Source organism: Salmo trutta, chromosome 27, assembly GCF_901001165.1.
Source record: "Salmo trutta chromosome 27, fSalTru1.1, whole genome shotgun sequence".
Taxonomy (NCBI): domain Eukaryota; kingdom Metazoa; phylum Chordata; class Actinopteri; order Salmoniformes; family Salmonidae; genus Salmo; species Salmo trutta.
The window spans coordinates 40,350,150-40,417,688 of NC_042983.1; the positions used below are offsets into that span (position 1 = coordinate 40,350,150).

Genomic DNA, 67,539 nt, shown 5'->3' on the forward strand with positions numbered 1-67,539 from the left:
TATCTATGGTGCTCTATACCTAAGGTGTTCTATATCTATGGTGTTCTATATATAGATGGTGATCAATATCTATATTGTTTCATATCTATGGTGTGGTATATCTATGGTGTTTTATATCTATGGTGTTCTATATCTATGCTATTCTAAAACTATGGTGTTTTGTATCTATATTGTTCGATATCTATGGTCTATATCTATATTGTTCTATATCTATGGTGTTCTATCTCTATATTGTTCTATGTCTATATTGTTCTATATCTATATCGTTCTATATCTATATCGTTCTATATCTATAGTGTTCTAAATCTATATCGTTCTATATCTATAGTGTTCTATATCTATGGTGGTCTATATCTATATTGTTCTATATCTATGGTGTTCACCATCTTCCCTGTCCTGTCCTGGTGGTCAGAGGAGACAGAAATGGCAGCCAGGATCCTTCAGGCCTGGTCAATCTTCCCCACCCTACCCCCAACCATCCCCATACCGTACAACCACACTGATGTTGTCATTTGGACCAAAATGACCAAACGGACCATCTCTGAAGGAGGCTGTGGTCAAACATAGGGTTGGGAATTATTCCTATCAGATTTGTTTTGTGAATATGTTTATGTGAAATGTTTTGTCTGGTTGTGCATTTGAGCATGACTGATCATTGTGTGTGTGTGTGTGTGTGCGTGTATATGTCTGTGTGTGTGTGTATGTCTGTGTGTATTTCTGTGTGTGTGTGTGCGTGTTTGTTAGTGAGTATAAACACATGGGAGTTCAGAGGAATTTCAGTGGTCTCTCTACTGTCCTGTATCTCCGCATTCCTACCTCACTCGAGGTGAATAGGTCAGGGGTCGCCAATCACATTGCCATGGAGGGAGAACTCTGTTCAAACCACCCTGGAATTCCAGGTTGGGACTCGGAAAAGAGGGGAGGGAGGGAGGGAGGGAGGAGGGGAGGATGAGGGGGTAGGCTTCCACACGGTGCCCAGAGAAGAGAAGGAGAAGGGGGAGGGTGGAGGGGGAGCCAGGTTGAAGGGCCCGGGGTCAGGGGTGAAGGGTTAAGGGTGAAGGGTTAAGGGTGAGGGGTTAAGGGTTAAGGGTGAGGGGTTAAGGGTGAGGGGTAAGGTAGGATGCCGTAGTCCTTTCCTGCAGTTAATGACTCAAAGCGCCCTCTTTGGCCTCATGGGTGGAATGTTATTCATATTTTTCATAATTTCATAATTAATTAAGATGATATAACATATAATCAACAGTTTTGTTATATGTCAGTATTCTGTGATGTATATAAAGTGTAATAGTGGAATGCAAACTAACAACTGAAGACATGTCAACTCTATATTTGACATGGTTCAGGTGTCTTATTATGTTTAAGCCCATAACCACATGTGTGAGGTGGATACTTTTGTTTGAAAGTAGATTTGTTTCAGACTACCAAGAATCCCTCTGCGTGACCCTGATTTAATCACTCTCTGTGACCCTGATTTAGCACACAAGAATCACTCTCTGTGACCCTGATTGAATCACTCTTTGTGACCCTGATTTAATCACTCTCTGTGACCCTGATTGAATCACTCTGTGTGACCCTGATTTAGCCCACAAGAATCACTCTCTGTGACCATGATTTAATCACTCTCTGTGACCCTGATTTAATCACTCTGTGTGACCCTGATTTAATCACTCTCTGTGACCCTGATTTAATCACTCTCTGTGACCCTGATTTAATCACTCTCTGTGACCCTGATTTAATCACTCTGTGTGACTCTGATTTAATCACTCTGTGTGACCCTGATTTAATCACTCTCTGTGACCCTGATTTAATCCCTCTCTGTGACCCTGATTTAATCACTCTGTGTGACCCTGATTAAATCACTCTCTGTGACCCTGATTTAATCACTCTGTGTGACCCTGATTTAATCACTCTGTGTGACCCTGATATAATCACTCTCTGTGACCCTGATTTAATCACTCTCTGTGACCCTGATTTAATCACTCTCTGTGACCCTGATTGAATCACTCTGTGTGACCCTGATTGAATCACTCTCTGTGACCCTGATTTAATCACTCTCTGTGACCCTGATTTAATCACTCTCTGTGACCCTGATTTAATCACTCTCTGTGACCCTGATTGAATCACTCTGTGTGACCCTGGTTTAATCACTCTCTGTGACCCTGATTTAGCCCACTGCAATAAAAGGTTTAAGGAGCTACATGTAATATTTTTGCATCTTGTCATTTCAGAAAATAGCCTTAATGTATCTACAGTAATAGTGGCGTGATAGTTTCACAGTATTCTCTTTTCGGAGGCTTCTGCAAGTTCTGCTGTATCTGTCAGGGCACTCTGGGAGAGAGAGAGAGTGAAAGAGAGAAAGATAGCAAGAGGGTGAGGTAGAGACCTAAAGAGAGAAGGTGAGAGAGAGAAGTGTTTTGCTTGGCCAGCCACGTCTGGTGGTTTTGGTTGGCCAGCCACGTCTGGTGGTTTTGGTTGGCCAGCCACGTCTGGTGGTTTTGGTTGGCCAGCCACGTCTGGTGTGTTTTGGTTGGCCAGCCACGTCTGGTGTGTTTTGGTTGGCCAGCCACGTCTGGTGGTTTTGGTTGGCCAGCCACGTCTGGTGGTTTTGGTTGGCCAGCCACGTCTGGTGTGTTTTGGTTGGCCAGCCACGTCTGGTGTGTTTTGGTTGGCCAGCCACGTCTGGTAAGTTTTGGTTGGCCAGCCACGTCTGGTGTGTTTTGTTTGGCCAGCCACATCTCTGTTGTGTTTTGCTTGGCCAGCCACATCTCTGGTGGTTTTGGTTGGCAGGCCACATCTCTGTTGTATTTTGGTTGGCCAGCCACATCTCTGTTGTGTTTTGCTTGACCAGCCACATCTGGTGTGTTTTGGTTGGCCAGCCACATCTCTGGTGGTTTTGGTTGGCAGGCCACATCTCTGGTGGTTTTGGTTGGCCAGCCACATCTCTGGTGGTTTTGGTTGGCCAGCCACATCTCTGTTGTGTTTTGGTTGGCAGGCAACATCTCTGTTGGTTTTGGTTGGCCAGCCACATCTCTGTTGTGTTTTGGTTGGCAGGCCACATCTCTGGTGGTTTTGGTTGGCCAGCCACATCTCTGGTGGTTTTGGTTGGCCAGCCACATCTCTGGTGGTTTTGGTTGGCCAGCCACATCTCTGTTGTGTTTTGTTTGGCCAGCCACATCTCTGGTGGTTTTGTTTGGCCAGCCACATCTCTGTTGTGTTTTGGTTGGCCAGCCACATCTGGTGGTTTTGGTTGGCCAGCCACATCTCTGGTGGTTTTGGTTGGCCAGCCACATCTCTGTTGTGTTTGTTTGGCAGGCCACATCTCTGTTGTGTTTTGGTTGGCCAGCCACATCTCTGTTGTGTTTTGGCTGGCCAGCCACATCTGATGTGTTTTTGTTGGCCAGCCACATCTCTGGTGGTTTTGGTTGGCCAGCCACATCTCTGGTGGTTTTGGTTGGCCAGCCACATCTCTGTTGTGTTTTGGTTGGCAGGCAACATCTCTGGTGGTTTTGGTTGGCCAGCCACATCTCTGTTGTGTTTTGGTTGGCAGGCCACATCTCTGGTGGTTTTGGTTGGCCAGCCACATCTCTGGTGGTTTTGGTTGGCCAGCCACATCTCTGGTGGTTTTGGTTGGCCAGCCACATCTCTGTTGTGTTTTGTTTGGCCAGCCACATCTCTGGTGGTTTTGTTTGGCCAGCCACATCTCTGTTGTGTTTTGGTTGGCCAGCCACATCTGGTGGTTTTGGTTGGCCAGCCACATCTCTGGTGGTTTTGGTTGGCCAGCCACATCTCTGTTGTGTTTGTTTGGCAGGCCACATCTCTGTTGTGTTTTGGTTGGCCAGCCACATCTCTGTTGTGTTTTGGCTGGCCAGCCACATCTGATGTGTTTTGGTTGGCCAGCCACATCTCTGGTGGTTTTGGTTGGCCAGCCACATCTCTGTTGTGTTTTGTTTGGCAGGCCACATCTCTGTTGTGTTTTGTTTGGCAGGCCACATCTCTGTACCCATGATGACCCCTCTTACAGACATCTGACACATAAGTGTCTCAGTCTATATTGTGGCAGCGGAATGTACACATTCTCTGACCCTCTGAAGCAAAGAACCTACAGAACAGGATACGTCATGAGTTACTGTGAGGAGGAGGAGGAGGAGGAGGAGGAGGAGGAGGAGGAGGAGGAGGAGGAGGAGGAGGAGGAGGAGGAAGAGGAAGAAGAAGAGGCAAAGTGATACCAAGGGCTTGTTTTAGTGAGATAATGGGTGGGTTAATATTTGTTTTATTTAACTAGGCAAGTCAGTTAAGAACAAATTCTTATTTACAATGACGGCCTACCGGGGAACAGTGGCTTAACTGCCTTGTTCAAGGGCAGAATGTCAGATTTTACCTTGTCAGCTCAGGGATTCAATCCAGCAACCTTTTAGTAACTGTCCCAACGCTCTAACCACTAGGCTACCCTGCCATCCCTACACCCTAACCACTAGGCTACCCTGCCATCCCTACACCTTAACCACTAGGCTACCTGCCGTCCCTACACCCTAACCACTAGGCTACCTGCCCTCTCTACACTCTAACCACTAGGCTTCCTGCCCCCTCTACACTCTAACCACTAGGCTACCTGCCGTCCCTACACCCTAACCACTAGGCTACCCTGCCGTCTCTACACCCTAACCACTAGGCTACCTCACCCCTCTACACTCTAACCACTAGGCTACCTGCCGTCCCTACACCCTAACCACTAGGCTACCCTGCCGTCCCTACACCCTAACCACTAGGCTACCTGCCAGCTCTACACTCTAACCACTAGGCTACCTGCCCCCTCTACACTCTAACCACTAGGCTACCTGCCCCCTCTACACTCTAACCACTAGGCTACCTGCCCCCTCTACACTCTAACCACTAGGCTACCTCACCCCTCTACACCCTAACCACTAGGCTACCTCCCACCTCTACACTCTAACCACTAGGCTACCTGCCAGCTCTACACTCTAACCACTAGGCTACCTGCCCCCTCTACACTCTAACCACTAGGCTACCTGCCCCCTCTACACTCTAACCACTAGGCTACCTGCCCCCTCTACACTCTAACCACTAGGCTACCTGCCACCTCTACACTCTAACCACTAGGCTACCTGCCCCCTCTACACTCTAACCACTAGGCTACCTGCCACCTCTACACTCTAACCACTAGGCTACCTGCCACCTCTACACTCTAACCACTAGGCTACCTGCCCCCTCTACACCCTAACCACTAGGCTACCTGCCCCCTCTACACCCTAACCACTAGGCTACCTGCCGTCCCTACACTCTAACCACTAGGCTACCTGCTCCCTCTACACTCTAACCACTAGGCTACCTGCCGTCCCTACACTCTAACCACTAGGCTACCTGCCGTCCCCACACTCTAACCACTAGGCTACTCTGCCGCCCCTACACCCCTAACCACTAGGCTACCTGCCACCTCTACACTCTAACCACTAGGCTACCTGTCACCTCTACACTCTAACCACTAGGCTACCTGCCGTCCCTACACTCTAACCACTAGGCTACCTGCCGTCCCCACACTCTAACCACTAGGCTACCTGCCGTCGCCACACTCTAACCACTAGGCTACTCTGCCGCCCCTACACTCTAACCACTACGCTACCTGCCACCTCTACACTCTAACCACTAGGCTACCTGCTCCCTCTACACTCTAACCACTAGGCTACCAGCCACCTCTACACTCTAACCACAAGGCTACCTGCCACCCCTACACTCTAACCACTAGGCTACCTGCCACCTCTACACTCTAACCACTAGGCTACCTGCCACCTATACACTCTAACCACTAGGCTACCTGCCACCCCTACACTCTAACCACTAGGCTACCTGCCAGCTCTACACTCTAACCACTAGGCTACCTGCCCCCTCTACACTCTAACCACTAGGCTACCTGCCCCCTCTACACTCTAACCACTAGGCTACCTGCCCCCTCTACACTCTAACCACTAGGCTACCTGCCACCTCTACACTCTAACCACTAGGCTACCTGCCCCCTCTACACTCTAACCACTAGGCTACCTGCCACCTCTACACTCTAACCACTAGGCTACCTGCCACCTCTACACTCTAACCACTAGGCTACCTGCCCCCTCTACACCCTAACCACTAGGCTACCTGCCCCCTCTACACCCTAACCACTAGGCTACCTGCCGTCCCTACACTCTAACCACTAGGCTACCTGCTCCCTCTACACTCTAACCACTAGGCTACCTGCCGTCCCTACACTCTAACCACTAGGCTACCTGCCGTCCCCACACTCTAACCACTAGGCTACTCTGCCGCCCCTACACCCTAACCACTAGGCTACCTGCCACCTCTACACTCTAACCACTAGGCTACCTGTCACCTCTACACTCTAACCACTAGGCTACCTGCCGTCCCTACACTCTAACCACTAGGCTACCTGCCGTCCCCACACTCTAACCACTAGGCTACCTGCCGTCGCCACACTCTAACCACTAGGCTACTCTGCCGCCCCTACACTCTAACCACTAGGCTACCTGCCACCTCTACACTCTAACCACTACGCTACCTGCCACCTCTACACTCTAACCACTAGGCTACCTGCTCCCTCTACACTCTAACCACTAGGCTACCAGCCACCTCTACACTCTAACCACAAGGCTACCTGCCACCCCTACACTCTAACCACTAGGCTACCTGCCACCTCTACACTCTAACCACTAGGCTACCTGCCACCTATACACTCTAACCACTAGGCTACCTGCCACCCCTACACTCTAACCACTAGGCTACCTGCCACCCCTACACTCTAACCACTAGGCTACCTGTTGCCCCAAATATCATTAATATAATTTCTCAAACGACACACACAGCCGTCCTCAAGGCTCTAGGGTCCGTGACTGATGAAATCAAATCAAATGTTAATTGTCACATGCGTCATAAACAGCAGGTGTAGACTAACAGTGAAATGCTTACTTGCGGGCCCTTCACAACAATGCAGAATACACAAATAAATACATAAATAAATAAATAATAATAATAGAAAAAAAATAGTCACACGAGAAATAAATCCACAATGAGCGATGATAGCATGGCTACAGTGGGGGAAAAAAGTATTTGATCCCATGCTGATTTTGTACGTTTGCCCACTTACAAAGAAATGATCAGTCTATAATTTGAATAGTAGATTTATTTGAACAGTGAGAGACAGAATAAAAACAAAAAAATCCAGAAAAATGCATGTCAAAAATGTTAGAAAATGATTTGCATTTTAATGAGGGAAATAAGTATTTGACCCCTCTGCCCAAACATGACTTAGTACTTGGTGGCAAAACCCTTGTTGGCAATCACAGAGGTCAGACGTTTCTTGTAGTTGGCCACCAGGTTTGCACACATCTCAGGAGGGATTTTGTCCCACTCCTTTTTGCAGATCTTCTCCAAGTCATTAAGGTTTCGAGGCTGAAGTTTGGCAATTCGAACCTTCAGCTCCCTCCACAGATTTTCTATGGAATTAAGGTCTGGAGACTGGCTAGGCCACTCCAGGACCTTAATGCGCTTCTTCTTGAGCCACTCCTTTGTTGCCTTGGCCGTGTGTTTTGGGTCATTGTCATGCTGGAATACCCATCCACGGCCCATTTTCAATGCCCTGGCTGAGGGAAGGAGGTTCTCACCCAAGATTTGATGGTACATGGCCCCGTCCATCGTCCCTTTGATGCGGTGAAGTTGTCCTGTCCCCTTAGCAGAAAAACACCCCCAAAGCATAATGTTTCCACCTCCATGTTTGACGGTGGAGATGGTGTTCTTGGGGTCATAGGCAGCATTCCTCCTCCTCCAAACACGGCGAGTTGAGTTGATGTAGTGTGTTACCAATTGTTTTCTTGGTGACTATGGTCCCAGCTGCCTTGAGATCATTGACAAGATCCTCCCGTGTAGTTCTGGGCTGATTCTTCACCGTTCTCATGATCATTGCAACTCCACGAGGTGAGATCTTGCATGGAGCCCCAGGCTGAGGGATATTGACAGTTATTTTGTGTTTCCTCCATTTGTGAATAATCTCACCAAATGTTGTCACCTTCTTACCAAGCTGCTTGGCGATGGTCTTGTAGCCCATTCCAGCCTTGTGTAGGTCTACAATCTCGTCCCTGACATCCTTGGATAGCTCTTTGGTCTTGGCCATGGTGGAGAGTTTGGAATCTGATTGATTGATTGCTTCTGTGGACAGGTGTCTTTTTTACAGGTAACAAGCTGAGATTAGGAGCACTCCCTTTAAGAGTGTGCTCCTAATCTCAGCTCGTTACCTGTAGAAAAGACACCTGGGAGCCAGACACTTTTCTGATTGAGAGGGGGTCAAATACTTATTTCCCTCATTAAAATGCAAATCAATTTATAACATTTTTGAGGATGCGGTTTTTTTTCTGGATATTTTTGTTCTTATTCTGTCTCTCACTGTTCAAATAACCCTACCATTAAAATTATAGACTGATCCTTTCTTTGTCCATGGGCAAACGTACAAAATCAGCAAGGGATCAAATACTTTTTCCCCCCACTGTATATACTGTACATGGGACACCAGTACCAAGTCAATGATAGCATGGCTATATACTGTACATCTTAATGTTTACATATCTTACATTACTCATCTCATATGTATATACTGTATTTTATATATCTATTGCACCTTGCCTATGCCGCTCGGTCATCGCTCATCCATATTTGTATATGTACATATTCTTATTCCAGCCATTAACTTAGATAACCAATAACATATGATTTGATTTGATTACATGGGACACCAGTGGGACACCAGTACCAAGTCAATGATAGAGTCCAGTGTGTGGGTATAGAGTCAAAAATAATTAGAGCAAAAAGGTGTAAATGCAGATAGTCCAGGTAGTTGTAGTCCAGGTAGCTGTAGTCCAGGTAACTGTAGTCCAGGTAACTGTAGTCCAGGTAGCTGTAGTCCAGGTAGTTGTAGTCCAGGTAACTGTAGTCCAGGTAACTGTAGTCCAGGTAACTATAGTCCGGGTAACTGTAGTCCAGGTAACTGTAGTCCAGGTAGCTGTAGTCCAGGTAGCTGTAGTCCAGGTAGCTGTAGTCCAGGTAACTGTAGTCCAGGTAACTGTAGTCCAGGTAGCTGTAGTCCAGGTAGCTGTAGTCCAGGTAACTGTAGTCCAGGTAGCTGTAGTCCAGGTAACTGTAGTCCAGGTAGCTGTAGTCCAGGTAACTGTAGTCCAGGTAACTGTTAGCAATCTTATGGCTTGGGGCTAGAAGTTGTTCAAGAGCCTTTTGGGCCCAGACTTAGCTCTCCAGTACAGTCTATGACTTGGGTGGCTGGAGTCGTTGACCATTTTTAGGGCCTTCCTCTGACACAGCCTGATATAGAGATCCTGGATGGCAGGGAGTTCGGCCACAGTGATGTACTGGGCCGTACCCACTACCCTCTGTAGCGCCCTGCTGTTGGATGCCAAGCAGTTGCCATACCAAGCAGTGATGCAGCCAGTCAAGATGCTGTCAATGGTGCAGCTGTAGAACTTTTTGAAGATCTGAGGGGCCCCATGACAAATTGTTTCAGCCTCCTGAGGGGGAAGAGGTGTTGTTGTGCCCTCTTCAGGACTGTGTTGGTGCGTGTGGACCATGATAGATCCTTAGTGATGTGGACACCGAGGAACTTGAAGCTCTCGACCCACTCCACTACAGCTGGTCGATGTGAATGGGGGCGTGTTTGGCCCTCCGTTTTCTGTAGTCCACGATCAGCTCCTTGGTCTTACTGGCGTTGAAGGAGAGGTTGTAGTCCTGGCACCACACTGCCAGGTCTCTGACCTCCACCCTATAGGCTGTCTCATCGTCGTTGGTGATCAGGCCTACCACCGTTGTGTCATCGGCAAACTTGATGACAGCCTTCGGCCATCTTAATGTTAACCTGTTTAAAGGTATTTTTAAAGGTCTTACTCACATCGGCTACGGAACAGCTGGTGCTCTCACGCATGGTTCAGTGTTGCGTGCCTCAAAGCGAACATCGTCTGGTAGCCTCGTGTCACTGGGCAGCTGTCGGCTGGGTTTCCCATTGTAATCCGTGATAGTTTGCAAGCCCTGCCACATCCGACAAGCATCAAAGCCAGTGTAGTAGGATTCCATCTTAGTCACGTATTGATGCTTTGCCTGTTTGGTGGTTGGTCAGATGGCGCAGAGGAGTATTTATGTGCATATGCAGTGCATTCGGAAAGTATTCAGACCCCTTGACTTATTCCACATTTTATTACGTTACAGCCTTATTCTAAAATGGATTAAAAAAATAAATAATCGTCAGCAATCTATACACAATACCCCATAATGACATCACAATACCCCATAATGACATCACAATACCCCATAATGACATCACAATACCCCATAATGATAATGACATCACAAAACCCCATAATGACAAAGTGAAAACAGATTTATAGATATTTTTTGCAAATGTATTAAAAATAATAAACAGAATAAATAGGTATTCAGACCCTTTGCTATGAGACTCAAAATTTAACTCAGGTGCATCCTGTTTCCATTGTTCATCCTTGAGATGTTTCTACAACGTGATTGGCGTCCACCTGTGGTAAATTCAATTGATTGGACATGATTTGGAAAGGCACACACCTGTCTATATAAGGTCCCACAGTTGACAGTGCATGTCAGAGCACAAACCAAGCCATGAGGTCGAAGGAGTTGTCCGTAGAGCTCCTGTTTTTGCTTTTTCATTATGGGGTATTGTGATGTCATTATGGGGTATTGTGATGTCATTATCATTATGGGGTATTGTGCTGTCATTATGGGGTATTGTGATGTCATTATGGGGTATTGTGTGTAGATTGACGAGGAGGAAAAAAACCTTTTTAATACATTATAGAATAAGGCTGTAATGTAACAAAATGTGGAAAAAGTCAAGGAGTGTGAATAATTTCAGAAGACACTGTATGTGTTTTCTCTGTACCAACATAAAATGACAATATGCTGTTAGAACCTCTGAATGATTAGTGTTCATACACGTGGTTATCACAATGACGGTATGAATCTATAACTGCTAGGAATCTCACCTCAAATCAGAGCCAACCAGAGGAAGGATGTGGGTACCGGCAGCGTCCATGAACGGATCTGGCACGGCGAGGAAGAAACGGGAGCAAGCACGTCACCATGGCAACCCTAGCTGCTACAGACATGCTGGCTCACATGGTAACGGAATTGGACAGGAGAACAGTGTAACCTAATGTTCTACAGAGTCCCCGATCTATTCACCCAACCAACCAACGTGTCAGAAAACAGATGTTCACACCATGCCAGGGTCAGAAAGTGTGTTACAGAATCAAACAAATAGCATTCAAAGTCTCACTGACTGCATCTTTCAGTCTCACTGACTCCATCGTTCAGTCTCACTGACTCCATCGTTCAGTCTCACTGACTCCATCATTCAGTCTCACTGACTCCATCATTTAGTCTCACTGACTCCATCATTCAGTCTCACTGACTCCATCATTCAGTCTCACTGACTCCATCATTCAGTCTCACTGACTCCATCATTCAGTCTCACTGACTCCATCATTCAGTCTCACTGACTCCATCATTCAGTCTCACTGACTCCATCATTCAGTCTCACTGACTCCATCTTTCAGTCTCACTGACTCCATCTTTCAGTCTCACTGACTCCATCATTCAGTCTCACTGACTCCATCATTTAGTCTCACTGACTCCATCATTTAGTCTCACTGACTCCATCATTCAGTCTCACTGACTCCATCTTTCAGTCTCACTGATTCCATCTTTCAGTCTCACTGACTCCATCATTCAGTCTCACTGACTCCATCATTCAGTCTCACTGACTCCATCTTTCAGTCTCACTGACTCCATCATTTAGTCTCACTGACTCCATCATTTAGTCTCACTGACTCCATCTTTCAGTCTCACTGACTCCATCATTCAGTCTCACTGACTCCATCTTTCAGTCTCACTGACTCCATCTTTCAGTCTCACTGACTCCATCTTTCATTCTTTACCTCCTTTCCCACTTCCTCTCGCTCTCCTTCCATCTCAAAATCAAATCAAATGTTATTTGTCACATGCGCCGAACACAACAGTTGAAGACCTTACAGTGAAACGCTGAATACAACAAGTGTAGACCTTACAGTGAAATGCTGAATACAACAGGTGTAGACCTTACAGTGAAATGCTGAATACAACAGGTGTAGTAGACCTTACAGTGAAATGCTGAATACAACAGGTGTAGTAGACCTTACAGTGAAATGCTGAATACAACAGGTGTAGACCTTACAGTGAAATGCTGAATACAACAGGTGTAGTAGACCTTACAGTGAAATGCTGAATACAACAGGTGTAGTAGACCTCACAGTGAAATGCTGAATACAACAGGTGTAGACCTTACAGTGAAATGCTGAATACAACAGGTGTAGTAGACCTTACAGTGAAATGCTGAATACAACAGGTGTAGTAGACCTTACAGTGAAATGCTGAATACAACAGATGTAGTAGACCTCACAGTGAAATGCTGAATACAACAGGTGTAGTAGACCTCACAGTGAAATGCTGAATACAACAGGTGTAGTAGACCTTACAGTGAAATGCTGAATACAACAGGTGTAGTAGACCTTACAGTGAAATGCTGAATACAACAGGTGTAGTAGACCTCACAGTGAAATGCTGAATACAACAGGTGTAGTAGACCTCACAGTGAAATGCTGAATACAACAGGTGTAGTAGACCTCACAGTGAAATGCTGAATACAACAGGTGTAGTAGACCTCACAGTGAAATGCTGAATACAACAGGTGTAGTAGACCTTACAGTGAAATGCTGAATACAACAGGTGTAGTAGACCTCACAGTGAAATGCTGAATACAACAGGTGTAGTAGACCTTACAGTGAAATGCTGAATACAACAGGTGTAGTAGACCTTACAGTGAAATGCTGAATACAACAGGTGTAGTAGACCTTACAGTGAAATGCTGAATACAACAGGTGTAGTAGACCTTACAGTGAAATGCTGAATACAACAGGTGTAGTAGACCTCACAGTGAAATGCTGAATACAACAGGTGTAGTAGACCTTACAGTGAAATGCTGAATACAACAGGTGTAGTAGACCTCACAGTGAAATGCTGAATACAACAGGTATAGTAGACCTTACAGTGAAATGCTGAATACAACAGGTGTAGTAGACCTTACAGTGAAATGCTGAATACAACAGGTGTAGTAGACCTTACAGTGAAATGCTGAATACAACAGGTGTAGTAGACCTCACAGTGAAATGCTGAATACAACAGGTGTAGTAGACCTTACAGTGAAATGCTGAATACAACAGGTGTAGTAGACCTTACAGTGAAATGCTGAATACAACAGGTGTAGTAGACCTCACAGTGAAATGCTGAATACAACAGGTGTAGTAGACCTCACAGTGAAATGCTGAATACAACAGGTGTAGTAGACCTTACAGTGAAATGCTGAATACAACAGGTGTAGTAGACCTTACAGTGAAATGCTGAATACAACAGGTGTAGTAGACCTTACAGTGAAATGCTGAATACAACAGGTGTAGTAGACCTCACAGTGAAATGCTGAATACAACAGGTGTAGTAGACCTCACAGTGAAATGCTGAATACAACAGGTGTAGTAGACCTTACAGTGAAATGCTGAATACAACAGGTGTAGTAGACCTCACAGTGAAATGCTGAATACAACAGGTGTAGTAGACCTTACAGTGAAATGCTGAATACAACAGGTGACCTTACAGTGAAATGCTGAATACAACAGGTGTAGTAGACCTTACAGTGAAATGCTGAATACAACAGGTGTAGTAGACCTTACAGTGAAATGCTGAATACAACAGGTGACCTTACAGTGAAATGCTGAATACAACAGGTGTAGTAGACCTTACAGTGAAATGCTGAATACAACAGGTGTAGTAGACCTCACAGTGAAATGCTGAATACAACAGGTGTAGTAGACCTTACAGTGAAATGCTGAATACAACAGGTGGAGTAGACCTCACAGTGAAATGCTGAATACAACAGGTGTAGACCTTACAGTGAAATGCTGAATACAACAGGTGACCTTACAGTGAAATGCTGAATACAACAGGTGTAGTAGACCTTACAGTGAAATGCTGAATACAACAGGTGTAGTAGACCTTACAGTGAAATGCTGAATACAACAGGTGACCTTACAGTGAAATGCTGAATACAACAGGTGTAGTAGACCTCACAGTGAAATGCTGAATACAACAGGTGTAGTAGACCTTACAGTGAAATGCTGAATACAACAGGTGTAGTAGACCTTACAGTGAAATGCTGAATACAACAGGTGTAGTAGACCTTACAGTGAAATGCTGAATACAACAGGTGTAGTAGACCTTACAGTGAAATGCTGAATACAACAGGTGTAGTAGACCTCACAGTGAAATGTTTACTTACAGGCGCTTAACCAACAATGCAGGTTTAAGAAATATATGAGTTAAGAAAAATATTTACTAAATAAACTAAAGTAAAAAATAACAATAAAAATAACGAGTCTATACAGGGGGTACCGGTACCGAGTCGATGTGCAGGGATTCCTTATATTTATTTAACCAGGATAGTCCACTCAGTAACACTGCAAATAAAACAATACAAAAATGAATCGTGTATGTGTGTGATCCTATTGAGATCAATCAGGGAATCATTGGGAATCATTGGGAATCATTGGGAACATTGCCGGGTGGTTCCACACTGAGGGCCGTTTAAATGGTGACTCATACATTCTCTGACCAGCTGTGGTACACACCCCATCCCCTACACTGACACCAACACACACACATGCACATACAAACACTAATTTACATAGACATGTAAATACCTTTCCCCCACTTTCTGTACACTTCAACGTGAGGCTGTGTGTTTATAAATATGCATTTTATGAAATGTTGTACACATATGATAGTTATCTTCAGATGTTACCTTCAGATGTTACCTTCAGATGTTACCTTCAGATGTTACTTTCAGATGTTACCTTCAGATGTTACCTTCAGTTGTTACCTTCAGAGGTTACCTTCAGATGTTACCTTCAGATGTTACCTTCAGATGTTACCTTCAGTTGTTATCTTTAGATGTTACTTTCAGATGTTACCTTCAGATGTTATCTTTAGATGTTACTTTCAAATGTTACCTCTAGATGTTACCTTCAGATGTTACCTTCAGATGTTACCTTCAGATGTTATCTTTAGATGTTACCTTCAGATGTTACCTTCAGATGTTATCTTTAGATGTTACCTTCAGATGTTACCTTCAGAGGTTACCTTCAGAGGTTACCTTCAGAGGTTACCTTCAGAGGTTACATCTAGATGTTACCTTCAGAGGTTACCTTCAGCGGTTACCTCTAGATGTTACCATCAGATGTTAGCTTGAGATGCTACCTCTAGATGTTACTTTCAGATGTTACTTTCAGATGTTACCTCTAGATGTTACCTTCAAAGGTTACCTTCAAATGTCACCTTCAGATGTTATCTTTAGATGTTACTTTCAGATGTTACCTGCAGATGTTACCTTCAGATGTTATCTTCAGATGTTATCTTTAGATGTTACTTTCAGATGTTACCTTCAGATGTTATCTTTAGATGTTACCTTCAGATGTTACCTCTAGATGTTACCTTCAGAGGTTACCTTCAGATGTTACCTTCAGAGGTTACCTCTAGATGTTACCATCAGATGTTACCTTGAGATGTTACCTCTAGATGTTACCTTCAGATGTTACCTTCAGATGTTATCTTTAGATGTTACCTGCAGATGTTACCTTCAGATGTTACCTTTAGATGTTACCTTCAGATGTTACCTTCAGATGTTACCTTCAGATGTTACCTCTAGATGTTACCTCTAGAGGTTACCTTCAGATGTTACCTTCAGATGTTACCTTCAGATGTTACTTTCAGATATTACCTCTAGATGTTACCTCTAGAGCTTACCTCTAGATGTTACCTTCAGATATTACCTTGAGATGTTACCTCTAGATGTTACCTTCAGATGTTACCTTCAGATGTTACCTTCAGATGTTACCTCTAGATGTTACCTCTATATGTTACCTCTAGATGTTACCTCTAGATGTTACCTTCAGATGTTACCTCTAGATGTTACCTTCAGATGTTACCTTCAGATGTTACCTTCAGATATTACCTTCAGATGTACTTTCAGATGTTACCTCGAGATGTTACCTCTAGATGTTACCTTCAGATGTTACCTTCAGATGTTACCTTCAGATGTTACCTCTAGATGTTACCTCTAGATGTTACCTTCAGATGTTATCTTTAGATGTTACCTTCAGATGTTACCTTTAGATGTTACCTTCAGATGTTACCTTTAGATGTTACCTTCAAATGTTACCTGCAGATGTTATCTTCAGATGTTACCTTCAGATGTCAATTTCAGATGTTACCTCTAGATGTTACCTTCAGATATTACCTTGAGATGTTACCTCTAGATGTTACCTTCAGATGTTATCTTTAGATGTTACCTTCAGATGTTATCTTTAGATGTTACCTTCAGATGTTACCTTCAGATGTTACCTTCAGATGTTACCTTCAGATGTTACCTTCAGATGTTACTTTCAGATGTTACCTCTAGATGTTACCTTCAGATGTTACCTTCAGATGTTACTTTCAGATGTTACCTCTAGATGTTACCTCTAGAGCTTACCTCTAGATGTTACCTTCAGATATTACCTTGAGATGTTACCTCTAGATGTTACCTTCAGATGTTACCTTCAGATGTTACCTTCAGATGTTACTTTCAGATGTTACCTCTAGATGTTACCTTCAGATGTTACCTCTAGATGTTACCTTCAGATGTTACCATCAGATGTTACCTCTAGATGTTACCTCTAGATGTTACCTTCAGATGTTACCTTCAGATGTTACCTCTAAATATTACCTTCAGAGGTTACCTTCAGATGTTACCTTCAGAGGTTACCTTCAGATGTTACCTCTAGATATTACCTTGAGATGTTACCTCTAGATATTACCTTGAGATGTTACCTCTAGATGTTACCTTCAGATGTTACCTTGAGATGTTACTTTCAAATGTTACCTCTAGATGTTACCTTCAGATGTTACCTTCAGAGGTTACCTTCAGATGTTACCTTCAGATGTTATCTTTAGATGTTACCTTCAGATGTTATCTTTAGATGTTACCTTCAGATGTTATCTTCAGATGTTACCTCTAGATGTTACATTCATATGTTATCTTTAGATGTTACCTTTAGATGTTACCTTCAGATGTTATCTCTAGATGTTACCTTCAGAGGTTACCTTCAGATGTTACCTCTAGATGTTTCCTTCAGAGGTTACCTTCAGATGTTACCTTCAGAGATTACCTTCAAATGTCACCTTTAGATGTTAACTTCAGATGTTACCTTCAGATGTCACCTTTAGATATTACCTTCAGATGTTACTTTCAGATGTTACCTTCAGATGTTACCTTCAGATGTTACTTTCAGATGTTACTTTCAGATGTTACCTTCAGATGTTACCTCTAGATGTTACCTTCAGAGGTTACCTTCAGATGTTACCTCTAGATGTTTCCTTCAGAGGTTACCTTCAGATGTTATCTTCAGAGGTTACCTTCAAATGTCACCTTTAGATGTTAACTTCAGATGTTACCTTCAGATGTCACCTTTAGATATTACCTTCAGATGTTACTTTCAGATGTTACCTTCAGATGTTACCTTCAGATGTTACCTTCAGATGTTACCTTCAGCCTGATTCTCAATGTAAGACACTACAGTGGGTTACTACAGCCACTGGAGAGGCCAGAGTCCCTTTAGTTGTGTATTTCTAGGCTACGTCATCCACCTATAATAGCAGCACATTTTGAGCTGTGCAAAACTGACCGCTAATGCATTTGCATACATATGCATCTGTTAGAGGGCGTGGAGACACTTAGTCAACAGTCAGGGAAGCAGGGGATGCGTCCCAGATAGAGGGCACACCCTCTATCACCCTGCAAAAAGATCCAGCTACCCCCCTCCACCCCATCACCCTGCAAAAAGATCCAGCTACCCCCCTCCACCCCGTCACCCTACAAAAATATCCAGCTACCCCCCTCCACCCTACAAAAAGATCCAGCTACCCCCCACCCCTCCACCCTACAAAAAGATCCCGCTACCCCCCCTCCACCCCGTCACCCTACAAAAATATCCAGCTACCCCATCACCCTACAAAAAGATCCAGCTACCCCCCATCACCCTACCAAAAGATCCAGCTACCCCCTCCACCCCATCACCCTACAAAAAGATCCAGCTACCCCCCCTCCACCCCATCACTCTACAAAAAGATCCAGCTACCCCCCCTCCACCCCATCACCCTACAAAAAGATCCAGCTACCCCCTCCACCCCATCACCCTACAAAAAGATCCAGCTACCCCCCCTCCACCCCATCACTCTACAAAAAGATCCAGCTACCCCCCCTCCACCCCATCACCCTACAAAAAGATCCAGCTACACCCCCTCCACCCCATCACCCTACAAAAAGATCCAGCTACACCCCCTCCACCCCATCACCCTACAAAAAGATCCAGCTACCCCCCCTCCACCCCATCACTCTACAAAAAGATCCAGCTACCCCCCCTCCACCCCATCACTCTACAAAAAGATCCAGCTACCCCCCCTCCACCCCATCACTCTACAAAAAGATCCAGCTACCCCCCCTCCACCCCATCACTCTACAAAAAGATCCAGCTACCCCCCCTCCACCCCATCACTCTACAAAAAGATCCAGCTACCCCCCCCTCCACCCCATCACTCTACAAAAAGATCCAGCTACCCCCCCTCCACCCCATCACTCTACAAAAAGATCCAGCTACACCCCCCTCCACCCCATCACTCTACAAAAAGATCCAGCTACCCCCCCTCCACCCCATCACTCTACAAAAAGATCCAGCTACCCCCCCTCCACCCCATCACCCTACAAAAAGATCCAGCTACCCCCTCCACCCCATCACCCTACAAAAAGATCCAGCTACCCCCCCTCCACCCCATCACTCTACAAAAAGATCCAGCTACCCCCCCTCCACCCCATCACCCTACAAAAAGATCCAGCTACCCCCTCCACCCCATCACCCTACAAAAAGATCCAGCTACCCCCTCCACCCCATCACCCTACAAAAAGATCCAGCTACCCCCCCTCCACCCCATCACCCTACAAAAAGATCCAGCTACCCCATCACCCTACAAAAAGATCCAGCTACCCCCTCCACCCCATCACCCTACAAAAAGATCCAGCTACCCCCTCCACCCCATCACCCTACAAAAAGATCCAGCTACCCCCCCTCCACCCCATCACCCTACAAAAAGATCCAGCTACCCCCCCTCCACCCCATCACTCTACAAAAAGATCCAGCTACCCCCCCTCCACCCCATCACTCTACAAAAAGATCCAGCTACACCCCCCTCCACCCCATCACTCTACAAAAAGATCCAGCTACCCCCCCTCCACCCCATCACTCTACAAAAAGATCCAGCTACCCCCCCTCCACCCCATCACCCTACAAAAAGATCCAGCTACCCCCTCCACCCCATCACCCTACAAAAAGATCCAGCTACCCCCCCTCCACCCCATCACTCTACAAAAAGATCCAGCTACCCCCCCTCCACCCCATCACCCTACAAAAAGATCCAGCTACCCCCTCCACCCCATCACCCTACAAAAAGATCCAGCTACCCCCTCCACCCCATCACCCTACAAAAAGATCCAGCTACCCCCCCCTCCACCCCATCACCCTACAAAAAGATCCAGCTACCCCATCACCCTACAAAAAGATCCAGCTACCCCCTCCACCCCATCACCCTACAAAAAGATCCAGCTACCCCCTCCACCCCATCACCCTACAAAAAGATCCAGCTACCCCCCCTCCACCCCATCACCCTACAAAAAGATCCAGCTACCCCCTCCACCCCATCACCCCATATCCACCACTTCTCATCCCAAATGCCCCCCCAACTCTCCACCTTCTCCCCTGTGACCCCTCCCCCCCAACTCTCCACCTTCTCCCCTGTGACCCCTCCACCCCCAACTCTCCACCTTCTCCCCTGTGACCCCTCCCCCCCAACTCTCCACCTTCTCCCCTGTGACCCCTCCACCCCCAACTCTCCACCTTCTCCCCTGTTGACCCCTCCACCCCCAACTCTCCACCTTCTCCCCTGTGACCCCTCCACCCCCAACTCTCCACCTTCTCCCCTGTGACCCCTCCACCCCCAACTCTCCACCTTCTCCCCTGTGACCCCTCCACCCCCAACTCTCCACCTTCTCCCCTGTGACCCCTCCACCCCCAACACTCAGGACTGAAGTGTCACCAAGCAGGAAGAGGGGAAACAGTTGACATCATATGGTTAACTGCCAGTAATTCCGTTTTATTTCTCTAAAATAAACAGCGTATTAAAATACATGAACAGTAAAATGAAGATGTTTATTTAGGCTTTTTTGTTGCTGTTGATTAGACCTTGCGAGGCCTCTTGAAACCGAGGTACCCATTAGGAGTTAGTAATTTAATAGAATCTCTATGGGGACACCACTGTCAGTCATTTGAGCATCTGCTTGTTCCATGGTGAGGAGTAGAATCAGAATGAAGAGCATCAAAACATTTGTGATAGCCTCTTCTGCCATCTACTGGCCATAAGAGAAAATAGCACCCTGAATTACAGTGCATTCAGAAAGTATTCAGACCCCTTGACTTTTTACACATTTTGTTACGTTGCAGCCTTATTCTAAAATGGATTCAATTGTTTGTTTCCCCTCATCAATCTACACACAATACCACATAATGACAAAGCAAATATTTGCAAATCACATTTAGGTCCCACAGTTGACAGTGCATGTGATAGCAAAAACCAAGCCATTAGGTCAGAGGAATTGTCTATAGAGCTCTGAGACAGGATTGTGTCGAGGCACAGATCTGGGGAAGGGTACCAGAACATTTCTGCAGCATTGAAGGTCCCCAAGAACACAGTGGCCTCCATCATTGTTAAATGGAAGATCCGCCAAGACTCTTCCTTGAGCTGGACGCCCGGCCAAACTGAGCAATCGGGGGAGAAGGGCCTTGGTCAGGGAGGTCACCAAGAACCCAATGGTCACTCTGACAGAGATCCAGACTTCCTCTGTGGAGATGGGAGAACCTTCTAGAAGGACAACAATCTCTGCAGCGTTCCACCAATCAGGCATTTATGGTAGAGTGACCAGACAGAAGCCACTCCTCAGTAAAAGGCATATGACAGGCCACTTGGAGTTTGCCAAAAGGCACCTAAAGACTCTCAGACCATGAGAAACAAGATTCTCTGGTGTGATGAAACCAAGACTGAACTATTTAGCCTGAATGCCAAGCGTCGCGTCTAGAGGAAGCCTGGCATCATCCCTACGGTGAAGCATGGTGGTGGCAGCATCATGCTGTGGGGATGTTTTTCATCGGCAGGGACTGGGATACTAGTCAGGATGGAGGTAAAGATGAACGGAGCAAAGTACAGAGAGATCCTTGATGAAAACCTGCTCCAGAGAGCTCAGGACCTCAGACTGGGGTGAAGGTTTACCTTCCAACAGGACAAGACAACGCACGTGTGGCTTCGGGACAAGTCTCTGAATGTCCTTGAGTGGCCCAGCCAGAGCCCAGCCTTGGACCTGATCTATCATCTCTGGAGAGACCTGAAAATAGTTCTGCAGCAACGCTCCCCATCCAACCTGACAGAACATGAGAGGCTCTGCAGAGATGAATGGGAGAAACTCCCCAAATACAGGTGTGCCAAGCTTGTAGCGTCATACCCAAGAATACTCAAGGCTGTAATCGCTGCCAAAGGTGCTTCAACACAGTACTAAGTAAAGGGTCTGAATACTTATGTAAATGTAATATTTCAGTTTTATATTTTTTATAAATTAGCAAAAATTCTAAAAACTTGTTTTTGCTTTGTCATTATGGGGTATTGTGTGTAGATTGATGAGGGGGGAAAAAACGAATTAATAAATTTTAGAATAAGGTTGTAATGTAACAAAATGTGGAAAAGGTCAAGGGGTCTGAATACTTTCAGAAGGCACTGTATCTCCCTTATTTTCTTCAACAGATGCTCAAGAAAGTAAGGGGGCGTTGCCAGTAGTGACTGATAAAACAGCCTTTAAGAGGTTAATTAAGTGGTCCTTAATGTGGTTTGAACTTTTCTACTCTCTACTTTACGGCTCTCCACATTAGTGACACAGAATAGAATATGTTTCCAAACATTTCCTGGTCGGCCTACATTCTAAATCATTTGCATTTTTCATTCATTTCAATCATTCATTCATCCACTAAACCCACCCATCCATTCAGCCTATCATTCCTGATATATTCAAACCTGACTATCGCGGTGGTCTCATTTATAATGCACCACTAAATGTCCATCACAATAGATGCCACTTATCCTCTAGCCCCCTGGTCTCTCGGGGTCCGTCTGCCGGTAAACTGCTGTAACGTATTATACTGTTAGTCTGCTAGAAGCTACCTCTGGATGATTGTAATTTTGGTCTTTTAATCATTACCCACCGGGCACAGACATCAATTCAACGTCTATTACACGTTGGTTCAATGTCATTTCAACCAGTGTGTACCCTGTGGGTAGTCTATGTTATTTGTGTGTGTGTGTGTGTGTGTTGTGTTGTTGAGAAGATGTTTCATGTTTCCAAATGCAGTACCTGGTTCGAATCCAGGCTGCATCACATCCGGCCGTGATTGGGAGGCCCATGGGGCCGCTTACAATTGGCCCAGTGTCGTCTGGGTTAGGCCGTCATTGTAAATAAGAATTTGTTCTTAACTGACTTGCCAATTAAAAAAGGTTGCGTTTAAAAATATATTAATAATAATTGTTCAAATCAGCGGAGAACGTTCTCGCTCTCTATTCAGCGCCTCTCTTATCTTGAGCGTTTTTTGTTGTTGTTTGAAAATGCATCCAATCCCCTTGATCCTATACATAACTAGACCAATCGTATGCTTCAATGTGACGTGGTCCACAGTGCTGTAGCAAGCCAGGGACGTCTCAAAACATACCTACAAATAACCCCCGTTTTTTTTTAACCTTTATTTAACCAGGAAGGGCTCATTGAGATTTAAAATCTATTTTTCAAGAGCGTCCTGGCCAAGATAGGCAGCGCCAAGTCATTACAAAAATTACAGACAAACAACATGAAAAACTACAAGTAATCTTGTAAAAACCATAGAGTTAACTCATCAGTAGGAAAGATTTGTTTTTCTTTTGGTCCATTCAACAACAATACGAGCCTTACTACAACAGGACGTTGTATCTTTACCTTATGTCATGCCTTATTACAACAGGATGTTGTATCTTTACCTTATGTCATGCCTTATTACAACAGGATGTTGTATGTATACCTTGTCATGCCTTATTACAACAGGATGTTGTATGTATACCTTATGTCATGCCTTACTACAACAGAACGTTGTATGTATACCTTGTCATGCCTTATTACAACAGGATGTTGTATGTATACCTTATGTCATGCCTTATTACAACAGGATGTTGTATGTATACCTTATCATGCCTTATTACAACAGGATGTTGTATGTATACCTTATGTCATGCCTTATTACAACAGGATGTTGTATGTATACCTTGTCATGGCTTATTGCAACAGGATGTTGTATGTATACCTTGTCATGCCTTATTACAACAGGATGTTGTATGTATACCTTGTCATGCCTTATTGCAACAGGATGTTGTATGTATACCTTGTCATGCCTTATTGCAACAGGATGTTGTATGTATACCTTGTCATGCCTTATTGCAACAGGACGTTGTGTGTATACCTTGTCATGCCTTATTGCAACAGGATGTTGTATGTATACCTTATGTCATGCCTTATTACAACAGGACGTTGTATCTTTACCTTATGTCATGCCTTATTACAACAGGATGTTGTATCTTTACCTTATGTCATGCCTTATTACAACAGGATGTTGTATGTATACCTTGTCATGCCTTATTACAACAGGATGTTGTATGTATACCTTGTCATGGCTTATTGCAACAGGATGTTGTATGTATACCTTATGTCATGCCTTATTACAACAGGACGTTGTATCTTTACCTTATGTCATGCCTTATTACAACAGGATGTTGTATGTATACCTTGTCATGCGTTATTACAACAGGACGTTGTATCTTTACCTTATGTCATGCCTTATTACAACAGGATGTTGTATCTTTACCTTATGTCATGCCTTATTACAACAGGATGTTGTATCTTTACCTTATGTCATGCCTTATTACAACAGGATGTTGTATGTATACCTTGTCATGCCTTATTGCAACAGGATGTTGTATCTTTACCTTATGTCATGCCTTATTACAACAGGACGTTGTATGTATACCTTGTCATGCCTTATTGCAGGTATTCCCAAACTGGGGTACGTGCAATGCTGTCAGGGGTACGCCAAATAAAAATGTGATTCACATTTAAAAAATAAAAATAAATTAAACTTTGGGGAAAATTTCACATTTTCAAACAGTCCATTTATATTTTCCAACAGGGCTATACATTTGGGTGAGGTTTTTTTCTCGCCTGAGGAGCCTCGTTTTACTTCCAAAAATAAAATGAAACCATTTAGTGTTCAGAGAAATAACAAAACAATGTCAAATATAGGTAACTTAGTCAAATAATTAACATCAAATCACGTTAACGTTACTCTCTCACGGAAATTCCACTAACGGTTCGTATGTAGCCAAACGTAGCTGCTGCTCATTTCATTTGCTCAAAAATGTATAAATGGTTAAAAAAAAAGTAAGGCCCGCATCCATAGAGACATATACCAGCTCTACTGGTAGTACTGCTACTACCAGCAGTACTTCACCTGCACCTTTCGACGACACAAGTTGTTCTGCTTCCACAAGCACATCCAATGCCAGCATCAGTAATTCTACATTTGTTGTTAGCCCAGCTAGCATTGACACTGACAGTTGTGCATCCTTACTCGGGACAGCACCGAACAACAGACAGGGACGTTGGACCATCGAAGAGGCGCAAATATGATGAGAACTACGTTGATTTGGGGTTCACTGATATTGGGAGTAGTGCCTTTCCTCAGCCACAGTGTGTTTATATTGGGAGTCGTGCCTTTCCTCAGCCACAGTGTGTTTATATTGGGAGTAGTGCCTTTCCTCAGCCACAGTGTGTTATATTGGGAGTAGTGCCTTTCCTCAGCCACAGTGTGTTATATTGGGAGTAGTGCCTTTCCTCAGCCACAGTGTGTTATATTGGGAGTAGTGCCTTTCCTCAGCCACAGTGTTTATATTGGGAGTCGTGCCTTTCCTCAGCCACAGTGTGTTATATTGGGAGTAGTGCCTTTCCTCAGCCACAGTGTGTTTATATTGGGAGTAGTGCCTTTCCTCAGCCACAGTGTGTTATATTGGGAGTCGTGCCTTTCCTCAGCCACAGTGTTTATATTGGGAGTCGTGCCTTTCCTCAGCCACAGTGTTTATATTGGGAGTCGTGCCTTTCCTCAGCCACAGTGTGTTATATTGGGAGTAGTGCCTTTCCTCAGCCACAGTGTGTTTATATTGGGAGTAGTGCCTTTCCTCAGCCACAGTGTGTTTATATTGGGAGTAGTGCCTTTCCTCAGCCACAGTGTGTTATATTGGGAGTAGTGCCTTTCCTCAGCCACAGTGTGTTTATATTGGGAGTAGTGCCTTTCCTCAGCCACAGTGTGTTATATTGGGAGTAGTGCCTTTCCTCAGCCACAGTGTTTATATTCTGAGTAGTGCCTTTCCTCAGCCACAGTGTTTATATGTGCAAAACTATTACCTCACAACTCCATGTTACCTTCACTCTTGTGCAAACATTTAGAAACAAAACGTGCCAATTTGAAAAATAAGCCACAGGAGTTTTTTGAGTGAGAATTAAGACGACTTTTGAGTAGTATGACATGTATAAAAGCAACAGATACCATTAATAAGAAGGGGCTAGAAGCATCTTATATGGTGAGCTAGCGAGTGGCTAGGACAGGCAAGCTCCATACTATTGTGGAGGACTTAATTCTTCCTGCTGCCGCGGATATGACTGGGAAAATGCTGGGGAAAAGGCCCAAAAAACTATATAGACAATGCCTTCATCAAACAACACTGTTTCACGACATATCAGTGACATGGCAATCAATCAATCAAATTTACTTAGAAAGCCTTTCTTACATCAGCTGATATCTCAAAGTGCTGTACAGAAACCCAGACTAAAACCCCAAACAGCAAGCAATGCAGGTGTAGAAGCACAGTGGCTTGGAAAAACTCCCTAGAAAGGCCAAAACCTAGGAAGAAACCTAGAGAGGAACCAGGCTATGAGGGGTGGCCAGTCTTCTTCTGGCTGTGCCGGGTGGAGATTATAGCAGAACATGGCCAAGATGTTCAAATGTTCATAGATGACCAGCAGGGTCAAATAATAATAATCACAGTGGTTGTCGAGGGTGCAACAGGTCAGCACCTCAGGAGTAAATGTCAGTTGGCTTTTCATAGCTGATCATTCAGAGTATCTCTACCATTGTTAACACCATGCCCAGAACGGACACGCGTGTGCGCCATCGTGCGCAAATTGATTTTGGCCCTCCACACGAAACGCGATCACGACAAGCAGGTTGAAATATCAAACCAAACTCTGAACCAATTATATTAATTTTGGCACAGGTCGAAAATCATTAAACATTTATGGCAATTTAGCTAGCTAGCTTGCATTTGCTAGCTAATTTCTCCTATTTAGCTGGCTTGCTGTTGGTAGCTAATTTTCCCTGGGATATAATTGAGTTGTTATTTTACCTGAAATGCACAAGGTCCTCTACTCCCACAATTAATCCACACATAAAGATGGTCAACCGAATCGTTTCTAGTCACCTCTCCTCCTTCCAGGCTTTTTCTTCTTCGGACTTTATATGGTGATTGGCATCTAAACTTCCATAGTATTACCACGACTGACGACTACCTCAGTTCATCTTTCAATCACCCACATGGTGATAACCAATGAGGAGATGGCATGCGGGTATCTGCTTCTATAAACCAATGAGGAGATGGGAGAGGCAGGACTTGCACCGCGTTCAGTGTCACAAATATAATTTATTTATATTTGAGCGCTTGGCAACACAGACGCTCGTTGGCGGATGTATGTGTACATTTATTTTGCAATGCGGCACGTGACGCGAGCGATGTGGTCAGCATGTTAGACACAGGTGCCCTTTGCAACCACGTACCTATGTGAGAGTGGATTCTCGGCCCTCACTGGCATGAAAACTAAATACAGGCACAGACTGTGTGTGGAAAATGATTTACATTCACATTTACATTTAAGTCATTTAGCAGACGCTCTTATCCAGAGCGATTTAAGACTGAGACTCTCTCCAATACAACCCAACATTGCAGAGTTATGTGCATCTTTTCAAGCACACCCTTCTCATTAACCTGTGGTGAGTTATTCACTATTTTCTATAAACAAATAAGGTTTTATATGTAAGATGGTTAAATAAAGAGCAAAATTATTGATTATTATTATATAATTATTATTTGTGCCCTGGTCCTATAAGAGCTCTTTGTCACTTCCCACGAGCTGGGTTGTGACAAAAACTCACACTCATTCTTATGTTTAATAAATGTATCGTATAGTGTGTGTGTGTGTGGCAGGCTTACAATGATGACAAAAAACAACATTTGAGAGTACGCTGACCCTGGTGCTAGAGGGGGTACACAGCTGGAGGTCGAATGTTTGAAGGGGTACGGGACTATAAACATTTTGGGAACTACTGCCTTATTGGAATGGTTTTATTGATAATATCTGTTGGAAAAAATGTAAATGTTTCCACACACATACCTACTTATTAACACAATTAAGGACATTTATTTTGAAATTATTCATAAATATTATCCTGCCAACCACTACATGAAGAAGTTTAAAAAATAAATACATTCAAATTGTATCTTTGTAATGACCACCCAGAAACAGTGTTGCATCTTTTTGGCATTGTATTCATGTAAGGAATTGGTGGCAAGACATCAGTAGATTTATAATTTAACACATTTCTGAAGACTTCACACTATTATGGAGAGATGTGCTGCTTGGATTCTTTACTTAGAAATAAGTTGAAAATTGTATGCAGTTAATTTCATAATTTTTGGGGGTCAATGTCATATTCACAAATGTACATTTACAAACAAAACACCACATTTTCTTACCTTACAAAAAATAAATGTAACTATATTTTAAGACAATTAAATACTTGACCAACAAAAAAGCTGTCAGATGTATAAATGCGTGCATGCCCCTTATTAAGGTCCTCGTGTAATGTGATAATGTACTCTCTAGCCCAATTGTCCTTTGTATATTCTTTAAATATACGTGTGTTCCCCTATGTACCTTTGAATTAATTTGTTGTTAATAATAATAATAATAAAAATATATACACATAAAATACAATGATAGAGGTTACGCTCATGATGTTAAATTGCAGTCGCAGATGCGCCGACTTCAAAACGTTTTGGAGCACAGTTGAAAAGTTAACGCACTGACGATACAACGGACTCATTAGAAAAATAAAAGCAGTACTTTTCAAAGCGTGAGAGCTTACAGCTCTGTAGACCCGTACCAAGCCGATAATCAATTTACCTATATGTCGTTTGTACTTCCGGTTAGGTTACACTTTCAACCGGAAGAGCATCTAGAAACTGTCATGGCGGCGTTGTGTTTCTTTTGTGCTAGCCACTAACTTGACAATTAGCTTTTTCGTGGCACTTATGCTTCTTAGAACTTATAATCACATCTAAATATAATTTAGTTATTTACATTTTGTAAATAGCAGCTATTTGTTGTCAGCCGGCTAGCTAACTTAGTGTCGCTGTGCTGTTTCCAGTCATGAAGACAGTTTTGATGGTAGCGGAGAAGCCGTCGTTGGCTCAGTCAATTGCCAAAATCCTCTCTAAAGGTAAGACATCTCTAATGTTTACTATGTTAATAAAGCAACTAGCTAGCTTCCTTATTGTAAACATCTAGCAAGCTAGGAATCAACAACTATGTACCAGGGAAAATCCAGCAGCAGTATTAGTTAGTTATCGTTCATCTTGTGAGTAACTCCTTATCTAATATGTTTAACTCCATGTAATACAACAGAGAAACGCCTGTTTTTGATGCTGTAAAATGAGTTTATTTACTGTTTTAAGCTTTTAGCAGATGATAAGGGAACATTTGATTTTTTCTTGACCAATGAGCAATACATTTTCGATGTCATTGTGGCAAACGACTAACATGACAGTTACAACTTATACTGAGTGATGTCAACAATAACAACAACAACAATAATAATAATTTTTACCCTTCTGTCAAAAAAATAAAATACATTCAAAACACACATTCAATCTAATTTATAGCCTCAACATTTATAGCCAAAGTAAATAAATACTTTTAATATTTTAGAATCGATCAGTCAGAAATCCGCTTTGTCTGGAAGTGGCGCATATACAGGCTATATTGATGGGCTCGAACTCCAGGGAGAAGGAGGCACAGCGGGGGTTTTTCCTCAGCACGGGCATCCTGAGGGTGATGGGAATGGTCTCTAACCTGAGGGTGCTGTCTATACCCGTACAGGAGTGGCTTTCAAGGCAGTTGGCTTCATAAAGGACCGGTGGCACCCGGTTCAAGTCAATTTTTTCCCTGGAAGGAGGAAGAGAACACAAGATTGTCAGACTCGGAACCAAGCCACAATTGAAGGAAGAGGGAAAAAAACGACCTTGAAAGGAAGAAAAAAATATCCTAGAAAAGAAACATGCATTGCACACAGTCTCAGAACCCTAGTATCCAAGGCTGCAATGGTGATTAGCACTCATAAGTGTGTGTCTGTACATGCATTTTAATAGTCTAGTACATTCTTCCAATCAATCCATCCGTCCAGTAAAGGTACTCACACGTAGTTCCAGGCGGCTACACTGCGTTCGTTAAGGCGGTTGGGCAGGCTGACTAGCTGTGCGTGGTACTCCTGCAGGCTGCTAGTGCAGAAGCTCTCGTCTACACACTGGCCCCCCAGGGGCACACACAGGCACTGACGCATGGCCAGAAAGCACAGGAGTAGCAGACGCAGGTGCTGCATAGGAAAACACACACACAGGGAGAAAACACAGAGTTTTAAGTATCAATGTTGAGTTGGAGCTGAACACAGAAAACACAACACAAGGGGGTTGAATATCATTGTTAAACCCAGGGATATACTATCTCTGGTTTAATGATATAATGTCATTAGGCTACTGGCAGCTGAAGCTGAGTGTATATAAAACACCAGGAAGTAAACGTCACATCTATGCAACTAAAGACAACAACTAGCCTTAGCTTAAATGACATTTATTTTTTTACCAGCTCTTTAAACTGTTCAATGAAAATTTGTCCAAATGGCATAAAATTCCTAGCTACATTCAACTGTTGTACCATAAAACCATTCTTAAAGACTCAAACAAACAATTCATTTGACGGTTTGACCTTCCATAAAAATAAAATCCTCAGCCAATCACTCAGTAGCACAGTAGCTCATACTCTGCTATAAGAATGAGCCTAATAGCAACAACAAAGGAGGAAAATTCTAATTCAAAGCACAGAGTCTGTCTTTACATTATGTCCCACAGCATAATAATAGCCAATGACAATCAAGAGCAGTCATAGTGAAAGTTAGCTCTAGTCCCTGATCATACATCACCTGGAGAGTACCACTGGCTAGTTACAGCTTCTGTTGTTATGGATCTCTTTGTATCTCACCTGGAGCTGTTGCATGTTGAGTTCTGGAGTGAGTTCTGGCTTCCGGTTCTGGAGTCTGTTTCTGTCTCTGCTGTGGGTTTCTGTAGCTCTCTGTCTCTGCTGTGGGTTTCTGTAGCTCACTGTCTCTGCTGTGCTGTGGGTTTCTGTAGCTCTCTGTCTCTGCTGTGCTGTGGGTTTCTGTAGCTCTCTTTCTCTGCTGTGTTGTGGGTTTCTATAGCTCTCTGTCTCTGTCTCTGCTGTGGGTTTCTGTAGCTCTCTGTCTCTGCTGTGTTGTGGGTTTCTATAGCTCTCTCTTGGCTGCTGCTGCTCTTGGTACCCTTTGGTTCGTTCAGAGCTGATGTCCATCGTCTCGAACCAGGGATGTATTTATGCACCTGGGATTGTAAGGGTGGTGGGGGTCAGCGTCACAGCTAGAGGTGGGTAGAAAGGGGGGGGGTCACTCAGTCACTGGCTTCTTGTGTCTCTCATTACCATGGTCTTTACCATGCATGTACCTCCATTAGCGTTCAGCCTTGAGAGAGGCATGTCATTAACTTTACTTCGTCACGACGTAGCGTTTAGCTCAGGTAGTATGAGCCCCATGACAGGGTCAGGGGAAGGGCATTGGAGTTTCCGCTATGGTTTAGCCTTGATGTACTTTGAAATCCTTTTTTTATAAGAGTTGAATCATGCTATTAGGTTCCGTTTTTTGTTGTTGTGTAAAATAACCTCCCGAAATAGTTTGAATCTGTATTTTCAATAAGTCGTGACATTTCTACCAAAAATATTTGATTAGTTTGACGAAGGGAAGTCATTCAGGTAGCTTTTCCATTTCACGTCTTGTCACATGTCACCAGATGGTTCCTCAAAAGGTCTTTTAACAAGGGTGATCTCGGATAGCTGGGGATAATTACCACCTTCCAAGTCCCACTATTTCCTCATTCTAATGAATAGAAGGATGGATTTTGTATGTTTCCCCTCTTGGTTCTTTTCATCAAATGGTTCAGAGTATATAGTCTACAATGTTGACTGGGGTGTGTGTCCCAAATGGAACCCTAACACTATAAAGTGCCAACCAATAGGGAATAGTGTGCCATTTAGGAGACGCCATGGATCCAGGTTTAACTCCTATTGTTTCTCTTCTTAACCCAGGCAGCTGCTCCAGTCGTAAAGGTCTGAACGGAGCATGTTCGGTCCACGAGTACATGGGTACCTTCTCAGGCCAGAGCGTGCGCTTTAAGATGACGTCGGTGTGTGGGCACGTGATGAGTCTGGATTTCATAGGTAGGTCTTTTTTTTAGTTGTTGTTGATTTTTAGGCTAAATGCTACATTTTTTTTGACTGGATTCAATTCTGTGTCGCAAATCTTGGTGGGATAAGTTGATAACTCCGGTGCCTGTTCTGTCCCCCCTCTCCTCTCTCCAGGGAAGTATAATAACTGGGACAAGGTGGATCCAGCTGAACTCTTCACTAAAGCCCCTACTGAGAAGAAGGAGGCCAACCCCAAACTCAACATGGTCAAGTTCCTACAGGTTCGTCTGTGTCTCTAGTCACATCTGAAGGGTCATTTTCCTGTCAATCGTTCACGGAGCTGTTCCAGCCCCCCTCTATATCAGTTGATTGGTCTCCTTTGTAAATAAAAATCATTCTGTCACTATCTTTCTCCAGGTTGAAGGCAAGGGATGTGACTATGTGGTTTTGTGGTTGGACTGCGACAAAGAGGGAGAGAACATCTGCTTTGAGGTAATCCCAATTCAACGTTACGTTCTCACTACAGCAGGGTCTTCCGAGTGGCTCAGCGGTCTGAGGCACTGCAGTGCTAGAAGCGTCACTACAGATCCGGGTTCGATCCCAGGCCGCGACTGGGAGACCCATGAGTCGACACACAATTGGCCCAGCGTCGTTCGGGTTAGGGGAGGGTTTTGTCGACTGGGATGTCCTTGTCCCATTGCACTCTAGCAACTCCTTGTGGCGGGCCGGGCGCATGCACGCTGACACGGTCGCCAGTTGTACATTGTTTCCTCTGACACATTGGTGCGGCTGCCTTCCGGGTGAAGCGAGCAGTGTGGCTTGGCATGGCTCTCGACCTTCGCCTCTCCCGAGTCCGTAGGGGAGTTGCAGCGATGGGACAAGACTGTAACTACCAATTAGATATCATGAAATTGGGGAGAAAAGGCAGTAAAAAATGTATAAAAACATATTCTCACTACAGCCATTGCTGTTCTTAACCCACCCTCTCCACTGTTGGTCTTACCCCACCCTCTCCTTGCTGCTGGTCTTACCCCACCCTCTCCACTGCTGGTCTTACCCCACCCTCTCCTTGCTGCTGGTCTTAACCCACCCTCTCCACTGCTGGTCTTACCCCACCCTCTCCACTGCTGGTCTTACCCCACCCTCTCCACTGCTGGTCTTACCCCACCCTCTCCACTGCTGGTCTTACCCCACCCTCTCCACTGCTGGTCTTAACCCACCCTCTCCACTGTTGGTCTTAACCCACCCTCTCCACTGCTGGTCATAACCCACCCTCTCCACTGCTGGTCTTACCCCACCCTCTCCACTGTTGGTCTTAACCCACCCTCTCCACTGCTGATCATAACCCACCCTCTCCACTGCTGGTCTTACCCCACCCTCTCCTTGCTGCTGGTCTTACCCCACCCTCTCCACTGCTGGTCTTACCCCACCCTCTCCACTGCTGGTCTTACCCCACCCTCTCCACTGCTGGTCTTAACCCACCCTCTCCACTGCTGGTCTTACCCCACCCTCTCTTTGCTGCTGGTCTTACCCCTCTCTCTAGGTTGGAAAGTGTTTTATTAATGCTTATTCATAAAGGTTATTAGAAAGTTGTTACTTTCTCAGGTCCTGGACGCTATTGAGCCGGTGATGAACCGTCCCTACGGTAGTGAACGGACCGTCTACCGAGCCAAGTTCAGCTCCATCACCGACACGGACATCTGGGCGGCCATGAACAAGCTGGGAGAGCCCAACCGTAACGAGGCTCTGTCTGTAGACGCCCGGCAGGAGCTGGACCTGCGCATTGGCTGTGCCTTCACCCGGTACACTGCACGACCCTACACCACACCCCACTGCCCTACACTACACGGCCCTACACTACACCCCACTGCCCTACACTACCCTACACTGCCCTACAACACACCCCACTGCCCAACACTACACGACCCTACAACACACCCCACTGCCCTACACTACCCTACACTACACGACCCTACCCTACACAGCCCTACACAACCCTACACAACCCAACCCTACACACAAATACACAACCCTACACAACCCAACCCTACACAACCCTACACTACCCTACACAACACAACCCTACACTACCCTACACTACCCTACACTACCCAGCCCTACACAGCCCTACACTACACTACCCTACACAACTCAACCCTACCATACCCTAGACTCCACCACCTTACCCTAGACTCCACCACCTTACCCTAGACTCCACCACCTTACCCTAGACTCCACCACCTTATCCTAGACTCCACCACCTTACCCTAGACTCCACCACCTTACCCTAGACTCCACCACCTTACCCTAGACTCCACCACCTTACCCTAGACTCCACCACCTTACCCTAGACTGTACTGCTCTACCCTAGACTAGACTATACTACCCTAGATTATACTTCCCTAGACTATACTACGCCACCCTAGACTATACTACCCTAGACCCATCTACACTACCCTACACTATACTACACTACTCTACACTACACCAGTCTTCCCTCTAGTCTTCCCCCAGGACTGCCTAGCAAAAGACATATCAGCCCACGCTGAGGAGCACAAGATTGAACTTCACTCAACGTTCTAGAGTTTCCCCCCGTTAGTTAACACTATCAACGTTCTAGAGTTTCCCCCCGTTAGTTAACACTATCAACGTTCTAGAGTTCCCCCCCGTTAGTTAACACTATCAACGTTCTAGAGTTTCCCCCCGTTAGTTAACACTATCAATGTTCTAGAGTTTCCCCCCGTTAGTTAACACTATCAATGTTCTAGAGTTTCCCCCCATTAGTTATTAACACTATCAACGTTCTAGAGTTTCCCCCCGTTAGTTAACACTATCAACGTTCTAGAGTTTCCCCCCGTTAGTTAACACTATCAATGTTCTAGAGTTTCCCCCCATTAGTTATTAACACTATCAACGTTCTAGAGTTTCCCCCCGTTAGTTAACACTATCAATGTTCTAGAGTTTCCCCCCATTAGTTATTAACACTATCAACGTTTCCCTCTGCTGTGGGAATTGTGATCGAATCAATGCAGTATTAGACACTTTCAATACAACGTACCGAAACAAAACCAACTATGTAAGACTTAGTATGCAAAACAAATTTGCTCAATACTGGAACAAATGTGTGGAAGCATTGCACTACAATATCCTAACCTACCCTACACAACACTACCCTAACCTACCCTACACAACACTACCCTAACCTACCCTACCAACAACATGGTAGATGCTCATTAGACTGGCTTTCACCTGGTCTGTTATTTCAGATCAGTGCAACGAAGGAGAGGATTTTTTTGAGAAAGAGCCACAGAGTTTGACTGATTTTAATTCAGCCAATGTTGAGTTTATTGTGTCAACTGTGCTGATGCCAGTGGTGCTGTCCTGTTGTTGGAATGTGTTCCAGGTTCCAGACCAAGTACTTCCAGGGTAAATATGGTAACCTGGACTCATCCCTGATCTCCTTTGGGCCATGTCAGACCCCTACACTGGGCTTCTGTGTGGAGCGCCACGACAAGATCCAGTCCTTCAAACCAGAGACCTACTGGGTCATACAGGCTAAGGTGAGTCCCCAAGCCTAAACCTAGGATACATCGGGATTTTGGCAATGAGGCCCTTTATCTACTTGTGGATACCATTTTTATGTAAAAAATCCTGAAGTATTGCTTAAAGGCTAACCTCGTCCCTAACCTCGTCCCTAACCTTGTCCCTAACCTTGTCCCTTACCTTGTCCCTTACCTTGTCCCTAACCTCGTCCCTAACCTCGTCCCTAACCTCGTCCCTAACCTCGAACCTAACCTTGACCCTAACCTTGACCCTAGACCCAGTCCCTCAAACCAGAGACCTACTGTGTGTTACAGCAGTGTAGGCTGGTGGGTGGAGATATAGGAGGATGTGCTCATTGTAATGGCTGGAATGGAATAAATTGAAAGGTTTTAAACCCATCAAACATATGGAAAACATGTTTGACTCCGTTCCATTTATTCCATTTCAGCCGTTACAATGAGCCCATCCTCCTTGAGCTCCTTCCACCAGCCTCCACTGTCATACAGTCTAAGGCGAGCTCCCCCAAAAAAGCCTGTCAGAGGGTTTCATGTGAGAATGGGGTGCTTCTTTGAGTAAACATTTTATATCCTGAGCCTTCTCCCTCAACAACACCCAAAGATGACCAAACAGGTCCTCAAAGAGCCATTAGTCTAACATAATACATGTAATGTTGTTCTGTAGGTTTTCAAAGGGAAAGAGTCTCCTCTGACTCTGGACTGGGACAGGGTGAGGGTCTTCGACAGAGAGGTGGGACAGATGTTTGTCAACATGACTAAGACCTCCAGGGAGGCCAAGGTAAGACATGTCTCTCTGCCTGTCTAGCTGCCTGTCTTTTTTTCTCTGACTTTCTTGTCTCTCTCTCTTTCTGTCTCTGTTTGGTCGTTAGTAGCCTATCAAACTTGCTTACTGCCTGGTACTCAGCTCTCTATTGTCACTCTAATCACTCTGACATCAATGCAAATGTAATCGAAAATCTAATCAAACACTTCATTTGAGTTCATGTTGTGCAACATTTCTATAGGATATGCAATTGCGTGAGAAAACATAATGATGGCCTCTACTAAAAATAGGAGAATCCCATCAGCTTTCTATAGACTAGGTCTACTATTTATTGGCATTCCTAATATTAAGCTCATTGTTTGTCTTTACAACAGGAGTATAGCCTAGCTAGCTGGCATGAAAATGAACCAGGAGAAAAGCGTCCTCCATTCGCTATATAAGTGTTTAGATGACACGTCTATTTTTTCCCATGCCCCTGTTTCGAGACAGATGCATGATAATGCTCCTTTCTAAATCAAAACTAATTTCACACATATATTAATTTGTATATGTAAAGACAAGATTAAATTAAGAATAGTCTGATGGGTGACAATATTAGCCTATCACTTTTGGATGATGTATTATAACTTGTGAATGATGCCCAGCATGTGCCTTTTTTTGCAAATTTTTCAAATCCTAGTCGCACACCTCGTGTAGTCTAGCCCATAGGCCTATATGTTTTGATAAGGTTTCTGACACAACTAAAGTGGCCAAATAACTAATCTGTTTAATAACTGGTGTAGAGCCTAACTGGCATACATAGGCTGCGCATGAGCTTCAAGTTTGGGGAAGAAAATGTTCACCATAAAAATTCACCTTTTTAATAACACATTATTACATGAATAATCCCATTTGCATTCGCACTTTCGAGAACAGTGTTTTCCAGCTAATTGATTGCATTTTGGAACATTTGTGCTTATAGCTTACTTACTGCCTGCCGTGTGTGCATTGCCAGTCTTATAACATTTTAAGCTAAATGTTCAGATCTGTTGCATCAGCCTCATTGCTTTTAAAAGTTTATTTTTGTTGATGCGAATGGTTGTATTATTTTGGGATCTATCGCATCCCACAACTGTCCCAGAGCATGTTTGGAATATTTATTTATTTATTTATTGTACAGACAGACATAGATGGACAAGTTGACCAAAAGGACACTTTTGGCCAAGTTGACCAATAGCATAGGTCAACTTTTGTATTATGGGGGATAGTGGATTTGCATAGGCTGGTGCATTTCCTGTTTGTTAGACCCACTCACCTTATTGGCTGACGAAAAGTACATTTGGACAGTTCTAACATCTTCTATATGCGCCTCAGAATTCGATAAGAGAGACGCACTCAGTTGTGTCCCCGATGTGTCTGTCTTCATTCACTTGTAGTCTACTTCTTAGCTGTAATGCCTGTCAGATGAACCTGATAACGTGACAGGCATTGGCTACGTCTGAGCGAGTCATGTGAATGAGAGGTGCTTCGGAGCAGGGCAGCCGGGAGAAGGGAACTATCATTATTATATTTAGCCCAGGGGCACAACGGCAACTTTGGCCACAAAAGTTTTTTTTTGTTGTTGGTGGCATTACAGCCACACAAAGGGGTTTGCAGCCGGGAAATTCGAGGCCTGGTGATAATATTATCAAGTGCTTGTCAAATTGTGAATGAGAGACTGATGAAGTGTGTGCAGCTTGAGACTTTTTAAAAATCATCGATAGAGTCCCATCATACAGCCTTAGAATGTATTAAAAATCAAATATATATAGCCCAACGTTTGTATCACAACTAAAGTTGAATAAATAACTATAAATTAAGCATTTAGTAGGACCTGTTTCTTTGTTAAACGCTCAATACAGAATAGCCGCGTGTGGCACTCCCTCAAATCGTTTGGAGAAAATATCCTTTCTATTTTATTCAGCTATGTTAAATTGTGTTCTTCATACTATAAAATAATGAAGAATAATGCCATGGAATTCTAAGCCAATCTTGTCTGCTAAATGAACTAGTGTAGCCCACAGCCATATGACATAGCCAGATCAGGACCTAACATAAGGACAACTCAGAGTATGATATTATGTTTTTCTGAAATAGACTACATTTTCTTCATATCGTGTCTCTTTAGACCTGTCTAAAATAAATAATGGATTTATTGTGAAGGTGTAGACTATATTACATGGATTTATTAGGCTTTTTAAAATGTAGATGTTCCAAAGGTCTATATCAGTGGCTTGTAAGGCTATATGTGGAAGCCAGGAGATGCTAAAAAGGTTTATGTTAATTAACGGTCAGTTACAATGAGACCGGCAGTTATTTGCTTGACAATCACCGACTGACAACATTTCATGACCGTCACTGCCCTACTCTCTCCTTCCTCTCTCTGATGTAACACAGGTACTTAGTAAAGACCCTTGAGGTTAAACTCCTCTTTTGTAAGGGTGACTTGGCCAGAGGCCACAACTTAAGAAACCACTTCATCCACACTCAATGGTGTGTGTTTACACCGGCAGCCAAATTCTGATCTTTGGTCCAATTCTGGGCAAAATATCTGATATGATTGGTCAAAAGATCAGAATTGGGCTGCCTGTGTAAACGCAGTCAAAAAGTGCCTTTATGGAAGGTGTAGTTGTCTTCCCGTCCTGAAGGTGGAGTCGGTGAGTAAGAAGGAGAAGGCCAAGCAGAGACCTCTGGCCTTGAACACCGTGGAGATGCTCCGAGTGGCCAGCTCCTCTCTAGGTGAGACCACCAATCACAGCACAGACATTAGCATCCATTCAGCAAGTAGTCAAGCCAGTCAGCCAGTAGTCAAGCCAGTCAGCAAGTCAGCCAGTAGTCAAGCCAGTAGTCAAGCCATTCAGCCAGTCAGCCAGTTGTCAAGCCATTTAGTCATTTAGCCTGTAGTCAAGCCATTCAGCCAGTAGTCAAGCCATTCAGCCAGTAGTCAAGCCATTCAGCCAGTAGTCAAGCCATTCAGCCAGTAGTCAAGCCATTCAGCCAGTAGTCAAGCCATTCAGCCAGTAGTCAAGCCATTCAGCCAGTAGTCAAGCCATTCAGCCAGTAGTCAAGCCATTCAGCCAGTAGTCAAGCCATTCAGCCAGTAGTCAAGTCATTCAGCCAGTAGTCAAGCCATTCAGCCAGTTGTCAAGCCATTCAGTCATTTAGCCTGTAGTCAAGCCATTCAGCCAGTAGTCAAGCCATTCAGCCAGTAGTCAAGCCATTCAGCCAGTAGTCAAGCCATCCAGCCAGTAGTCAAGCCATCCAGCCAGTAGTCAAGTCATTCAGCCAGTAGTCAAGCCATTCAGCCAGTAGTCAAGCCATTCAGTCATTTATCCTGTAGTCAAGCCATTCAGCCAGTAGTCAAGCCATTCAGCCAGTAGTCAAGCCATTCAGCCAGTTGTCAAGCCATTCAGCCATTTAGCCTGTAGTCAAGCCATTTAGCCTGTAGTCAAGCCATTTAGCCTGTAGTCAAGCCATTCAGCCAGTAGTCAAGCCATTCAGCCAGTAGTCAAGCCATTCAGCCAGTAGTCAAGCCATTCAGCCAGTTGTCAAGCCATTTAGTCATTTAGCCTGTAGTCAAGCCATTCAGCCAGTAGTCAAGCCATTCAGCCAGTAGTCAAGCCATTCAGCCAGTAGTCAAGCCATTCAGTCATTTAGCCTGTAGTCAAGCCATTCAGCCAGTAGTCAAGCCATTCAGCCAGTAGTCAAGCCATTCAGTCATTTAGCCTGTAGTCAAGCCATTCAGCCAGTAGTCAAGCCATTCAGCCAGTTGTCAAGCCATTCAGCCAGTTGTCAAGCCATTCAGCCAGTAGTCAAGCCATTCAGCCAGTAGTCAAGCCATTTAGCCTGTAGTCAAGCCATTTAGCCTGTAGTCAAGCCATTTAGCCTGTAGTCAAGCCATTCAGCCAGTAGTCAAGCCATTTAGCCATTCAGCCTGTAGTCAAGCCATTCAGCCTGTAGTCAAGCCATTCAGCCAGTAGTCAAGCCATTCAGCCAGTAGTCAAGCCATTTAGCCAGTAGTCAAGCCATTTAGCCTGTAGTCAAGCCATTTAGCCTGTAGTCAAGTCATTCAGCCAGTAGTCAAGCCATTCAGCCAGTAGTCAAGCCATTCAGCCAGTAGTCAAGCCATTCAGCCAGTTGTCAAGCCATTCAGCCAGTTGTCAAGCCATTCAGCCAGTAGTCAAGCCATTCAGCCAGTAGTCAAGCCATTTAGCCAGTAGTCAAGCCATTTAGCCTGTAGTCAAGCCATTTAGCCTGTAGTCAAGCCATTCAGCCAGTAGTCAAGCCATTTAGCCATTCAGCCTGTAGTCAAGCCATTCAGCCTGTAGTCAAGCCATTCAGCCAGTAGTCAAGCCATTCAGCCAGTAGTCAAGCCATTTAGCCAGTAGTCAAGCCATTTAGCCTGTAGTCAAGCCATTTAGCCTGTAGTCAAGTCATTCAGCCAGTAGTCAAGCCATTCAGCCAGTAGTCAAGCCATTCAGCCAGTAGTCAAGCCATTCAGCCAGTTGTCAAGCCATTCAGCCAGTAGTCAAGCCATTCAGCCAGTAGTCAAGCCATTTAGCCAGTAGTCAAGCCATTTAGCCTGTAGTCAAGCCATTTAGCCTGTAGTCAAGCCATTTAGCCTGTAGTCAAGCCATTCAGCCAGTAGTCAAGCCATTTAGCCATTCAGCCTGTAGTCAAGCCATTCAGCCTGTAGTCAAGCCATTCAGCCAGTAGTCAAGCCATTCAGCCAGTAGTCAAGCCATTTAGCCAGTAGTCAAGCCATTTAGCCTGTAGTCAAGCCATTTAGCCTGTAGTCAAGTCATTCAGCCAGTTGTCAAGCCATTCAGCCATTGAACCAGAAGCCATTCAGAAGTGGATACACTGCATTCACAATCATCAAGGATGGCACAAAAGTATTACAACTGGTGCTCTGAAGGCTGTCTGAATTGAAGGTGCTGTGTTCTCTTCCATTTTAGGTATGGGTCCACAGCACACCATGCAGATAGCAGAGCGTCTGTACACCCAGGGTTATATCAGCTACCCTCGTACTGAGACCAACCACTACCACGACAACTTTGACCTGAAGGGGACACTCAGACAGCAGGCTAACAACCCATTCTGGGCTCAGGAGGTGAGAGCAGAGCGAGACGGAGGCTGTGTGCGTCCCCTATTCTCCAACTCTTATTCCAGAAGTGTGCACTTGCAAACTCAGCGTCGTAGATTCTAAAAGCATACGATTGATGTGAGCATTGGCTGGAGAAAGTGTGTGAACTTTAGGAGACTGGCGGAGAATCAGGAAGCAGTCTGAGACTGAGGAGGTCACACACTGATACAAAGACATGTACACACACCGATACAAAGACATGTATACACACACACACACACACACACACACACACACACACACACACACACACACACACACACACACACACACACACACACACACACACACACACACACAGAGATGAAACATGCATACTCTAACAAGAAGACAAACCTATCAAATAGACAAGGACTCACACTGATTAATGCTCAACATGTGATGAATTCAGGTTATTGTTATTGCATACTGCCCTGAATTACGTAATTTGGAAGTTACCTCGCAATAAATTCAAAATCTAGCGAAAAGCATCTGACAATACGGACACACACACACACACACACACACACACACACACGGACTGATTGATTCTCCAAAATGTGATACATTCAGATTATTCATGCATACTCTCCCTGATGATGCCATTTGAAAGTTAGTAGTTTATTAATAGTACATTATTAGTACATTATTAGTACATACACGCAAACACTTAATCCAACACGTGATTAGTTGTGATTATGTGCGAATTAGATACATCCTCCTGGTTGACATTATTTGAAGTTACCTTGAAATGAAATTGTGCCAAGACAAAATACAGTGAAACTGATCCCAGAGCAGCAAGCCTACATTGAGACTCTATGAAAACCAGCCAATACAGTGAAACTGATCCCAGAGCAGCAAGCCTACATTGAGACTCTATGAAAACCAGCCAATACAGTGAAACTGATCCCAGAGCAGCAAGCCTACATTGAGACTCTCTGAAAACCAGCTAATACAGTGAAACTGATTCCAGAGCAGCAAGCCTACGTTAAGACTCAATGAAAACCAGCCAATACAGTGAAACTGATCCCAGAGCAGCAAGCCTACGTTGAGACTCAATGAAAACCAGCCAATACAGTGAAACTGATCCCAGAGCAGCAAGCCTACGTTGAGACTCAATGAAAACCAGCCAATACAGTGAAACTGATCCCAGAGCAGCAAGCCTACATTGAGACTCTATGAAAACCAGCCAATACAGTGAAACTGATCCCAGAGCAGCAAGCCTACATTGAGACTATGAAAACCAGCCTTGACGTGGTCTATCCCCCTCTAGGTGAAGGCTCTGCTGTCAGAGGGACTGAACCGTCCCAGGAAAGGAGCTGACGCAGGAGATCACCCTCCCATCACCCCCATGAGGGCTGCCTCCGAAGGAGAACTAGGTGGGTAGTGGCACCTTGAAACTAGCCTGGTAACATCTGCTTGTGTTTCCTTACTATTGCCGACTCCAGCACAAACAGATTATGGACCAGGCTACCTTGTAACATGTCATGTTTCACCTGCTGTATCTACGTATCTTCCTTTTGATTTCTCCTCTTGTCCTTCGATTCCTTATGTTAGCTTCCCCCATCACTTTCCATTCTCCGCCAGGATCATGTTCATTAAGGCACGTCCTTGGAAAAAAAATGTTTTGCAATGCGAAACGGAAATGAGCATTTCATATTGGACAATTGGTTGATGTAGTCCCTCCCTGTTTCAGTCTGTTTCCTTCCATTTGGAGCCTAATGAACAGGCATCTCATGTCTAGGTCATGAGATGTCCCTTACCATTCAATGTACACAACCTACCGCACATTTCCAAAGTTAAAGATTATAATTTGTTTTATTACCCCCCCAAAATGTTTTCTTTTTTTAGAAAAATGAAGTTGTCTTGATTGTGTATGTTTTCACCCCAGAGTTAGTACCTGGTGGAAACACTCCAGAGTTAGTACATGGTGGAAACACCCCAGAGTTAGTACCTGGTGGAAACACTCCAGAGTTAGTACATGGCTCCAACACTCCAGAGTTAGTACCTGGTGGAAACACTCCAGAGTTAGTACCTGGTGGAAACACTCCAGAGTTAGTACCTGGTGGAAACACCCCAGAGTTAGTACCTGGTGGAAACACCCCAGAGTTAGTACCTGGTGGAAACACCCCAGAGTTAGTACCTGGTGGAAACACCCCAGAGTCAGTACCTGGTGGAAACACCCCAGAGTCAGTACCTGGTGGAAACACCCCAGAGTCAGTACCTGGTGGAAACACCCCAGAGTCAGTACCTGGTGGAAACACCCCAGAGTCAGTACCTGGTGGAAACACCCCAGAGTTAGTACCTGGTGGAAACACCCCAGAGTTAGTACATGGTGGAATCATTTTTAAGATTCAACAAACTTTTAGGGCAAGATGTTTCAAAATGTATTTTATTGATGGACAGCAATATTCAAACCTTGTCTCTGATTTTCAAGCTAGTTTAAGTCAGGACTGAGACTGTACTATTCAGGACACTCAAACTCTTGGAAAGCCATTCTGGTGTGTCTAGTATAAAAAATGGTGTAATTGTCCCACTTAAAAATAAAAACATCCCAGTTTTTTCAGATGATTGTGGTGGGTTTTCCTGTAACTGTAAAGGAAAATTAAAATGAGCGTTTCATACTGGAAAATTTGTGTTTCTTATGTCCATGTAGTGCCTTCCTGTTTCAGTCTGTTTTCTTCTCTTTGGTACCTAATGAACACACCAACTGCTTGTCTCCCCAACAGGAAGTGACGGGTGGCGTCTGTATGAGTACATCGTGCGTCACTTCATCGCCACGGTGAGTCAGGACTGTAAGTACCTGCAGACAACCATCTCCTTCACCATCGCCTCCGAGGGTTTCTCCTGCAGTGGGAAGACACTCATATCACCTGGTGAGGTCCTGTTGTTGTTTACTGTTGTTGTTGTCCTCTTGTCCTCTGGTCTTGTTTCCTAATATTGTTATGCTGAGAAATATTTTCTGATACACATGACTATTAAAGGTCAATCAACCAACCAATTAGTGTTGCCATTTTCGTGAATAAGACATTATAAATCCTTCTAAATGCTTTATATAAGGGATACTAAATGTTAAAAAGCTGTAGTCTAAATGCTTTATAAGTGATACTAAATGTTAAGCTATAGTTGAAATGCTTTATAAATTGTACTATTTATTTATAATGCTAATAGATGTGTCTAAATGTTTGTTGTGACTGGTACTCAGGCTTTACGGAGGTGATGCCGTGGCTGGGTATCCCTCTAGAGGAGGCCATGCCAGTGTGTGAGAGGGGAGATGTCTTCACAGTGGAGGAGATTAAACTAGTGGAGAGACAGACCTGCCCTCCAGACTACCTTACTGAGGCCGACCTCATCACACTGATGGAGAAACACGGCATAGGTGTGTGTGTGTGTGTGTGTGTGTGTGTGTGTGTGTGTGTCTGTGTGTGTGTGTGCGGGGGTTGAGGCTGTGTGGGTTTTTGATTCATATTATGTCACCGCAGGTGTCTGTCTAGGAATAAGTTCATGGTGGAATACTGTGTGTCCCCAACCCTCCCTCTAGGTACTGACGCCAGCATCCCGGTCCATATCAACAACATCTCTCAGAGGAATTATGTGACTGTGGAGAACGGACGCAAGCTCAAACCCACCAACCTGGGCATCGTCCTGGTGCATGGATATTACAAGACAGGTGTGTGTGTGTGTGTGTGTGCGTGTGTGGGCATCGTCCTGGTGCATGGATATTACAAGACAGGTGTGTGTGTGTGTGTGTGTGTGTGTGTGTGAGCATCGTCCTGGTGCATGGATATTACAAGACAGGTGTGTGTGTGTGTGTGTGTGTGTGTGTGTGTGAGCATCGTCCTGGTGCATGGATATTACAAGACAGGTGTGTGTGTGTGTGTGTGCGTGTGTGGGCATCGTCCTGGTGCATGGATATTACAAGACAGGTGTGTGTGTGTGTGTGTGTGTGTGTGTGAGCATCGTCCTGGTGCATGGATATTACAAGACAGGTGTGTGTGTGTGTGTGTGTGTGTGTGTGTGAGCATCGTCCTGGTGCATGGATATTACAAGACAGGTGTGTGTGTGTGTGTGTGTGTGTGTGTGGGCATCGTCCTGGTGCATGGATATTACAAGACAGGTGTGTGTGTGTGTGTGTGTGAGCATCGTCCTGGTGCATGGATATTACAAGACAGGTGTGTGTGTGTGTGTGTGTGTGTGTGTGTGCGTGTGTGAGCATCGTCCTGGTGCATGGATATTACAAGACAGGTGTGTGTGTGTGTGTGTGTGTGTGTGTGAGCATCGTCCTGGTGCATGGATATTACAAGACAGGTGTGTGTGTGTGTGTGTGTGTGTGTGTGTGCGTGTGTGAGCATCGTCCTGGTGCATGGATATTACAAGACAGGTGTGTGTGTGTGTGTGTGTGCGTGTGTGAGCATCGTCCTGGTGCATGGATATTACAAGACAGGTGTGTGTGTGTGTGTGTGTGTGTGTGTGCGTGTGTGAGCATCGTCCTGGTGCATGGATATTACAAGACAGGTGTGTGTGTGTGTGTGTGTGTGTGTGTGTGTGTGTGTGTGTGTGTGTGTGTGTGTGTGTGTGTGTGTGTGTGTGTGTGTGTGTGTGTGTGTGTGTGTGTGTGTGTGTGTGTGTGTGTGTGTGTGTGTGTGTGTGTGTGTGTGTGTGTGTGTGTGTGTGAGAGCATCGTCCTGGTGCACATATTCTACAAGACAGGTCAGTACTAACTTTAACACTCATCACACTTGCAGGTGGACCCTGCATTTGTCATTAGCACAAGTTAGAATGGACATGTTTTCATGTATGTTCTTGGCGATGTGTATCCATATGTCCTCGCATGCATTTGTTTGTATTTACCCCGCAATGTTTGTGTAGATGCTGAGCTGGTGCTGCCTACCATCCGTGGTGCAGTAGAGAAACAGCTGAACCTGATCGCTCAGGGCAAGGCCAACTACCAACAGGTTCTGCAACACACACTGGACATCTTCAAGAGGAAGTTCCACTACTTCTTTGACACCATCGCTAGTGAGTACAACACACTCACACACAAACACACTCACTTCAACAGGAAGTTCCACTTCAGGTATCCCAAAAAACCCACAGGTGCTCTCGGATGGGAATAGTGATTGAAAAGCAAAGAAACATAACCACATATACTGTAATTTAGTAAATACTCTACTGTAATTTAGTAAATACTCTACTGTAATTTAGTAAATACTCTACTGTAATTTAGTAAATAGGTAGGTAGGTATGAACTAGCTAATGGACGGCATAAACTACCCATGTCTCTGTCCTCTAGGTATGAACTAGCTAATGGACGGCATAAACTACCCATGTCTCTGTCCTCTAGGTATGAACTAGCTAATGGACGGCATAAACTACCCATGTCTCTCTGTCCTGTAGGTATGAACTAGCTAATGGACAGCATAAACTACCCATGTCTCTGTCCTGTAGGTATGAACTAGCTAATGGACGGCATAAACTACCCATGTCTCTGTCCTGTAGGTATGAACTAGCTAATGGACAGCATAAACTACCCATGTCTCTGTCCTCTAGGTATGAACTAGCTAATGGACAGCATAAACTACCCATGTCTCTGTGTCCTCTAGGTATGAACTAGCTAATGGACAGCATAAACTACCCATGTCTCTGTCCTCTAGGTATGAACTAGCTAATGGACGGCATAAACTACCCATGTCTCTGTGTCCTCTAGGTATGAACTAGCTAATGGACAGCATAAACTACCCATGTCTCTGTCCTGTAGGTATGAACTAGCTAATGGACAGCATAAACTACCCATGTCTCTGTCCTGTAGGTATGAACTAGCTAATGGACGGCATAAACTACCCATGTCTCTCTGTCCTGTAGGTATGAACTAGCTAATGGACGGCATAAACTACCCATGTCTCTGTCCTGTAGGTATGAACAAGGTAATGGACAGCATAAACTACCCATGTCTCTGTGTCCTCTAGGTATGAACTAGCTAATGGACGGCATAAACTACCCATGTCTCTGTCCTGTAGGTATGGACGAGCTCATGGAGGTGACGTTCTCTCCCATCGCTGCCACCGGCAAGCCCCTGTCTCGCTGCGGCAAGTGCCATCGCTTCATGAAGTACATTCAGGTCAGTGTTACAAAACAACAACAAAAGGTCACTGGGTCAACCTCCATCTCATCTGATGTGTACTGCTAATCACCATCTGATCAATACTGCTAATCACCATCTGATCAGTACTGCTAATCACCATCTGATCAATACTGCTAATCACCATCTGATCTGTACTGCTAATCACCATCTGATCAATACTGCTAATCACCATCTGATCTATACTGCTAATCACCATCTGATCTATACTGCTAATCACCATCTGATCTATACTGCTAATCACCATCTGATCAATACTGCTAATCACCATCTGATCTATACTGCTAATCACCATCTGATCTGTACTGCTAATCACCATCTGATCAATACTGCTAATCACCATCTGATCAATACTGCTAATCACCATCTGATCAATACTGCTAATCACCATCTGATCAATACTGCTAATCACCATCTGATCAATACTGCTAATCACCATCTGATCAATACTGCTAATCACCATCTGATCTATACTGCTAATCACCATCTGATCTATACTGCTAATCACCATCTGATCAATACTGCTAATCACCATCTGATCAATACTGCTAATCATCTATTTTAATAATTATACATCATAATAATACGTAGGATTTACAGGATCCACTGTAAAGAGGATTTCCATGACAAACCTTTTTTATCGATTTAAAAGGTTTATTTGAACTATTTTCATAGTTCCTTACTCATGATGATTACTTTGTGTGTACCCCTTTAAGAGCGTCCCGCAAATAGGTGCTAGAAAGAAAAAATGTTGCTCTGGTAAATAGGTATTTGGTTTTGAACGATTTGGGCTGCTACAGACTAGGGGTTTTCTGCATTGTAACGGTGCAACCATGGAGACACTTCCCTTGACTTTAACATAAACATCCTGCCACCAAAGTAGGTCTCTCTATCTCTCTACCTCTCTTCTCTCTCTCCTTCTTTTCCCTCTCTCTACCTCTCATCTCTCCCGCTCTCTATCACCCCCCCTCCCTCCACTAATGTGGAAAAGTTGTCCCCCCTATTGAGTTTGTCCCCTCATTGAAAAACATCACAAACTTGCCAGCCTGGAGCAAGCCAGAGAGCTAGCCGGCCAGAGGGCCAGCCGGTCAGAGAGCCAGTCGGCCAGCCAGTCAGTCAGAGATCCTGCCAGCCATCCAGTCAGTCAGAGATCCTGCCAGCCATCCAGTCAGTCAGAGATCCAGCCATCCAGTCAGTCAGAGATCCTGCCAGCCATCCAGTCAGTCAGAGAGCCTGCCAGTCAGCAGGTGTAGACCTTACAGTGAAATGCTTACTTACGAGCCCCTAATCAACAATGCAGTTAAAAAAAATACGGATAAGAATAAGAAATAAAAGTAACAAGTAATTAAAGAGCAGCAGTAAGCCAGTCTAGTGGTTACCGGTGTCTCATTAACCCTAGGCCCTAGGCTAGGTCAGGGATGGTAAAAGCAAAGATATTTTTAACTAACCCAAGATAGTTCATCTCTGTCGTTTTACAGTGGGAGCAAATGAAGCATAGTGGGCAGAACACGGAAAGGAGGTAGGCAATGCCAAGTACAAGCTAGCAAGATGCTATTGGCGTGTTGTAGCATTTATTTACATATATCCGTTAGGGAATGCCTCCTCTGTAAAGTGAACTCAATTTGACCTTGCATTCCTTCTAAACAACACGTTTTCTTTTCTATTAAACTTAGCACACTGTGTTCCTTACAGATTTTAGTTTTGGGAACAGAAATATTTATTGAGATCAGATGTTTAATCAATGAGAATGTGAATCTTGGCCCAGTTTTATCTAGTTCCATCCTCTCCCACTACACGCGACTGGACTTCCTCTCACTACCATATTTGGTGGTGAGAAAACATTCTATCGTGTGAAGAGACCGCCTTGAAAATGTTAATCTTGTCTTTCGTGTCATAAATAATCCTTGGTTCTTGCCTGTGCTTGGTAAAGATATGGGGGGCAACATGACCCCCTCCTTGGGACCATCTGGCAGAACGGCAGAATATGTTCTATAAGTTAAGATAGGAGACGGTGCCAGACACATGCCGGAACCAACCCTATGAACTATGCCTATGTAACGTGTCTGTAACCAGTATATAAGGGAACTAACGGGACTGCCCCGTTGGAGCTCCCTTCAGACCGGTACTTTTATGCATCTGTTTGACTGTGACGTCTCCAGCTTGCTGTTAATATACAATGATTCATTTAAGATTGACTTCGACTGTCCCATGGGTAGAATTTCCACGACAGGATGCTTCAGCTTTATAGCCCCTGTGACGTGTCTGTCTGTGGTAAAACTTGTTGGACGAGCGTGATGTTAGCATCGCTAGCTTTTGGCTAAAAGCTTCAGCTAAGTAGCGTACTGGTATGTTACTGTAAATTATTATTATTATCCATGCTAGGCCACTACTAATTTAGTTACATAATAATGTGCCATGCTTACTATTATTTTACTTTGGCAAAAATGTGGATTATATAGTTACTCTTCTGCTACGTTGGGATTTGAAAGTTTGAGAAAGTAGCCAACTAGCCATTGATACAGTGTCACTCTTATTTCTTAATAGATACAGGTTTACCCAGTAAGGGGACAGGATGGTCAATCAAAACAGGGAATATTAAAAAAAAAATGGTGGAAACTTAACTCATTTAGGAGTCGAGTTCAAAATCTCTTGACTGCCTTCAACAACGAAAAGGTAAGTGCCACAATTACATGACTGACTGCCACACACACACACACACACACACACACACACACACACACACTTTGGTGGTAGGGGAGAGTGGTGTTAGTTGAGCCGTTATTTGCATTCAGCATCACTCCGTCAAGGGAACATATAGTTTTATTTCTAGATATTACAGGATGTTGTGATTTACATTCAGTATCACTCCGTCAAGGGAACATATAGTATTATTTGTAGATATTTCAGGATGTCGTGTATCCCTGGAAATAATCAGAATTCATGTAAACGTTACAGTTTTGAAAACGACTTTTCCCTAAAAAGTGGCCTCTTGTCACAACTTACCCCATATAAGGGGTAAGTTGAGCTGCGGGCCAGGGTAAGTTGAGCTGCGGGCCAGGGTAAGTTGAGCTGCGGGCCAGGGTAAGTTGAGCTGCGGGCCAGGGTAAGTTGAGCTGCGGGCCAGGGTAAGTTGAGCTGCGGGCCAGGGTAAGTTGAGCTGCGGGCCAGGGTAAGTTGAGCTGCGGGCCAGGGTAAGTTGAGCTGCGGGCCAGGGTAAGTTGAGCTGCGGGCCAGGGTAAGTTGAGCTGCGGGCCAGGGTAAGTTGAGCTGCCTACACATTTCTTGCCTGAATGAAATATTACCACTACCTTTTAAAACCTTTTCTATCTTTATTTCTCAAACACAATTCAACACAATCGCTTTTTTGTCTTTTAATAATTTTAAGCATCTTTTAGCACCTAACAAAAACTTTGCTACTTTTTTTAAGCACTTAACACTTAACATAGGCAAGGCCCTGTTGTTACTTGATATCCTAGCGATACTGCCTTGCAATGATTGGCTCAACCCACACAGCCACAATGATTCACTTTCATGCTGTTGAAGCTTATAGAGCCCCCAACTGATGTGTGTATAACAATAAAACAATGATCTACTTTGGTTTAGATACAAGCATCATGAAACCTCGAACACAATATATTCATTTGACTTGGTGAAAATCAGTTTATTTTGGACCTAACTCGCTTACCTTTTTTTCCATGTGGTTTCTTCCTTCACAGACTCCATGAAAAGATTACCTCTTCTTAAATATTTGGTCAAATTATACATTTTGTATATGGTTTCCTAGAAACAATGGTGGCTCAACTTATCCCACTCTACTCTACGGGAAGGCACTAGACTCGGACACGCGGCCGTACCCCCCCCCCCCCCCCCCCCCCCGTACCCCGTTCTACCGGTGGCCGAGCTGCGGCCTTCAGTCGGCGGAAAGGGACCAAAAAAGGGAGCTTTTAAATGAATGAAGCCACTTCAACTGAGGATGTCATGGAGGCATGTATTATTCATCAGGGTCCTTCCTGTTCATTAGGGGACATTGTTACAAAACGTATTGCAATGGAAAACTAAAAAGGAGCATTTCTCATTGGACCAGGTAGTCCCTCTCATGTTCTAGTCTGATTGCGTCTGCATGTTGCTATGGGACGACGTGACTCCAGAGTGGCGTGTACCGGTCTAGTGACGTTGGGGAGAGCGGGGGAGACAGACAGAGGGGTAGAGGCAGAGAAGGACAGAGGGAGAGACAGAAAGACACGTAGCTGATTTGACTGATGAAGAAAGCCACAAGGAAACCATGATATGACCTCATTTTTTAACCTTTTATTTAACTAAGCAAGTCACTTAAGAACAAATTCAGGATGGGAATGCATCCATTATCCAATCAAAAGGTCACTGGTTGGATAATTATATATATATTTTTTAACCTTTTATTTAACTAAGCAAGTCACTTAAGAACAAATTCATATTACAATGACGGCCAACCGGGGAACAGTGGGTTATAATTTCCTTGTTCGGGGGCAGAACGACAGCTCGGGGATTCGATCCAGCAACCTTTCGGTTACTGTCCCAACGCTCTAACCACTAGGCTACCTGCCCCCTCTACACTCTAACCACTAGTCTACCTGCCACCTCTACACTCTAACCACTAGGCTACCTGCCACCTCTACACTCTAACCACTAGGCTACCTGCCACCTCTACACTCTAACCACTAGGCTACCTGCCTCCTCTACACTCTAACCACTAGGCTACCTGCTGCCCCTGAAGTTATATGCAATATATTATATCCCTATGTCAGCTCCGGTAGCCTAGTTCCAGAACTTCCATTTAAAATCCCACTCACGCAGCACCAGAGACCAAAATCTAAATGTAAATCAATTTTAAATTCAGGCTGTTACGCAACAAAATGTGGAAAAAGTCAAGTGGTGTGAATACTTTCTGAAGGCTGTATGTGTGTATATGGTGTTTAATCGTCCATACACTGGATAGGTGCAGTGAAATGTGTTGTTTTATAGTGTCAGCCAAAGTAGTACGGCAGCCCTGGAGCAAATTAAAGTAAAGTGCCTTGCTCAAGGGCACATCGACAGATTTTTCACCTTGTCGGTTCAGCTCCCGAGTGGCGCAGCGGTCTAAAGACACTGCATCTCAGTGCTAGAGGTGTCACTACAGACCCCGGTTCGGTACTGGGCTGTATCACAACCGGCCGTGATCGGTTAGGGTCGTCGGGTTAGGGGAGGGTTTGGTCGGGTTAGGCCGTCATTGTAAAATATGAATTTCTTCTTAAGTGACTTGCCTAGTTAAATAAAGGTTAAATAAAAAATGTAAACAATGACATCTCATTTGCCCAGACCTGCATTCACTCCTCCATCCCTAGTACCTGTATTGTTGTTTTTCCTCTGTCGCTATATCAATATTTCAATAATAAATCATTCAATTTTTCGGATTGATTGATTTCCACGATTTTAGTCTGTTTTTTTTTTTAAAGATGAGTGATGAGAAGAGAGTCGTCCAGTCCATCGGGAATTAGAGAATTATCTAGTCCATCGGGAATTAGAGAATTATCTAGTCCATCGGGAATTAGAGAATTATCTAGTCCATCGGGAATTAGAGAATTATCTAGTCCATCGGGAATTAGAGAATTATCTAGTCCATCGGGAATTAGAGAATTATCTAGTCCATCGGGAATTAGAGAATTATCTAGTCCATCGGGAATTAGAGAATTATCTAGTCCATCGGGAATTAGAGAATTATCTAGTCCATCGGGAATTAGAGAATTATCTAGTCTATCGGGAATTAGAGAATTATCTAGTCCATCGGGAATTAGAGAATTATCTAGTCCATCGGGAATTAGAGAATTATCTAGTCTATCGGGAATTAGAGAATTATCTAGTCCATCGGGAATTAGAGAATTATCTAGTCCATCGGGAATTAGAGAATTATCTAGTCTATCGGGAATTAGAGAATTATCTAGTCCATCGGGAATTAGAGAATTATCTAGTCCATCGGGAATTAGAGAATTATCTAGTCTATCGGGAATTAGAGAATTATCTAGCCCATCGGGAATTAGAGAATTATCTAGTCCATCGGGAATTAGAGAATTATCTAGTCCATCGGGAATTAGAGAATTATCTAGTCCATCGGGAATTAGAGAATTATCCAGTCCATCGGGAATTAGAGAATTATCCAGTCCATCGGGAATTAGAGAATTATCCAGTCCATCGGGAATTAGAGAATTATCCAGTCCATCGGGAATTAGAGAATTATCCAGTCCATCGGGAATTAGAGAATTATCCAGTCCATCGGGAATTAGAGAATTATCCAGTCCATCGGGAATTAGAGAATTATCCAGTCCATCGGGAATTAGAGAATTATCCAGTCCATCGGGAATTAGAGAATTATCCAGTCCATCGGGAATTAGAGAATTATCCAGTCCATCGGGAATTAGAGAATTATCCAGTCCATCGGGAATTAGAGAATTATCTAGTCCATCGGGAATTAGAGAATTATCTAGTCCATCGGGAATTAGAGAATTATCTAGTCCATCGGGAATTAGAGAATTATCTAGTCCATCGGGAATTAGAGAATTATCTAGTCCATCGGGAATTAGAGAATTATCTAGTCCATCGGGAATTAGAGAATTATCTAGTCCATCGGGAATTAGAGAATTATCTAGTCCATCGGGAATTAGAGAATTATCTAGCCCATCGGGAATTAGAGAATTATCTAGCCCATCGGGAATTAGAGAATTATCTAGCCCATCGGGAATTAGAGAATTATCTAGCCCATCGGGAATTAGAGAATTATCTAGCCCATCGGGAATTAGAGAATTATCTAGCCCATCGGGAATTAGAGAATTATCTAGCCCATCGGGAATTAGAGAATTATCTAGCCCATCGGGAATTAGAGAATTATCTAGCCCATCGGGAATTAGAGAATTATCTAGCCCATCGGGAATTAGAGAATTATCTAGCCCATCGGGAATTAGAGAATTATCCAGCCCATCGGGAATTAGAGAATTATCCAGCCCATCGGGAATTAGAGAATTATCCAGCCCATCGGGAATTAGAGAATTATCCAGCCCATCGGGAATTAGAGAATTATCCAGTCCATCGGGAATTAGAGAATTATCCAGTCCATCGGGAATTAGAGAATTATCCAGTCCATCGGGAATTAGAGAATTATCCAGTCCATCGGGAATTAGAGAATTATCCAGTCCATCGGGAATTAGAGAATTATCCAGTCCATCGGGAATTAGAGAATTATCCAGTCCATCGGGAATTAGAGAATTATCCAGTCCATCGGGAATTAGAGAATTATCCAGTCCATCGGGAATTAGAGAATTATCCAGTCCATCGGGAATTAGAGAATTATCCAGTCCATCGGGAATTAGAGAATTATCTAGTCTATCGGGAATCTCACTGAACCCCCAAATGCCATGTCTGAAATATGCAGACAGACTGATTTTAAAAGTAAGTTTACATTGTAATACTTTTGGCAGCCAACTTTCTAGTTCCGCCCACAAATTCCAGACTTTTATAGCACTTCCAGAAAGCATTGATTATTCAGTCATTGTTAGTTTTACACTTAAGACATGACTCTGCCGTTGTGCTCTAGAATTTGTGAATTTTGTCTCTCTATACATTAGTTTATACTGGATTAAGCATACGTTTTTGTTAACTGTTAGTTTTGTTAGTTATGCTTCAACTTTCCCTCCATTTTGTACCAACATCAGTTTATGTTTATAATACTTTGAAAAAGTAAGTGACGACAAATATATAAAGATAAATTCATCCCATTACTCACCAATATGAAAGCAGATCTAATTCAATTGAATAATTTTCCCATAAATCTTACAGGGAGAATAAACCATGGTGGCCAAAACAACAACAACAAAATTCTGCTAATACCAATTACCCCGCCGAAGATGTTCTAATACCAATTACCCCGCCGAAGATGTTCTAATACCAATTACCCCGCCGAAGATGTTCTAATACCAATTACCCCGCCGAAGATGTTCTAATACCAATTACCCCGCCGAAGATGTTCTAATACCAATTACCCCGCCGAAGATGTTCTAATACTAATTACTCCGCCGAAGATGTTCTAATACCAATTACCCCGCCGAAGATGTTCTAATACCAATTACCCCGCCGAAGATGTTCTTTTAAATAGTGTACTCGGTCATAACAGACTTTTAGAAAATAAAAGTTATAGAAAAGGAAGATGTAGAACTTTCCAAGTCTTGATTTTAACCTTCTATCAACTCTCTACCCAATACTTTTACTTGCGACGTATACAGTACCAGTTTGGACACACCTACTCATTCCAGGGTTTTTATTTTATTTTTAAAATGTTCTACATTGTAGAATAATAAAGACATTAAAACACATATGGAATGATGTAGTAACCAAAAACAAGTGTTAAACAAATCAAAACACATTTTATATTTAAGATTCTTCAAAGTAGCCACCCTTGATGACAGCTTTGCACACTTTAGTCAAAACAAATCAAACTTTGTCACGTGCCGAATACAAGTGTAGACTTTACTGTGAAATGCTTACTTACAAGCCCTTAACCAGCAGTGCAGTTCAAGAAGAGTTAAGTAAATATTACCAAGTAGACTAAAATAAAAAGTAATAATAAAAAGTAACACAATAAGAATAACAATAACGAGGCTATATACAGGGGGCACCGGTACCGAGTCAGTGTGGAGGGGTACAGGTTAGTTGAGGTAATTTGTAAATGTAGGTAGGGGTGAAGTGACTATGCATAGATAATAAACAGAGAGTAGCAGCAGTGTACAAAAGGGAGGGAGGGGTCAATGTAAATTGTCCGGTGCCGATTTGATTAATTGTTCAGCAGTCTTATGGCTTGGGGGCAGAAGCTGTTGAGGAGCCTTTTGGTTCTACACTTGGCGCTCTGGTACCGCTTGCCGTGAGGTAGCAGAGAGAACAGTCTATAACTTGGGTGACTGGAGTCTCTGATCATTTTTTGGGTCTTCCTCTGACACTGCCTATTGTAATGGTCCTGGATGGCAGGAAACTTGTGATGGCAGGAAGCTTGTGATGTTCTGGGCCGTTCCCACTACCCTCTGTACACTAAAGAGGAATATTGAAGGTGCGCATGTTCGTCCACAGAATCTTTTCACGTGTCGGTTTTCAAAGGATAAAGCTGAGAACATGAACATCTTCATAGTTAACGATATGGAACACTATAACACTATGGAACACTATAACACTATGGAACACTATAACGATATGGAACACTATAACACTATGGAACACTATAACACTATGGAACACTATAACGATATGGAACACTATAACACTATGGAACACTATAACGATATGGAACACTATAACACTATGGAACACTATAACGATATGGAACACTATAACACTATGGAACACTATAACGATATGGAACACTAACACTATGGAACACTATAACACTATGGAACACTATAACACTATGGAACACTATAACGATATGGAACACTATAACGATATGGAACACTATAACGATATGGAACACTATAACGATATGGAACACTATAACGATATGGAACACTATAACGATATGGAACACTATAACGATATGGAACACTATAACGATATGGAACACTATAACGATATGGAAGAAAATTAAACGGATTGTTCAACAACCAATATCACTCCGTAAAAACACAACCTTATGGAACAATCCTTGGATTGCTTTCCAGAAGTCATAAATATAAATTGGCCAACATGGAAAACTAAAGCCATAGAAAATGCTAACAGGAAATACTTTTTTGGAGTGACCAACGTAGATCGTTTCAAATACATGCAACTTAAAAGTTACATATCACAAAATGTCAATTTGAATATTTTGGACATCAGGACAACCTTGAGGGAATCTTATTTGAGTCAGAAACTGACAATCTCTTAGAAGAACATATAATCTATTAGAACCAAGACTTAAAAAGGACATTGAATGTTCCTGAGTGGCCTAGTTAGGGTTTTGTCTTAAATCGGCTTGAAAATCTATGGCAAGACTTACAAATGGGTGTCTAGCAATGATCAACAACCAACTTGACAGAGCTTGAAGATTTTTAAAATCATAATGGGTAAATGCTGTACAATCCAGGAGTGGAAAGCTCTTAGAGATTTACCCAGAAAGACTCACAGCTGTAATTGCTGACAAAGGTGATTCTAACGTTTATTGACGCGGGAGTGTGAACACGTGTGTGTTTGTTTGTGTTTGTTAGATTCTGTATTTTATTACGAGGTTACTTTCAAATGACATCATCCACAATGTATGCATGCATAATCAGAATTCCGCTGTGTGTGCATGCGGTCGTTGTGTGCGCATGCGGTCGCTGTGTGCGCATGCGGTCGCTGTGTGCGCGTGCGCTCACGGTTGCTGTGTGCGTGCGCTCACGGTCGCTGTGTGCGTGCGCTCACGGTCGCTGTGTGTGCGCGCGGTCGCTGTGTGTGTGCGCTCGCGGTCACTGTGTGTGTGCGCTCGCGGTCACTGTGTGTGTGTCCTTGTGTTTTGTTAGATGCTTTTTTTTGCATTTCATTGAGTTCCACAAGTCTTCCAAATGATGTCATCCAGGAGAGAAGACATTATTTACACACTGAGTGTATAAAACATTTAAGTACGCCTTCCTAATATTGAGTATTGACCGCCTCCCCTTTCCCCTTAGAACAGGCTCGTCTGGGCATGGACTCTAAAAGTTGTCAAGCGTTCCACAGGCCCATGTTGACTCCAGTGCTTCCCACAAATGTGTCAACTTGGCTGGATGTCCTTTGGGTGGGGGACAGTTCTTGATACGCATGGGGAACTGTTGAGCGTGAAAAACCCAGCAGTGTTGCAATTCTTGACACAAACCAGTGTTCCTGGCACTTACTACCATACCCTGTTCTAAGACACTTACATATTTTGTCTTGGCCATTCACCCTCTGAATGGAGCATCAGTGTTGGAGCGTTCGTGTGTGTGTGTGTGTGTTCTTGTCAGTTTCATGGTATGTCTACTTTAGGAGCGTTTGATATAACTTGCCCGGTACAGTGGAACCAATTGTCCCAGAAGTGCAAACTCGGCCCATCCTGCACGCTAATGATTGATTGGTTCTCCCAGGCCAAGCCCAGCCGGCTGCACTGTGCTGGGTGTGATGAGACGTACAGCCTGCCTCAGAACGGCGCCATCAAGCTGTACAAGGAGCTGCGCTGTCCGCTGGATGAGTTTGAGCTGGTGCTGTGGACCTCTGGATCCAGGGGAAAGAGCTACCCCCTTTGTCCCTACTGCTTCAGCAACCCCCCCTTCAGGGACATGAAGAAAGGTGAGTGGGTGGCTGGTGAGTGTGAGTGAGTGTTTGTTTTGATAGTTGTTATAGGGTTTGAGGTCAATTTCAATTCTGGAAGTAAACTGATATTCCAACTTTTCCTCATTGTTTTTCTCCCCCTCCCTCGCCATCCCTCCCTCGCCATCTCTCCCTCCCTCCCTCCCTCCCTCCCTCCCTCCCTCCCTCCCTCCCTCCCTCCCTCCCTCCCAGGTATGGGATGTAATGAGTGCACCCACCCGTCCTGCCAACACAGTCTCAACTCCCTGGGTATTGGTCAGTGTGTGGAGTGTGAGGGCGGGGTGCTGGTTTTGGACCCTACCTCCGGCCCCAAGTGGAAGATGGCCTGCAACAGGTGCAATGTGATGGTGCACTTCTTTGAGCACGCACACAGGGTGCAGGTAGGCAGGACGAGGACTTTAGAGTTATAAACTTCATTTGCATTTTTCACACTTTATTTTATTTATATTCTATTATTTAACTAGGCAAGTGAGTTAAGAACAAATTCTTATTTACTATGACGGCCAAGGAACAGTGGGTTAATTGCTTTGTTCAGGGGCAGAATGACAGATTTTTTTACCTTGTCAGCTCAGGGATTCAGCTTGGGACAGTAACCTTTTGGTTACTGTCCCAATGCTCTAACCACTAGGCTACCTGCCCCCTCTACACTCTAACCACTAGGCTACCTGCCCCCTCTACACTCTAACCACTAGGCTACCTGCCGCACCCTTATAACAGTCATCTCTCTTTTCTCTCTCTCACTCTTTCTTCCCTCTTGCTGTGTTAACTCCCTTCCTCCCCCTCTGTCCCTCTTCCCATCCCCACCTCTCGTCTCCTAGGTAGCCCAGGAGAGCTGTGAGGCATGTGAAGCGTCCCTGGTAGCGGTGGACTTCAACAAGACGCGCTCCCCGCTCCCTGACGGAGAGATGCAGCACAGCGGCTGTGTGTTCTGCGACCCAGTCTTCCAGGACCTGGTTGAACTCAAACACGCCACCATGAGACACCCCTCCATGACCCGCGGTGGGGGTGCACGGCGAGGGGGGCGGGGCAGGGGCAGAGGGCGCAGGGAAAAGAAACCCAAAGATAAGATGGCTGCCTTGGCAGCGTACTTCGTGTAGCAGTAGGTCAGGGTCATTATGTGAAGCTGGGTTAATATGTGATGTTATGACATCTATAATAAATGATGCCGTCATGTGGAAGTAAATGCCTTTTTTTTGTAAACAGAAATGGGTCGTTGTGTTTTCTGAGTCTTTGTTTTTGTAGCTGTCTTAGCAGAGTGCGCCTGGGGAGAGAAACACTGATCTATGTCATTTACATCAGTAGGCAGGTTTCCATTGACCCAGTTAATTAGACAAAAGCAATGTTGCCCAAACAATCACTGTGACGTGTAATGGGACACGGCAGCATGTGTAATGGGACACGGCAGCATGTGTAATGGGACACGGCAGCATGTGTAATGGGAGGACACGGCAGCATGTGTAATGGGACACGGCAGCATGTGTAATGGGACACGGCAGCCTGTGTAATGGGAGGACACGGCAGCATGTGTAATGGGACACGGCAGCCTGTGTAATGGGAGGACACGGCAGCATGTGTAATGGGACACGGCAGCATGTGTAATGGGACACGGCAGCATGTGTAATGGGACACGGCAGCATGTGTAATGGGAGGACACGGCAGCATGTGTAATGGGAGGACACGGCAGCATGTGTAATGGGAGGACACGGCAGCATGTGTAATGGGACACGGCAGCATGTGTAATGGGACACGGCAGCTTGTGTAATGGGACACGGCAGCATGTGTAATGGGACACGGCAGCATGTGTAATGGGAGGACACGGCAGCATGTGTAATGGGACACGGCAGCATGTGTAATGGGACACGGCAGCCTGTGTAATGGGAGGACACGGCAGCATGTGTAATGGGACACGGCAGCAATAGGAGAAATGTTCCAAAGATTGCCAACAGTTTTATTCGTAAGACGGGTGGATTTTTCTTTTGTCCGTTTAAAAAAAAAAATCATTTATCTAGAAAGGTCCACTCCACATTTTATTATTAATGCCTACTGCTGGATAAATCTAGTCATTTTTCTATTTTTGATTTAACCTTTATTTAACTAGGCAAGTCAGTTAAGAACAAATTCATATTTACAGTGAGGGCCTACACCGGCCTAACCCAGATGACACTGGGCCAATTGTGCGCTGCCCTATGGCACTCCCAATCACAGCTGGTTGTCATACAGCCTTTCTTGACTTTCAAGAATACATGAATTGCTTTGCCTTGCTTTTCTGGTTGGCTGGATGCAAGTTTCACCATCCAATTATTTCAGATCAACAGCAGTTTCACCATCCAATTAGGCTATTTCAGATCAAGGATGAAATCTCTTGAGATGCACCATCTTGTTTTCAAGAGTCTAAATGAAATAAAAACAACCAACAATACTTAGTAACAAGAATAATATGGCAACTGTCTAATAGTAATGAAATAACCTGGAAATTATTAACTTCCTTGGTCAAGGGCAGAATGGCAGATTTTTCCACCTTGCCGACTTGGGGATTCGAACCAGCGACATTTCGGTTACTGGCCCAACGCTCTTAGATCGGTATAGTTACCCAAGCTTATAGTTAATTGTTTTTCTAATATAATCAATAAGCTTTCCAAAAATGTATTCAGAATCTATCCTCAAAATCAGATATTGTTCTATCACTTACATGCATTTTGAAATTGCCAAGTGTGGAATTTATTATTCGCCCTGTAACAAACGGCATGATATAGGACTTTTTGATTTAAAACCAAATGATACAGTATTTTATGTCAAACAATGAAAATTCAAAGAATAAATGTTTTTTGCTCAGAAAACTTGGGGGCCAAATAAAAACATGTGTGGGCCAAGTTCGGCCCAGGGGCCGCCAGTTGGGGAACCCTGGTATACATACAGGCTGTCGCAAATGTATTAATGCGCAATATGCCTAAATGGATCATGAAAACGCATTCATTTTATTCTACACTGGGTTTTAGCTAAAAAGTTTTGTTTGTGTGTGAGGTCATTACGTCCGACAATTCATTGGAAACGCATCGCAGCAGGCATATTGTCCCATCTACATTTTAGTCATTTAGCAGACGCTCTTATCCAGAGCGACTTACAGTAGTGAATGCATACATTTCATGCATTTAAAAAAAAAAACGTTTTTGTACTGGCCCCCGTGGGAATCAAACCCACAACCCTGGCGTTGCACACACCATGTTGGCGTTGCAAACACCATGCTCTACCAACTGAGCCACAGGGAAGACCTATTGTATATCCCGAACATTCTAAATGTAAAAAAAAAGATCACAGAACAAGTTAATGGAAACGTAGCTAATGTTAGTGTCCTTTGAGGGAGTGTCACATTTGCTGAAGTGCAAATGTTTCTGAATGCCTCTGACTGAATAGGCTTTCGTTAGTCTCGTCTGGCCAGCCTTCTAAAATACCTGTTTCGTTCACCCTGGGCTTCCAAGGCTAGTATTTTATATACGCTATAAACGGTTTAGATTTTGCTCATTTTGAGACTATCTAATATATTCATAGATCTGTGCTTGGCTGCGTAGACACTGCGGGAATTTGACGTTCCTGAACACTAGAATTACAGACCATGGGAGAATCTCAAATATGTAGTCCTCGTGTCCTCTCTCTCCTGCTGAAAACCCATTGGATTAAGGAAGCCAGAGGTCCCGCCCCTCTGACCTTCTCCAATGGGTTTTGAGGAGGCGAAGCACGAGGACGCATGGATTTCACACTTGAGATTCCCCCATGGTCTGTCAGTCCAGTGTTCAGGAACGTCAAATTCCCGTAGTGTCTACGCAGCCAAACACAGATCTATCAACATAGTCTCGAAATGTGCTTGCGCCCACTACGAGCAAGCCCATGATCTACAACTCAGTGATATGCGCAGGTTCAGTGTAATAAGCTGTCTTCGAACAAAGTGGTTCGTTTTCACGTCGCCACGCTTCTTCTGGACTTCCATGACTTAAAAGTCATTTTGTGTCAGTCTTGAAAGGGCGTGTAGTTGTCTCGTTCAGCCCCGTAGCGAGCTAGTAAAGGGAGTGCCCTGAAGAAGATAGGCCAAGGTAAGAAATGTTATCGTGTCGTACTGTAGCTTGAAAGTAGTTTGTGCTTTTTTTGCGAAGCAGGAAATAAAATCAAACATGTTGTTTATGGAGACTCAGACTGCATCGCTGACGTTATAATATATAGCAAATAGGTTTTGCAACTAGGAATGCAGACATTGAATGGCCTACAGCAACATAAACATTGTGTCATATACACGCGCGTCTCAACCGTGATTTTATTCGTCACGTTGTGTTACATTATTGTATTATTAAACATTCATTCACTTCATGTGCACAACATTTCCTCTATTTCTGATCCTAAGATACACACACAGGTGACCACTAGCCCCTTGCTAAAGCTACACTACATCAAATCAAAGTTTATTTGTCACGTGCGCCGAATACAACCGGTGTAGACCTTACAGTGAAATGCTGAATACAACCGGTGTAGACCTTACAGTGAAATGCTGAATACAACAGGTGTAGTAGACCTTACAGTGAAATGCTGAATACAACAGGTGTAGACCTTACAGTGAAATGCTGAATACAACAGGTGTAGTAGACCTCACAGTGAAATGCTGAATACAACAGGTGTAGTAGACCTTACAGTGAAATGCTGAATACAACAGGTGTAGTAGACCTTACAGTGAAATGCTGAATACAACAGGTGTAGTAGACCTTACAGTGAAATGCTGAATACAACAGGTGTAGACCTTACAGTGAAATGCTGAATACAACAGGTGTAGTAGACCTTACAGTGAAATGCTGAATACAACAGGTGTAGTAGACCTTACAGTGAAATGCTGAATACAACAGGTGTAGTAGACCTTACAGTGAAATGCTGAATACAACAGGTGTAGTAGACCTTACAGTGAAATGCTGAATACAACAGGTGTAGTAGACCTTACAGTGAAATGCTGAATACAACAGGTGTAGTAGACCTTACAGTGAAATGCTGAATACAACCGGTGTAGTAGACCTTACAGTGAAATGCTGAATACAACAGGTGTAGTAGACCTTACAGTGAAATGCTGAATACAACAGGTGTAGTAGACCTCACAGTGAAATGCTGAATACAACAGGTGTAGTAGACCTCACAGTGAAATGCTGAATACAACAGGTGTAGTAGACCTTACAGTGAAATGCTGAATACAACAGGTGTAGTAGACCTTACAGTGAAATGCTGAATACAACAGGTGTAGTAGACCTTACAGTGAAATGCTGAATACAACAGGTGTAGTAGACCTTACAGTGAAATGCTTACTTACAGGCTCTAACCAATAGTGGGAAAAATGGGTAAGTAAAGAGATAAAATAAGAGTAGCAAGGCTATATACAGACACCGGTTAGTCAGGCTGATTGAGGTAGTATGTACATGTAGGTATGGTTAAAGTGACTATGCATATATGATGAACAGAGAGTAGCAGTAGCGTAAAAAGAGGGGTTGGCAGGTGGTGGGGGGTGGGACACAATGCAGATAGCCCGGTTAGCCAATGTGCGGGAGCACTGGTTGGTCGGGCCAATTGAGGTAGTATGTACATGAATATATAGTTAAAGTGACTGCATATATGATAAATTGGGAGTAGACTCATGACATGACTAAAAGTATGTGGACACCTGCTCGTCGAACATCTCATTCTAAAATCATGAGCATTAATATGGAGTTGGTCCCCCCTTTGCTGCTATAACAGCCTCCACTCTTCTGGGAAGGCTTTCCACTAGATGTTGGAACATTGCTGCGGGGACTTGCTTTCATTCAGCCAAGAGCATTAGTGAGGTCGGGCACTGATGTTGAATGGTTAGGCCTGTCTCGCAGTCGGCGTTCCAATTCATCTCAAAGGTGTTCGATGGGGTTGAGGTCAGGGCTCTGTGCCGGCTAGTCAAGTTCTTCCACACTGATCTTGACAAACCATTTCTGTACGGACCTCGCTTTGTGCACGGGGGCATTGTCATGTTGAAACAGGAAAGGGCCTTCCCTAAAAAGTTGGAAGCACAGAATTGTCTATAATGTCATTGTATGCTGTAGCGCTAAGATCTCCCATCACTGGAACTAAGGGGCCTAGACCGAACCATGAAAAACAGCCACTAGACCATTATTCCTCCTCCACCAAATTTTACAGTTGGCGCTATGCATTTGGGCAGGTAGCGTTCTCCTGGTATCCGCCAAACACAGATTCGTTCTTCAGACTGCCAGATGGTGAAGCGTGTTTCCACTGCTCCAGAGTCCAATGGAGGCAAACTTTACACCACTCCAGCTGACGCTTGGCATTGGGCATGGTAAACTAAGGCTTGTGTGCGGCAGCTCGGCCATGGAAACCCATTTCATGAAGCTCCTGACAAACAGTTATTGTGCTGACATTGCTTCCATCGGCAATTTGAAACTAGGTAGTGAGTGTTGCAACCGGGGACAGACAATTTTTACGCACTTCAGCACCCGGCGGTCCCGTTCTGTGAGCTTGTGTGGCCTACCACTTCACAGCTGAGCCGTTGTTGCTCCTAGACGTTTCCACTTCACAATAACAGCACTTACAGTTGGCCGGGGCAGCTCTACCAGGGCAGAAATTTGACGAACTGACTTGTTGGAAAGGTGGCATCCTATGACGGTGCCACGATGAAAGTCACTGAGCTTTACAGTAAGGTCATTCCACTGCCAATGTTTGTCTATGGAGATTGCATGGCGGTGTGCACGTTTTTATACACTTGTCAGAAACGGGTGTGGCTGAAATAGCCAAATCCACTAATTTTGATTTCATATCAATGAGAAATAATTTTCAAAAAGCTAAAGGTTACAGTGCCTTCAGAAAGTATTCACACCCCCCTACTTTTTCCACACTGTGTTACAAAGTGGGATTAAAATGTAATTTAGCAATTTTACACAAACTTTTACACAAAATACTCTGTCAAAGTGGAAGAAAAATTCTAACAACAAAGTCAACATAGTCCTTAAGTGAAATCCCTGAGCGGTTTCCTTCCTCTCAGGCAACTGAGTTAGGAAGGACGCCTGCATCTTTGTAGTGACTGGGTTTATTGTTACACCATCCAGTGTAATTAATATCCACTATGTTCAAAGGGATATTCAATGTGTTTTATAATTTATTTTTGACCCAATAGGTACCAATAGGCATTGGAAAATCTCCCTTTTTTGTGTGTTTGAATCCCACATGGCCATAGTTCCATGTTGTAGTGCTTGTTTTTTACGGAAATCAGATGGAAGACAGAGGCGCGTACGTTTGCTAGTTAGGTGTCTGCGTCTCAAAATATCTGTGTAAACTGAAGACGGACGTCACAAACGTGTTGTCACTGAGAATTACTATCTGCTGCAACTGTGTTAAAACAGGTTAAAACAGTGTACAGTAAGTGTATATTTTGCATTTGTGAAATACTTGTGATGTGATATGAAAGTAGAGGAATTTGTTTCCAGAAATGTCCTGCAATTGAGCATTGATTCACGTTTAGATGGAGAATTTGGTTGTTTTGGCTGCTGGAGCAAATTCACCCTTTAAACAGAACATGTAAGGTCCTTGAACTGTAAGGAGTAACATACTTATTTGGTCCATTATTGGGCTATAGCAGGGATAATGGTGTGTCCTTCACATTGACAGGAATAATATTGAGGTATTATTATTTTGTCCCTCATATAGAAGTTGGACCTGTGAGTCTCACTGACAGACCGAGAGACAGACAGGCAGACAAAAGGACAGATGAACACACAGACAGACAGACAGGGTGGATGCCGGGCCTCTGGTTGTCGTGGGGACCACTCACTGCATCTGTTTGACCTTTAACTGGCCTCTGACACTTAACCTGAAGGGAAAATAAATGATTATTAAATGTGTAAGGGAAATCATTATAAAAAAAAACATCCCAAGGTTCCAAGGCAACCCTCAAACGTGTGACCCTAAGGTCCAGATATGAACACGTTACCGCTGCTCCAAGAAAGCTATCTCCCTTGGGAGAGCGGTAATCGGTTTGTTACAATAATAAAACCTAATGGTAATAATGATTTTCTTATCATTCTGAGCAGAAACCCTATTTTTGTTCCGTTCCGATGTTCCGATAAGAAAATAAAGTTCTGAACCAGTTCGACCACCTAAAAAGTAACGGTTCATATGATTCCTTTTCGTAATTTTTTAGAACTGTGAAATCAACATTTGTTTTACATTTGGCTCTTTAATTTACTCCCTAATTAGCACTGATGGAGCAGCTTGTTGTAGAACGGGTAAGATGGTTGTTTACCAGTGTTGCGGAGTAACATTAGTGAACTACATATTGTTTATCTAGTAATTTAACTACATTTTGCAGTAGCTTGGCGGGAGTTGAGCTAAATTCAAATCTTGGTAGTGTTTCCAGTAGTTATTTAACTCATTTTGCCATGTAGAGGTCTAACTTAGCTAACTACTGGAACTACACACTACTGTTTTACCATGTAGCGGTGTAGCTAACTACTGGAACTACACACTACTGTTTTACCATGTAGCGGTGTAGCTAAGTACTGGAACTACACACTACTG

At 43.9% G+C, this 67,539-nt stretch overlaps 3 protein-coding genes across 3 annotated transcripts in view; all 3 read left to right on the forward strand.

Moving 5' to 3' along the window:
• The first annotated feature begins 11,169 nt into the window (after window positions 1-11,169).
• Window positions 11,170-20,027, forward strand: LOC115165102 (proline-rich extensin-like protein EPR1). The gene is made up of 2 exons (XM_029718136.1): window positions 11,170-11,208; window positions 18,018-20,027. The coding sequence occupies exons 1-2, from the start codon at window positions 11,170-11,172 to the stop codon at window positions 20,025-20,027; spliced, it is 2,049 nt and encodes a 682-aa protein (XP_029573996.1).
• An 8,692-nt stretch (window positions 20,028-28,719) lies between these two features.
• Window positions 28,720-60,168, forward strand: top3b (DNA topoisomerase III beta). Its single transcript, XM_029718164.1, has 18 exons — window positions 28,720-28,985; window positions 31,931-32,062; window positions 32,204-32,310; window positions 32,447-32,521; window positions 33,635-33,831; window positions 35,433-35,589; window positions 36,254-36,367; window positions 39,019-39,109; window positions 41,329-41,483; window positions 42,769-42,874; window positions 44,225-44,371; window positions 44,701-44,874; window positions 45,037-45,165; window positions 46,365-46,514; window positions 47,513-47,613; window positions 58,740-58,941; window positions 59,155-59,342; window positions 59,781-60,168. The coding sequence occupies exons 1-18, from the start codon at window positions 28,916-28,918 to the stop codon at window positions 60,057-60,059; spliced, it is 2,574 nt and encodes an 857-aa protein (XP_029574024.1). The 5' UTR covers window positions 28,720-28,915; the 3' UTR covers window positions 60,060-60,168.
• A 2,653-nt stretch (window positions 60,169-62,821) lies between these two features.
• Window positions 62,822-67,539, forward strand: part of ppm1f (protein phosphatase, Mg2+/Mn2+ dependent, 1F) — a 21,652-nt gene continuing 16,934 nt past the window's right edge. The window contains exon 1 of the mRNA XM_029718177.1: window positions 62,822-63,047. The gene's annotated coding sequence lies outside the window, so the exon portion shown is untranslated. The remainder of the gene's footprint in view (window positions 63,048-67,539) is intronic.

Excerpts from the sequence above, each read along its gene's own strand:
- LOC115165102 (XM_029718136.1), top strand. The coding sequence starts at position 11,170 with ATGGCAACCCTAGCTGCTACAGACATGCTGGCTCACATG. Across the intron at positions 11,209-18,017 it reads CAGACATGCTGGCTCACATG|ATCCAGCTACCCCCCTCCAC; the intron begins GTAACGGAATTG and ends CCCTGCAAAAAG.
- top3b (XM_029718164.1), top strand. The coding sequence starts at position 28,916 with ATGAAGACAGTTTTGATGGTAGCGGAGAAGCCGTCGTTGGCTCAGTCA. Across the intron at positions 32,311-32,446 it reads ACATGGTCAAGTTCCTACAG|GTTGAAGGCAAGGGATGTGA; the intron begins GTTCGTCTGTGT and ends ATCTTTCTCCAG. Across the intron at positions 41,484-42,768 it reads ACCCATTCTGGGCTCAGGAG|GTGAAGGCTCTGCTGTCAGA; the intron begins GTGAGAGCAGAG and ends ATCCCCCTCTAG.